This window comes from Cavia porcellus, unplaced genomic scaffold (genome assembly GCF_034190915.1).
Source record: "Cavia porcellus strain 051 isolate PalLab524CR breed Dunkin Hartley unplaced genomic scaffold, mCavPor4.1 scaffold_11, whole genome shotgun sequence".
Classification (NCBI taxonomy): domain Eukaryota; kingdom Metazoa; phylum Chordata; class Mammalia; order Rodentia; family Caviidae; genus Cavia; species Cavia porcellus.
Window position 1 is genome coordinate 43,086,561 of NW_026947494.1, and position 72,089 is coordinate 43,158,649.

Here is a 72,089-nt window from a genome sequence, read left to right on the forward strand (position 1 = left end):
AAAGCAAATTAATTCACAGCAAAGTGATTCAAAACAAAGCAAAACAACTCTTCCTCTTGAGGGTATTTGAATTTAGCTTCTGATGAAAATAAGGCCATTTCAATGTCATGATACAGCCATGTTTATCTTATCCTGCCATCCCCACTTGGAGACAGCTCAGGGCTTCTCCCCAGCTAAAACTAACAGCTGGACCTCTTTTGCAGTGTTAAGAAGCCACTCTTTTATTTAGTGCTGAGATGTCTTCTCTAAAAGAATGTTTCATAGTTCTATGCTCAGCATCCTGCTTTTTTGAATCTGCCTAAAACAAATCCAGGATGGCTTTAAGAATGATCAGCTAGCCAGGTATGTTGGCATGTGCCTGTAATTCCATCACTCAGGAGGTTGAGGCAATAGGATCGCTGAGAGTTCAAGGCCAGCCTGAACTGCATAATGAAACACTCTCAAAAAAAAAAAAAAAGTGTCAAAGATCATACTATTAAACCAGACTATTGTGTCAGTAGATGTTTCCCATAGTATATGCTTACAAAGACTCCAAGTGAAACAACCTGGTAATTTTTTTTTCACTTATCTTTTTGCCAGTAAATACATGTTGGATATTATAATAATCACATGATTGAGGTTATTTGCCTCAATGCAAAACTATTATTTATGTAATATTTATTGAGCACCTACAATGTGTAAGCATCTAGTCTAGGTGGCATGAAAAATGTAAAGTTGAGAATCACTTTCTTCCACCTCTCTGGGAGAGACTGGGAAGATGTCACCACGTGTCAAACATTTGGTCAAATCGCTTAATGCAAAATGATCACGGTTAGCTGAAGGATTCTCTAGAAGTCAAGAAGAGGAATCTTAGAGAAGAAGAATTTGAATTGTACCTAAAATGATTTGCAAGACTTTCCTAAATAGACATGAAATCAGAAACATCAAGTAGGATCAATAATTTGCACACCTGATTTGGTGTAGCCACATTCATTGTAGCCACTCTGTTATAGTTTGAATGTTTTTACCAAAACTCAAATTTAATCCCCACTAGCATTTCGAGGTTGGACCAGACAGGCCTTTTTGGAAAGAATTAGGTTGTAAAGGCTCTGCTCTCAAAAACAAATTCATTCGTCCATAGATTAATTTGAGTTAATGGTTTATAAAATCAGTCTAGTGCTCACTTCAGCAGCACACATGCTAGATAGAGTCAGTTTGGCTCAGTTTCTTGTATGTACCCTGTTGGAGTCAGGGGTTGCACATAGAACAATTAAAATCAGGACATGGAATTTATAATGTTATTTATGATGGTCACCCAGAGTTAACACAAGAAAGTGCAAGAAATCTATCCACAGCACTAACGACCCGGAATATTCAGCTAAGGGCCTGAATCCCACAGCTGTGTCCTACATGAGTCCAGATGAAAACCTAGAGCCCATGACATGAGTCCAACTGGAGATCTGGAACCCATAAAAAAGAGTCACGCCAGTCTCTTTTATGGATCCATACTGGGAAGGCCCAAAAGTAAAGCTAGAAAGTCCATGCCAGGGGGGTGAAGGAGCTGTACTGGCAGGTTAAGGGTTCTATGCTGGAGCCAAGAAGTCACGCTCATGCTAAAGATCAAGGCTGTCCTGAAAAGCACCACAGCCATCCTCAGCAACATGGAGGTCCTGAGTTTCTTCGAGGATAAGCACATGCCAGGAAGCCACTATGATGAGTTTGTCCTGGAGATTAAATGGTACACATCTTCCCCTCCAGAGCCAGGAAGCAATGCCCAATGTAAGGAACAGGAGAACCAAGGGCTCAAACAGCAATACTTCTCTTCCTCTCCACAGCTCTATTTATGCTGGCAACTTTCCTCATGTGGAACATCTATGCTCAGCACCATGCTGATTTAATCCAGCTGGTATTAAGTTGACCACCAGTTTTTAATCCATAACATGCCCCTTTTGCTACATGAAGCCCTACTCCACCTCAGTACTCTGCACAATTCCCGTCAGAGAGGAGACCCTCGTCAGACCCAGCCACTTGACCCAGAACAGGAGGTGCTTTAGCAATAAGGTGAATGGAGCTTTGTAAATTACTCAGCTTGAGGTATTTAGTTACAGCAATAGAAAATGAAGTAAGGTCATATTCACTTTCAGTGACTGGTGTGGTCTGTAAGTTTCAGCTCTACTGTGAAACTCCAAAAGAGGCAAAACAGTTTACCTTGTATATTGTACTCCCTCCCTCCATATTTCAGCTGCATAGAAAAGAACTAAACAGGATTTTCAACAAGGCTGGCAAGTCCTTGCTCTTGCTGGCTGTTCTGATTTCTGATAAAGTTGAGAAATTCCTAGCAGTCTTGGGAAGATGCTGGTCACTGATCCAATCAACACCTGGTCCCTGGAACCTCTTTCCTTTGTAGGTCTTATATTTAGATAGGCAAGAGCTCTGGCTCCATTCTGTCTCCTCTACCATATTTCTCTTAAAATATCTTCCCAGCGATATGCAGAGGTCAGACTAGTGGGCTCAGCCCAAACATGTCCTTAGCAGAAATGACAAGACAGAGCTCTGGAAAATAAAGGAAGAAACAGATAACCACCATCCTCTGAAGGAGTCAGGAAGATCTGACTGTCCACAGTGAGCTGTTGACACCAGTGAGGGACAGAAACCAGGCCTGAGTCTCAGCATTGTGGTGAGCTGGATGTAGTCAAGTTGCACCCTCTCTCCAGCCCCCAAGCAGACTTGAGTAAAGGCTGGGCACAGGACACTGTAGATTCTCTCTGTGCTGCGGCCCTTCCTAGGCCCCCAACCAAGACAGTGAGTAAAGGTAGAGCCACACACAGGAAGCTGCAGATTCCAACCTCCAGAGAGGCCTGCTGTATGCCAAAGAAGGGTGAGGGGATTTGTCGAGGCTTCTGTGAAAACAAAATACAAATTCTTTCTGTTATAGCCAAGCCTCAAGGAAATATTCTTTTCAAAAATAGAGCAGTTGTTTATGATACTAGAATCATATTTTTTGCTAGGTTAAAAAAAAAAAAAGGCTAATTGCTTATCTCCACTCCAGACCTGGTAAACCTAAATCTGACAGTGAACCCTGGGAATTTGCATTTCTTGGTGGTACTGGAGGTTGAACCCAGGACCTTTGCACTGAACTACATCTCCAAACTATTTTTTATTTTTAATTTTGAGATAGGAAAAAAATTTTTTTTGGTTATACCGGAGCTCAAACTCAGGACCTTTCACTGAGCTGCAGCCCCAGTTCCCACCTCCCCTACTTCTTTTAATAATTTTGAGATAGTGTCTCTCTAAACTGCTAAATTGCCCAGGCTGAGCTTAAATTTGCAGTTCTTCCACCTAAGCCTCCTGAGGGCCAGGATTACAGGCCTGTGGCACTAGGCCTTGAAATGTATATAATGTAACAAACGTCCTCAAGTGAGTTCTTTATCCTAGATTATAAATATCTTTCCTCGGGTCATGAATGGGGAGCGTGAAAACCTGAGAAATTTGTGCCCAGAGCCCAAGCAGGGGCAGTGGCTACAGGGAAGACTTGAATGGAATTCAAGACATTCAGTCACTTCTCCAAACACTTAAAATCTTGAACTTTACCTGCCTGATAGATGCACTCCATAAACATCACCTGTTACTATGCATTTAACATTTTTCTTCTTTTGTAAGACTTTCCAAAAGTAGATCTCAAATACCAAGCCCTTGTCCAGGGCTTGAACATATAATTAACTACATGTGCTGGAATGGCAGCCATGTTCTTTTAGTCAACAAAAATTTTCTGAGGCTCTATCTTGCCAGAGGCACACAGAAGGCATACTTATACACTTTGCTTCTACTGAGCTATTCTTCTTGTTCTTGCCCAGATAGGCACAAAGTATTCTAAACAAGAAAGGTATCTATTGGTACTTGGAGTCCTTTCCATTTGCTCCTAAGACTATAATCTTATCTTGACTTTGACAGCACCCCTGTGCAATAGCAGTCAGTAGTTAGGTGAAGAGTTTTCAATACTCAAGTGGAGGTAGAAGTTGTTTGGAGGCCCTCAGAAGCCAATACAGGACTGTATAAAACATATTTCAATATGTTCTCCCCATACACACATGTATAAACTTTCTCCAGTAAAAGCATCTATCTCCCAAAGCATTTTATTTTTTGAACTCCCTTGTAAGCTAATAATATAGGGGAATGAAATTCCTGACCAGTGCAAGTTTGTGTTCTTTAAAATCAAAGAATGAATTTTAGAAAAAACAGAAGTAAGGGCAGAAATATTTACTGAGAGAAAAAAAGCTTCTGTCTGAGAGAGAGACAGAAGGGGTCCCGAGTGGGTTGCCAAAGATTCTGTATTTTCTAGGGATTTTTATAGAGTAAAATCATGAGGTGACGTGGATCTAAAGTGGGGAAAACTGGGAACTCACAAGGCAGATGGGCATGAGGTGGGACAGAGCTATGGTCAACCAATAAGTTTAATTGTTCAGGTAAAATTGGCCAAATCAGGGACAAATGGGGAACTGAGTTACATAGCAAACTAGAATTATTTATGGATCAATGACTTCCTGTAGGGGCTTGGGAGGGGGACTCCTGGTTTCTCAAGGTGATCCCACCTAATTCTTAAGGTTTATACTTAAAGGTGTGGTTGCATTTGTTTTGCTTTCTGTTTTGAGATCTGGCCCGCAGCAATGTGTCTCTTCCAAGGTCACAAGACAATTTGGTCCTCTGTGCTACTTGTTTGACAGCCTAGCCCTGTCTGATGGTCTATAATATTTCTAACTAGCTCAGCTGCCCTGTAACACTATCCCTGAATCAAGTTTCTGGTACCTGGGTCTGGGCCACCATAAGCTTCTTCTAGAGATTTTTTCTAGGCTGTTGTCCAGAACAAAGAACTGGACAAAACAAATAAAAAAGGTATCAAGGTCTTACATTTATTAAAGGTAGGGAAACAAACATATTTGCAGTGTGAGAGGCAGCCAGTAAGAAAAAGTGAGCACAGTGGCCAGAGGTTAATGGCGGCTCTCTTGTAGTCTCATTCCTCAGGGTATCTTATCAGAAACCTGCTTGATCTTGCTCCAGAAGGACTAAAGATAGCATCTCCTGATTTGTCCCAAGGCAGAATTTGGGAATTATTTTCCTGTGCATGTGTTCTGGATCTTGGTGACTGACAGGTCATGCCTGCTTGTCTGGGGGGCTAATGGTACTCTTATCTCCTGCCTCAAATCTGCTGGGAGAAGGTGGTGGAGGTCTGCTCTGTCCTGGAGAAGTTAGGTCTCCAGAGGCAATGAACAAGCTCCATCAACATCCCTTTGACTTTTTTTCAGGAGGTAGGAGCCTGTAGCAGTTTAGACCTTGGCCCCTAGAAAGTGAAACCTAAGAATTTACCTTTTTACTTATAGTTGTACACAGAAAACGTGCAAACATTGTATGGGACTAAAACTCAAGATTAAAGTGAAATGAAAAAAAAAAAGCACTCTAGGGCTGAGGATTTAGCTCAGTGGCTTAAGTGCCTACCTGGCAAGAGCGAGGTCGAGAGTTTGATCCCTGGTACCAGGAAAAAAAAAAATACACTCTAAATTGGAAAAATATAAAAAACATAAAGTTGATGTTAAAATAGAAAAAAATTGAAAAATATATCTTTTGAACTCAATATTCCATTTATGCATACTGTATTAAAACAATTAAGCTTCTTATTCATAAAAGTAAGCATATTTAGAATAATGAATTTTATTTCAGTGTACTAGAAATTTATTAATTTAATTTATAAAACATAAACTTTTTGTTACAGATGAAACCTCAAGTTAGTGATCTTTAAATTTTGTGATTTTAAAGTAGCCAAATATAATTTTAATTTCTGAATTCCAAGACATCTTTTTCTTTCTTACTGATAGACAAACATGGTTTATGTGTTTGCTAAAATTACTTGTGTCACCTGGGTGTGGTGGTGCACGCCTGTAATCTCAGCATTTGGGAGGTTGAGGCAAGAGGATCACTGTGAGTTCAAGGTGAGTATGGGGTACAAAGTGAGTTCAAGGCCGTGAGACCCTGTGTCCAAAAAAAAAAAAAAATTACTCATGTTGATCTTGGTCATTTGATGGAGAGTACCACCCAAGGTGTACATATTATAATCCTAAATCTTAATCATGAGTATAGTAATATATCATCCTTATTAAGTATAAGACTTTTATATCTATTGTCTCAGAAATCTCAGCATTAGAAATATAAAATAGATGCTTTAAGCCCTTGCAGGCCAGGCATACTACTTTATGACACAACAATGTTTGACTGTTTGAGACCCCTGTGGCTGGGCAAGAAGGGTCTCCGCTCCATTCTCACTGTGCTCCTGCCCACCCGCACCTGCCACTTTCCTGCCTCCCATACTCATTTTGAGCCCAGAAAGAATAAGAAGTTGGTTCTTTGTTTTTCCTTATGAATCTTTAGTACAGTTCATTTTGAAAATGTGTCATAAAAAGGAAAATTTTTAAAAATACAGACAACAAAAACATAAGAAAAGTTACTAAATTCTTAGAGCACCTGCTTGGGTCTCTGAAAAATCCATCCCCAGGCTTTGGGAAGGGGCTCCATAGTGTCTGACATTCTTCCTGGTATTCATTTTCCTTGATGTTTGGTTTTGTTTTACCGAAGTGACCTTGTTATGCGGTTCCCAATAGGTCAGTCAACTGCTGCATTTATTTTAGGAATGGAAAATATTTCCATAAATGGATGAGGTGGGATGTGGAATGGATACTTAGTTGTTCAGCTCAGATGTCCTTTCAGGATAAAGCATGTGTGTCCTCAGCTACTGGGAGTGTTAGTGACTGAAATGCTGGGCTGGTTCACCCGAGACCAGCCCTTGGTGAAAGAGAACCTCTGCCCCACGTCATGCCCTCTCCACAGAGCTGCCTGTACGCCGTGACTTCTCATCCACAATGTGGTGGCTTAGAAGGGTCTAGCCCTTGCCTCTGTAGAGTCACCCTCAGAGGAGCCCATGTGGGGCTCCTCATGGAGTCTGTTGAGGTCTGTGCTGCTATTCCTTCAGAGTTCACCTTCTTTTTTTGCTTGGCCCTGCTTCTCTTAGCTCCTTGCAGATGTGTTTCTATAAGTAGTCATTGATAGAACTGTGGGGGACCTGCAGCGGCTGAAAAGATAAGAAGTATGAAATATAAATGACCTTTATTTTGAGAATGCGGGGAGAGACACCCCCGATCCCCTGGGGTGCGGCATCACCCCCACCTCCCTTTGGCAATCTCTCCATGGAATACATGGAGTGGAGACATATAAGTAGCCTAGGTTTGGGGTGGAACCTAAGGGGCATTAGTGATGCACAGGTAGCCCATTGGTCTTTGTTTGGCACCATAGGTAAATTCCTAGGGGTGGGGGAGATGGAGCTCCTTGGTTGTCTGAGGCTTTACCAGCTACAGTGTTCTGTCTGGGCCAAAACTCTTTCAGTGATGTCTGTCTCCAGGGCACTAACTAATCTAGGGCAGACCGGCATGACTTCATGGGCTTAGGGACTGGGCCCTGTCTCACATTTGATTTAATGCTCTGATGCTGTCATCTTGAAATTATTATTATTATTATTTTCTCTGCTAGTGATTGAATCCAGGACTCATGTATGCCAGACAAATGCTCTGCTACTTACTGACAGATCCAACTTTATTTATTTATTCATTTGTTTTTATTTCAAGACAGGATCTTGCTAAATTGCCCAGGCTGGCCTTGAACTTGAGATTCCCACTGCCTGAGTCTCCCAAGCAATGGGATTACAGGGTTGCACTTAGTCTCTTGAATTCTTAATATTTGAACATTGCTTTGACATTTTCATCTACACTGGGGCCTGCAATTATGTCTCCAGTCCTAATGACAGTGCTCAAGGGAGCATGATGTGCAGAGGAGACTGAGGAGTCCCAGGTGCCCACAGAAATGAATGCTCTAATTTAGCAGCTTTCTACTATGGATGTGGGCAGGGATGGTGGAAACAGTAAGCACTTCCATCTCTGATTGACTGATGTGGAAGCCAGCTTTGGAACAAGCCTTAGCCTGGTGTTTCCCTCCACTTAGAGCTCTCCCTGATGTCTGGTCATGGGGAGGCTAGTGCAGGGGTGGCTCTCCCTGCCAACCCTGCTTCCCCAGCAGCAACACTCAGATGTGAACTTGAACCAGGCCAAAAGCTTCTCAGCCTACTCACTTCACTGTTTAATTTTCATAGTGTAGCAATACTTGTCTGACAAATAACTAAGCACCAGGCACTTTGATGAGATCTTCTTGATGCAGAGATTTTGTTATGATGTTATGAGGAGAAAAGTATAGTAAAATTCTTGGTGAAAAAAATCTGGGCAATATGCCTAACAGAAACACTCATCTCTTCTGTTTTTCAATAGCAATTTTACAAGATGACCAAGAAAAAGTGTTTATTTCTTTACACCTCAGCCAGTCTCTATAACATTTTCCACCCTCTCCTTCTTTCTTTCCTAAGCACAGTTCCTGTTCTTAGGACTGCACCAAGGAAATGAAAACGATTGCTTACCATTACTAAATGGAATATCCATGTAAACAGATAATGCACCAAGGGGAAAATTTAGAGATGAATTATGAGACTTTTGAGGCTTGGAAAGGAACACAGAGACAGAATCACTTTCCAGTATCTGTGAAGTCTCTTATAATTTTCTTATGAATTATTCATAAGTGAAATATTATCTATCAATCTCTTGCCCATTTCCAGTAAATGTTGATATCAGAATTCATTTTAATTGAACATCCCTTGGTGTCATAAGAATGAATTTTTAGATATTATTATTGTCAACTTTATTAAAATAAATTTCCTAACAATAAAGATTTTTCTAGTTAATATCAGTAACGAAGAATGAAATAGGGAGAGAGTGGGGTAACCTAGGCTCATGGGGAGGGAGTAGAAAAGAGGAGATGCAAAATGTAATAAAAATTACACATGATAAGGTTTCAACAAAATCAACAATTGAGGACACATAAAAAGTGGCATGAAGGCTAAGACAGCACAGTTGGTTTTACATGATAATTTTTTTAAACGTGTCAAAATAGCATTTTTGAAATGCCTTATTAGTAAATTTCTTTGTTGCTGAGATACAACTCCAGACACCTACAATCTAAAGGAAAAGAAGTTTATTTTGGCTTATAGTCCTTAGAGGATCGAGGCCGTAGTTGGCTAGCTCCAAGGAGGAACATACATCCTTCCGAATCATGCCCTCTGCCCCCAGTAACTTACCTGGCCCAACCAAGGCTCTGCCTCTTAACAACACTTCTATGGACTAACCCACTGATTAATACATCTCTTCCATGATCCAATCATTTTCCAAAAACCCTTCTCTGAGAGTTTGGCAGTGGGAAGGGTATTGTCTAGATCTTAAACCATAACAATATACAGGACTATGTCCTATAATCTATAAATCATGTTGAGTGCTATGTGTGAAACACCTCATGTAGTGCCTTGCTCTCTGGAGTGTCTCTATGTTCTATGCAGGGAGGACAGTGTTGGAACCATCTGCAAAGGAGAATTGTTGGCAAAAAGGTTGCAGGGCTGGGCTGGGGATATCGTCCTATAATCCTAGGTACCCACAGAGCAGATCACCTTACAGGCACCGCACACCCCTGTTTTGAGGGTGTCCTGAACCTTTTATTTAGTTTTCATTTCCCAAAGTGTCAGAAGGATTTTAATCCCATAAGAAGAGTATTCTGTAGGTGACAAGGAAAATACAGAATCACTTATAAGAGGATGTGTTGCTGCACCTTCTTTTGCTGCAGGCTCATTGGCTCCTCTGACATTTGTAAATTTACAGGTGCCGTGTGTGTGTGTGTGTGTGTGTGTGTGTGTGTGTGTGTGTGTGTCAAGACGTGATTACAGTGTAGGGAGCATCAGAAATACTGTCTTACATGCTCACTTCCAAAATGCTGGAAATCTACTCAGCAGGGCTTCTTGCAGCATTAAAGAAGGCCACCTTTTGATAAAAGGTCAATTGTGTCTCTGTGTTGGTTCTGCATGGGTACTAGAATCAGAAATGGAAAACACTGAAGGGGCATATACTGTTGGTGATGCCACAGCAGTGGAAGCATGGCTGCTAGCTTAGTAGGTGTCACAAGCTATGAAAATGTTGAGATTTTGTCCTTCCCACAAGGTAACTATTTACCTAGCCATAGTTTCATGGATACTGGTCAAAGACATGGAGTCTGTGGATCAGAGACAGTAATTTTATCTCTCTCAATGCAGTAGGCAGCATCAGCTTCATGTTCCCATTGATTCTCCTTGCCTGCCTCACCTCACAGGGTGCCATAAAGGCCAGCGGGATGCTACAGTGTATGTAGCTGGTTTGCAGCACAGCAGAGGGGTGCCAAAGTTAGGGAACATGAACATTTTTGTAATGTGCTGCCAGTCAATCTACTAAACCTTATACAAAAGGGATATTATGTTTATTAGACTGGTTAATTAACAGATTTGCCCTCAGCTATGGAGGGAGATATTATTTTTATTTTCCAAACCACTTGGCTGTACAAATATCTTTGAAAAGATAGTCTAGAATAAAATGAACCAGTAGTTCTGGTTACAAATGACCAAAATATGAGAGAACATGGAGAATTGTCTCCCAAAACTAAGGCTGGACCAAGGAGCTCTTAAGTCAGTGTGAGTCTAGGCTAACGCCTGTAAAATGTCTGTCAAGTGAAGGTCACCGCATAGAGTTATGTATGTGTGTCCTACAAAGAGGCAGCCAACTGCGGGGCGAGTGGGAACTGAAATGTAATTAGAGTTGTGTGTACCAGCTCTGCCATGTGATGCATATGTCCCAGGAAAGTGTGCTTAAAAATGATCTACTTAAAAAGGAGCCATCTGGTACTTCCTGTAAAGATATCCAGATTTCCAGCAGACTCCTACATGAGACTTTTAAGAACTTTATCCTGAGGAAAGCCTATTAAAGCATTCAATAAGGGCAACCCTAGAGCAAAAGCTGTACAGGAGAATGACAGGAGAAACTAGACAGCATAAATTTCCAGAGGGAAGGGGCTGCACCCTTTATCTTTAGATGCCTGTTTTATTTCTCCATAGTCTAATCCTGGGCCTATTCCAATTCATATTTTGTTGAATAAAGTGGGGAAGAAGGAAAAGTTTAGATATAGCCATAGCTACATTCTTCAGTGATGGAATAGAGATTTTGGGATGGGTGTTGAAAATAGTTTCAAATTGGAAGAAACCACTCAACAGGCAAGGAAAATAAATTTTAAGAGCTCTTTGTTATCTTTCCCTGTATTCCAGATGATTGATGATGCCGATGTTCATTTAACAAGCAGGTCATGTATACATGTATGTGTATCTGAGCCTCGAATCCTGCTCCCCACCCCAAGAACCAGTTACTTGCATCATCCACCCTTCTCTTGGAACTGTACTAAGAGTCTCTGTGGACTAGAGGGTAGTTGTTTCAATTCACTGCACCCTCTGAATGACTGATAAACCTCCTACTAAGACTTTTTTTTAAAAGGTTTGTCTGAAGTTTCTGAGAAACCGAAACTCCTCCCAGAAAAAGATCAGTATTGTCTTTGAAATTAATATATTTTGATGATATCAGAAGTTATTCTGGCAGGGTGAGGGGGAGAGTGAGATTTGCACTGAGTGTAGGCTTTTCACAGCTTATTTGCTACTTTCTGAGAGATAAATAAAAAAGACAACAACAAGTGATAACATGCTAAGATTTAGCAATGAGTTAACAGAATTCCTCAGATATCTGTAAACATTTTTAGTCCTAGAAATTTCATCTTACTGCCAAAGCTGGGGGGTGATTTAGCTGGGAAGCCACAGGGAAGAGTTTGGTTAGCATTTTTTCTCACCTACCAAGTCATAACAACAATTATAAACTTTGTAAGTGTAGGCACTTTTGTCTCTCATTTTCTCTCACAGTCTAACCATCTGGAACAGTTCCCACCCACACGACATATTCTCAGAAACTAGTTTATGAATGAAAGCAGCATCTGCAATTCCTTGGGACAACTTGGGAGTATAGAGCCAAAGCGAAGAGATTTCCTTTGAATTTCCAAACTCTTAAGCTTTTTGTCTCTAATTTATGGATACAAATGTCAGAATCTGTATTCTTTGAGAGGAATCACATGAAAGAATCAAGTGTTCAATCCAACTCAATAGACAAAGCCTAATACAGATTTGTAGATATAGTGTCCCGATACTACCTAGCAGACAGACCCAATATGTACAACATGAAGACTACTTTTCAATATTCAAAGTTCTGCATATTTTCACATAAGAATCATTTTATTTTTAGTAACCAGTGGTTGTTTTTAGCCTCAATGTATTTTAGCAATTAAAAATTTAATGGAATTTTGAGGTAAATTTGCATTTAATTAATCAGAAATATATATATATGACATGAAACATAGAAATAAAGGTATGAGAAAAGAACTTACTCCATTTATAACAATATTTGGGTCATATATAGATTTATGAATTACTCTCCTGCCTCACCAAAATCTGGTGGTTGAATTCATACAAATAAATCAGATGCCTTTGTAAACAGTTACTATGGTTGATTTATGTAAATTATTTTCTTTTTTAATTTTTATTTTGATTAATACATGTTTACAGTATATAACATTGATTTCGTCATGGGGAGTTGGTGCATGTTTTTGAAAAGGTTGCTTATGGTCAATGTATGTAAATTATTCTCAAAGAATAAAGTCCTAGTAGTAACAGTTGAACACTGTGTCTATTGGTTATGCACAAACTGTTTTTGTTATTTCACATAGAAATTTCGGAGAAATAAATTTCTGGAAACAAGTAGAGAAGAGAAGGGAACCAAAGACTTTCCTGTTTCTTCTGACTTTCATGTTGCCTGTTTTCCACCCGATGACTCAGAGCACAGGGAGACTGCCTTGGACAGCACCTTGCCTGTGTTCTGTAATTGCCTGTGAGCACGAACAAGTGTTACCATTTAAAATTTTAGAGGCCTTCCTTTCAGGAGCATACATTGCATACTGGCCTCTGCCTCCTCCCTGGAAGTCTTGGCCAAAGATTCAGGAAAATAATGTGTTTGTCCAGGCTAAGATCTATGAGCTGGGATTATTTCTTCATTTTAGGTGACTCCACTGATACTCAAGGAATGAACTAAATGGTCTCGAACAAGAAAGATAGCACATCCCTTTTGGATTCACTCCCTTACTTATAAGCCGTAACTTCAGGGACATCAAACTGTATCTTTAAACCAGGATTTTGGCTAATGTCAGATGTAACACTGATATAATAGTGTTTCCCTGGCATCTGAAAGCCACAGATGCAAATAAATCCTGAACCAAACCAAGCATTGAATATTAGTATCATTCAAAGAAGAAGTGTTATGGTACGCAAAGCTGGCTCCCCTTATCTTTCTTCAGCTTTGTCTTAGTTGCTTTTTCTCATTGATAGGACAAAATCCCTGACATCCAAAGTTAAAGGAGGAAGTGATTTAGTTTATAGTTTGTAGAGGTTTCAGCCCGTAGTTTCCTGGCTTCAAGACAGGGCGGCCTTATAGAAGTGTACAGAAGAGGAGAAACAGTCTGTGGCATGGCACGTAGAAAACAGTGAAGCAACAACAGCAAGCTTCCCTTTCCCTTTTATTTCATTCAGGCTACAAGCCTATTGGCTGGTGCCACCCATCCCAGGGTAGGCCTTCCCATTATCCACACCCAGAACTACACTAAACTCATCCTGTTGCTAATCTACTTGCCACACACCCTTAATCAATTTTCACACAACCTAGATCCAGTCACCTCCAAAAAGCTCCGCCTATGAGCACTTGAGGCTTGGAGGGGGGGGGGTATCTAGATATAAGCTATATTTAAGTCTTAGAGCCAAGAGTAATGATGGCTTCAGACAAGAAGGGAAGTCAGGAAGCTGAGATAGCACTTGCTGCAAAAATAGCTGACTTTTCATGCATACTTTAGCAAATAACTGTTTTCTCCTCGGGAATGGTGGAAGCTAAAGCCATGGTGACTACTAAGGGACCCATAATGATCTCACTTGACTCCCAGTGCAAATTACTAATGTCTACCTGATATTCATTCTCCCTTTGTTCCTTAATAAGTCAACCTCAATTCTGTGTGATCAGCAATATACTCGCAACTGGAAAAGTCACATTTCAATCCTTCCTTGAGATATCTGACTAAGTTTTGGCCAGTGAAGTGTAAGTGACAATTATTTGATGAGCTCCTTATGAAGCTTCACTGAAAGGGGCTGACCCAGCCAAACAATCTTTTGTCCCTGGTACTTCATTCTTCGTTAACTATGACAGATATATGGCAGCTACCACTTTGGAAAAAGGAGACCTTGCGGTTGTAAGCCACAACCAGAATAGAAAAATAAGAATTTTGCCAGAAAGACAAAATTACCTGGGCCCCTAATGGCATGGCGTAATCCCTACATCAGCCCTAGATGCTAATTCTCAGACCGAATTATCAGGAAACAAAATTCTGTTCATTGTGGTCAAATCACTCTTTATGGACCAAGAACATTAGCGTTATCTGAGTACTTCTGAAAAGGCTGTGTCTTAGGACCCTCCCCAGTCCAGCTGAATGAGAATCACCATTTTCACAAGATTCCCAAGTGATTTGTATAAATATTAAAATTTAGGAAAAACTGGTATAAGTTCTCAGTGTATAAAATTGCTAACTTATACCTACCATGAAATAATGCATTCTATTTGCTTTTACTAAAATGAAAAATCATATAATCATGTGGTAGAACAACAAAAGCAACCTAAATTCTTCAGATAAAAAAAAGAAAACATTCATGCAAATTAGCTCATCTATATTCTAGCTGCTGTATTTGACACCTGGGAAGTAAAAACATTCTTGCTGTAAAGTGGTTAGTCTAAGGAAGAAGACATATACATATTGTGTATTGTGTCTCATTGCTTTTTAAAAATATAATAAGACAGAGATCCCCAGATGTTTTGAACAAAATCATGCTTTTGGATGAGAGGAGGAGTTTAAGGTTGCCTTCCTGTGCTGCCTGTGCTGAGGGGCCATGTAAGAAAAACTTCCTGGAAAAGATGTTGCTTGAGATTTTATGGGCTCTCTAGTTTCTTCCCCAGGGTTCAGAGACACAAAGACCATGTTTGTAAATTTATGCCAGCCTGCTGCTCTCCCCAGTTGCTGCTTAAAGCAAATTGTAAACACTGGAAATTTCAGCACTAATGTATTCACCTTATCCATTTTAGTTTCTCCATTCATAATCTCAGTTCTTTGGCCCTATTTTGTAAATGTAAAAAGCTCAGGTCCTCATTGCTGAGTGAATTTCAAAAGACTCTGAGTAATGAACCCTGTCTCTAATTTGATCAATGCTAGGTTCTGAATTCCATCATTAATAAGCTACTATTATTCTTTATCTATCTTTTACAAGTAATCTTGGAATGTTTATGACAAAGAAAATAAAATTTTTTCTCTTTTTTATTTGATACTCTTTAGCTCATTATATTATTAAAAATGAAATCACAATTTTTAAATGCTTGTGGTTTGGCCAGCTGGCTGGGAAACTGTTTTTTGGCCTCATTAATGCTTTTTTCTTTCTATTTAAAGAATATTTACTGGATTTTGTATTTGGAGAAAGAAAATGCCAAATTAAGAAACAGGAGAGAGAATAAACACATTGTACATGCGAAAGCCTCAGGAAGATCTTTTCCTAATTTTTATGGATCTAATGGTGTTGGGAATAGGAACATTATTTGAAACAAAACCCAAATTTTTAAGTCTCTCCCCAAGAAATGTGACTTTAATCTCGCTCTCCTCCTCTTCTCTTTCCCCTTCTCCTTTTCCTAATGCTTTTCTTATGGTCTTCTAGGGTCTGATTTTCTTCTTTTTTTAAAAAAAAGATAAACCAAATACCGCTACTGAAGAATACCCTAATGGAACTGAAATGACAAAGATGGTTTGGCTCCTGCTCCTTTTCTGTCAATTTCTCTAGCCATTGTATAGGTAGGGGTGAGGGAGAGGCTTGAAGTCTTTGTATATACATTCTACACCCTTCTGAAGAATTCCCTTGTTAGCAAGCACTCAACCAGTACTAACTACAGGATATCCTAACGGAATAAGTGGAAATAAAAAAAGGCTCTCTCCCACATATTGCAATCCCAGCAGAATATGAGGCAGCAAAAGCAAGCCCCAAGCTTTTATTGCTTGCCACCCGAATTCTTGTGCCAAGGTAAGTGTTTCATCAGTTCTAGGATGCTGCCATATTTTCATATGTCTAACGCTAGGTTTTCTTCCATCATCAACACCCAGAATGTGTTATTTGGCTCTCAGAAACGTAAGAGGAAGTGCCCTTCCCTGAACAGAAATCCAAACACAGAGTGAAACCACAATTTATTTTCAACAGATCTCTTGTGAGGCCTCTCTGCTGTGCTGTGTTTCAGCAAATGAGCAGGAACTGGTGGCTGCAAGCAGCATAAATGGCCTATGCCTCTTCCTGAGGATGCCTTTAGCAAGGGTCTCAAGAGCAATTAGTCATCAGCTGGAAAACTGCCAACTTGGCTCCCTAAGTCAAATCATGCTTCGTCTAATATAAAATTCTGATGTTCCAGCACATGGCTTGTTTACAAACTGTGCCTTAAATAAACACATGCATAATATTTAACAATACAATGAACTATATGCCTTTGTTTATGCAATAATCTTATATCATATGCCCAATATGTGCCAGGTACTATGCTAAGAGCAATGGTTTCAAGGCAGAAATGAGGCAGTGTCACCCTTAATGGTCAGTGAATTCAAATCTCCATTGACTCTTTCTCCACTAAACTATAAATTCAATCAGTGGCTCCAATGGATGTGAGATAGAGCTGTGATATAAAGCGGGTGGCAATAGATCACACTTGGGGAGGTGTGTCACAGGAAGCACTTACACTGCCGTTTTGAATATTAGAGAACCTTCATCCACTGGGCCACACAATCTTTCCATTACAGCACCTAGTTCCATGCGTGGAATAAAATGGAGAACCCCCAGTAGCCTGCTAATCACAGTAGGTTTCTTTAAGGGGCGATGCTCAGACTCACCTTGGAAGGAGAGGGATGTGTTCAGTTAGAGGACAGAGAAGGATGAAATATTCTAAGATGAGGGAATGCAGAACTAAGGCAAAGAAAAACCACACAGCCTAGCACATTCCAGACAATGCAAGCAGTTGAACTTGCAGGAATAGAGCCTGAAATGAAGGGAAGGTAGGCAGAGGCCTGAGTATTAATGATCTTGTGTTGGGAGCCGCGGCCGACACCGGTCGCCTTACTTGACGTAGGGCCTGTGGGTGGGAGCGGAGCCTGAGCTAGATTGCCCCTCCCATCGAGTGAGCCAAGTTGGCGCCTGCTTCCTGCCCCCTGATTGCCCTGGCGACTTAAACAACCCGCTCTGTAAGATAGTCTGCCTAGCAACAGCTGATGTTAGCCAGTCAGCCCGCATCGCGCGCTTTGAACTGATTGGCTACTGTTGCCCTATAAAAGTGAATGCCTCTCCCGCCACGAGGAGGAAGCACAGAGAGAGATAGAGAAAGTCCACCGGCGAGAAAGGGCTGGTGACAGAGCGGAGGCCTCGCGGGGCCCACGCAGAGACAAATAAAGACAAGATTGCACACCGTCAGAATCTGTCGCGTGTTCTTCCTACAGGCCGGGAGCGACACCGACAATCTTGTATTTCGAACTAAGAAGAAAAGTCTTCATTCTGAAAGATGTAGGACAATATTGAAGGAGGTTCCAGAAATTGAGTGAGATGCTCATATAATGGGAGATGGTCAGATTAGGCATTTCTGTGATTTGAATGTGTGTGTTCCTTCAAAATTCATACATCAAAACTTAACTCCTAAAATGATGGTATTAAAAAGTGGAGTTTTTAGTAGGTGATTGGGCCATAATGCCTTTACCATCATGAATTTTCATTAATTAATCTCCAAATAAAAGAGCCTTTAGATACTTGCCTCTTGCTTCCACTCTTTCATCATGTGAAGACACAATATTCAAACCCTCCAGAGGACAGAGTAACATCCTAGAAGCCGAGAGCATCCCCTACCAGCCACCAAATCTCCTGGTCTTCCCAACTTCCTGAACTATGAGATTATATTTCTGTTGTTTATAAATTACTCCTATTTTGCATTTTGTCACAACAGTGTAAACAGATGAAGAGACTCATTTTCACAGCAGCAAAGTAACCTGCAAGGATTAAAAGCAGGAGTAGGGGAAATAGGAGACCACTGAAATACTGTAATCCAGGTGCTCAAGGTATAGAGGCAAGAATGGATTTGAAAGAAGATAAGGGAGTAGAATCAGCTGAACTGGAAGAGTTACTGGATTCTAGGAGATTAAGAAGACGGAGGTGCCAAGGATGAATGATCTCCAGGTTTCTTGGGAGCCTAAATAGATGCGGGTGCCTCTGAGAATGAGGGAATGCAGGAGAAGAAAGAACCTAATGAGGTACTCTCAGGGAAAGGGTGCTAAGTGCTCTTTGACTGAAGGTTAGCATCTATTTTTGACTCTGTTCTAGCAAAGAAATGGTGTGGCAGGCAAGGTTCAGTGGAGCTTATCAGTCATAGTTCTATGTCATAGTTGACTAAAGAACTTTTACCCAGATCAAGCCCAGAACTCAGACCACCTGGTTTAATATCACACAGAGGAAAATGCTTCCAAAGCTGTAGCTCCAATGGGTCTGACCCCATCTGGAGAAGTTAGCATTTGCCATTGATCACAGAGGGAGGTGGAACAAAGGGGTTTGGTTCAGTACTATCCATTCCACTGGAAGAAAAGGGTGGAAGCACATGCTTTGACACGTCAGTACCATCAGTTTGCCCTATACAACAGAAATCTATACTTTTCCACACCAATAAAATATGCAGCTCTTCAGTTGCAATAAAATATGTTCATACTCATATAGTAAAAAAATGGATTGAACTAGAATATAATTCTCTCTCTCTTTTTTTTTAATTGGTACCGGGGATCGAACTCATGACCACCTGCTTGCAAGGGTGCTTATGCCACTGAGCTAAATCCCCAGCCCCTAGAATATAATTCTAGTTTTGTTTCTGATTGCTAATGAAGATATCTCTTGTAAAAATTACTTTATATACAGGCCGCCAAAAATATATATACTCACCAGCAGTTTGCTGTACTAATACATGTCTGAAAGCCAGTGGGTACCACTTTGAGCACCTCTTGTAATTGTAGAGGCCAAAGGTAACTTGACATGATGTCTCAATAAATTTAGTATTAAAATATTTTTAGAAGTGTTTATTTTCCTGATGTATACATTTTTGGAGGACTTTGTATATATATTATATATACATATATACCTTATATATGTATTTATATGAATATCTAAAATTGTATATATGTAAAATGGTTTTAGTGAAATATTTATAAGCATATATAAATATCTTCATAGTGCTCAGTTTAATGAAGGTATAGTTTTGAACTTTTTATTACAGAGAATTTAAAAAAATTAGAAAAGACAGTCCAATATATCTATCTATGTATCCATCAGCCAGTTCCAACAATTATTAGTAATGGAAAAATCTTATTTTCTTTATCAATAGGCCCACAAATATCCCCCTTTGCCCCCTCGATTATTTTAATATTGGAAATGTCTGTATGCGTATCATGTATGTATATCAGGTAAATTTTATTTTGGAAGAGTTGTAAATTTAAAGATTATTGAGAAGATAATACAGAGATTTTTCTCTTTATACCATACCCAAGTTCCATATTGTTAATGTTTTGCCTTAACATAGTATATCTGTGAGAGTTAATGAACCAGTATGGATATATTATTAACTAAAGTTCAACTTTCCTCATATGTTCTCTAATGTGGTTTTTTTTTTCCTGTCTCATAAGCACATTGGAGGTATATTTCATTATTTATTTTCAAGTCCTGGACTTAGAAATACAATATTCCATTTTGTTAGCTCAAGAAGAGTTCCTGTACCCTTTCTCCTTTCTTTCCTTCTCCTCCTTCCTCTCTTCCTCCTTTTCCTCCTCCTTCTCTGTCTCGGTCTGTCTCTGTCTCTGTCTGTCTGTCTGTCTCTCTCTCACTCTCTCTGTCTCTCTCTCCTTTTAATCTCTCAAACTTGAGGAAAAATGTCAGGACATGCCTCCAGTGGTTTGGGACCATGATAGATTTGTTACAATAGGACCTCTTTGGGCACCTGCTGAATTCCCTTTAAAGTATGTTTTTGGGGAATCAATGCCCAAACAACCTACCTAATATATTTTGGGATGCCCTGTGAAGTAAAGAATTCATAAACAGTGAGTATATCTTCATAAACAGTGAGTATATCTTTAAAGATTCATTCGCGAGTCTACCACATTAACTAAATGAGATAGAACTAATGGCTCCCAGGCTTTGGGGACTTATTTCTACTTGGGGTCTTTGCAATTTGGGGCTCTTGGTGATCTGGAGGCTCAGTTAAGACCCATGAGTACCTCTCTTTAGTGTTGGTGGGTCTGCCCTTCCATACCAAGGGGCCTTCTAGGCAGAAACCAGGTGCTGTCTGCTGGCATCATAGGAAGCCAGTTATCTCTGGAGATGTGTTGCTCAAATCAGCACTCTCTGTGATGCCGTGTTTCTGATGTGATGCCTGCCTCCAGTCAGCTTTAGAAACAAATCGAAATGCACTGGGTGGCTGGCTCAGGGCCAGCATGACGTCATTGTCCATTAGTAGAAATTGATGGAGCTCAGAAAAATGCTTTGAGTCTGGCAACAATCCAACTCCTTCTACACTCTGTCAGCCTCCAGGCAAATATATGGAAAAATCAATTTAGGGAGGCTTATTTTTACCAGTTTGTGCTAATTTAAGCAATGGTTTACCTAACTACTGCTGGATATTTTTAAAATGTTTTGTGAGACATCTTACTTTTTCTGAATTTATATAGCCTTTTGTAGACTTCTTTTCTCCACTAAGGATTTGCGGTAATTTATTGCAAAGGACATTTATTATTAGCATTTAACCTTCTGCTGCTTTTCCTCAGCAATGTTCTGCTTACACAAATATGGTGGATAAAGTAAGTTGATTTATCAATCAAACATCAATACTCCCCTTTATTGTATAAAGGATGTGTACAAAGTACAGAGAAACCTACAGCATACATTAAGATGACACAAATTACAGAAAGAAAAATAGAAACACAAGTTACTAACATAAAATACAGCTATAAAACAGGACCTCACAGAATTTCACAGCATGAAGTCCTATACACTTCTTCCGAATGGTTTCACTTTTGCAAATAAACCTTATAAGAGCCAGAAAGAAGGGGAAACATGATATTTGGGCAAACCACAATGACCATAATCTAAAAAGAAACCACCTAAATTTTTCTGGTACCTAGTAAAAAATATCAGCTTATAAAGCTTTTATACAATGAAAATCCTTGGTGATATTCTAGGAGATTGTTATTGACTGAACTGTGCTCCTTTAACCTGCCCTAAACTCAGAGGATGAAGCCCCAACCTCCAGTGCCTCAAAATGTGATTATTATGCTTAGGGTCCTGAAAGTGGTTATTGAGTTAAAATGAGATCACTCTAATCCAATATGACTTGTGTCCTTACAAGACGCAATTAGGACACAGGCACAGAGGCAAAACTATGTTGAAGACAAGAAGAAACCAGTAAGAGACCTCAGAAGCCAACTTTGTTGATACCCTAACCTTGGACTTCAAGTTTCTATATTCTGTGGTTTAAACTGAGTCTGTGGATAACTTGATAAGGCAGTTGTAGTGAACTAATAAAAACACAGAAAAATGTTTCCGAGGACCACCTATAATGATATCCCTCTTTGCAGACTGATGACATCACTCTCAGGTAATGGATTCTTCCTTCCCTCACATGCTTCCACATTTCTCCCAAGTTCATGTGGCTAATTGGGTGTTTTGATATTTTTCTATGACTTCGCCATGCTGGCCACAGTAAATCAGACTACCTGACCCCACGTGGTTCAGTCTTTCCTTGGGATTTTTCCACCTGTGACTGAGGAGTTAACATTAGTCCTTTTTGGCAGCAGAAGCTATTTATACAGGTAAACCTTGTTAATAGTCATAGCTGTGTTTTTTTCCCAGACAGACAGCATGAATCTCTAAGAAGACTGAAGCTGAAAGAAAAAGTCTTAGTAAAATTATGGTTTCTAGTTCACTCTTTCTTTTATTCAGCCAGTGTTTAATCAATGGTCCTGTGTTTTAGGTACTGATTTAGTTACTCAACTCCATGTATAACCATGTTTTCCTAATAACTGAATTGCTCCTACCCTTTTCATGATTCCATCTCAATGAAACTTGGTTTTTGCCTAATCCAGCAAGTTAGACTTCTGTCACTGACAGCCAACGTGGTGCACTGTGAATTCCCATTTTCTTCTTTCTACCCTGATCACTCAGAGCCACTGGCAGTTCCTTAAACTACTAAAAATTCTATTGTCTCAGGTGGAGTAATTATGCTTCTTTCTTAGTCTTCTCCACACAAAGCTAAGCAGTGTTCGAATATTAGCCATGCTACTTTCCTTGCTCTGTTTGCAAAAGTCAATCTTCTCCATGTCAGAGCTGATCCAGACACTTGCTTTGTTCTCCAGTTTTGATGAGAGGGTGGTTCCAGTCTTTTACATAACAAGCAGGTGGCTGTTTGAAAGAGTAGAAAGTACCTGAGCTTTTAAAAACTTATTCTAATGCAAAATGATTAGTGCTAATAACATTTAATTATATACTTACATTGCACATATTAAAAGGAATTTCTTCCATCTAAGAAACTCCTCTCATTTCTTTAATTTTATCAATCAAAAGTAAATGAGGCATTTATTTCATGTGGAATTTACTGTTTAGGAAATTTATTTTTTGTGTAATTGCTTGTATTCTCATTTTACTGATTCCTAGATTTTCTAGTAGAAAGGAAAGAAATCATTAACCATATGAGGAGGCCGTTAGCCTTAAGTAGAAAGAGAGAATTTCTTGAAACATCCTTTATGGTAGTTCTCCCTTCTTTCAGTACTGCCGAATAGATGCCACTCTATTCTTATGAATAACCCCAATGTTAAAGACCTCATACTTAGAAAAAAAGGGCATTTGGTTTTATTCAGAAATATCCATATGATTTCTGTTTCTGCTGTAGAAACACATGAACCTTACTTAACAGCTCGAGTTTGAGTGCTAGCAGTACTATTCTTAGATGGGACACTTCTGCCAAATAGGTAAGTAAACTTTAGAAACCTCAGATTTTCTCATTTATTGAATGGAAATTAAAACACTTTGCAATATAGTTAGATAGATGTCCATATTTTATATAATTGGCTATCAGAAGTGCCTGGCATATTGTGAACACTTGAGAAATTACACTGTTATCCAATTCAATGGGCAATTGGTTATCTGCAAGTCTTGTCTGCCTTATATGCTTACTATCACTCCTTTATTTTATAGTTTTCTTATCATTTGATGCTTCTGACTACTGTGGTTTTGGTGACACAAAACACCTCTGGTGGCGTTTTTGTTGTGATGGTGATCTTTTATAAAAATGTACAAGTAAGGAAAAGGATAAATTCTACACTAAAATTTTCATCTATTTATATAAAGAAACCAGTATAAATAGTATGTAACACTAGAAAATCATGATATTTTCAAATCAAATTATGCATATCAGTGCCTCTCCGCCAAAGATCACTAGGAGCATGTCTGTCAGGTTATTACTTGTCTCAGAGGACGGCAGTGCACACTATTGGAAGCCTTAGGGAATTCTCTTAAGAGGAATTAGAAAAGGCTTAACAGGATTTGGGTTTGTGGTAGGTGATTTGGGGAAGTGCAGAAAAACAGGACTTTTGTCTATAATAGATGCTGTCAGGAAAAGGAAATGAAATTCTAAGATTGGGTATATAAATAAGTCTAACCTAGAAAGAAGGCTATAGCTATACTTAGTAAATAAGTAACAGTCTTTCAGATTAGCACTTAAGTGGGGAGATGCTTAGTCATTTTTGTGATTTGGACAATGTTCATATTTTGTCTGTGTTTGGAATGATACACAGAGTGGTCTTATTGATATCTTGATTCATCATGATCAACACAGTGACCTTGGATAATGCTGACATTTTGCAGAATTGTTTACAGCAAACAGGAGAAGATTGCGGCCCATCTCTAAGTGCCAGGTTGGTTTCCGGTGACAGCGAAATCAAGTTGGAAGTGTCAGGCCAGTTTCCAGATGTCAGGTTGTTTTTCTCATTCTTGTGTATTAAATGACAGTGCTCTGCAATAGAATTGAAGTGTGACTGATAAGCACTCACTCACTTATGAGAACGGACTTAATACAAAGAATCAAGTGCTAACACAGTTCTTAGAAGGACTGAAATACTGGCTCTGGGCTTGGAATTTAAGATGAACTGCAAGGAGGGACGTTAATTCCTTCATTGCCCCCTTTCTGACTGTGATGATCATCACTGAAAGTTTTGACTGCAGGAACATGTCAGCTAAGTTGCTCTTCAGAGACTAGGGAACCAGTTCTCAGCATGTCCTCACATCTAAGCCTTGTGTCTTGACTTTCACTACATTAGTGACGAAGAGTATCAGAACCTCAGCTACCTCTGCCACAAAATAATCTCGCTCCACTCTGGCCACTTAGTCCATCTACTGTAGCTTAAAGAGAATACCTAAGATAGATAATTTATAGAGAAAAAATTCCTTCTCACAGTTCTAGAAGCTAGGATGTTCAAGATCAAGTTGCTAACAGCTAGCAAGGGCCTTCTTGCTGTGTCATCTCATGACTAATGACAGAAAGGCAAGATCTCGTAAAGGAGAGGAGAGAAGAGGAAAAGAGGTAACATGGAGAGGAGAAGAGAAAATTCCTGCTTTTATCAGGAACCCTCATCTGGCAACATCAGTTTTCTGGCCATGTGAATAAGCCTCCTCAGTAGTGAATGTTTGAGCCGTTGGCAAGCCTGTGTTAATCAGAGGCTTACTGTAACAAAATATCTGACAGTTGACTTGGATGAAGGAAAGATTTATTTTGGCTCACACTTTTGGAATTTGCAGCCCATGGTCAGTTGGCCCACAATTTGGGGGGCTGTGGTAGGGCTGCATGTTGTGTGAGAATATGTAACAGCCAGGCAATGAAAGAGAGGAAGAAGAGGGGCTGGGTCCCAATGTCCCCTTCAAGGACACACACTGATTGACCTAAATTTCTTCCACCAGGCTCCATCTCCTGAAGGGACCATTAGCTGGCAGTACTGCCACAGAGTCTTTGTGGGGGTTGGAGGCATGTTGCATCCAAACTGTAGCAAGCTTTCCTGCATGCCTAGATGGCATCTGTACTCAACGGTAGTGAAATTTGGAGCCAGAGTTACTCACCTAAGCCACTCTTAAATTCCTGATGGAAATTCTGTGAGGTTATAAATACCTAATGTAATCTTAAACATTTAACATAAATTGTTTGGGAACAGAAAAGTAAATACATTTCCTTATTAATGTGCAGAAATAGTTTAAGAATCATTGATGTCAGATTTGATTTGCTTTTTCTCCTCTAATGTAAGGCAACAGTCTTTGAGATTGTATCACGAAACATATCAAAAGCCATTAAGAAATACATAAATGAGAATTAAATCTAAATATTTTCTGAGATTAAAAAAATATGTGCTAATGGGTAGACAGGAAAAGTCTTATTGTTCATACACTACACTGCAAACATTTTCTCAGGCAAAATGCCAGGCTTTTGAAATTTATCACAAGGCTAATATGCCTTTTGAAAATAAACCCAATAAAAACATAATAAAATGACTCTTTCACAGACGTGCCAGTCAACTCTACAAGATTACTTATTTTAATAAAGGGACTAGGCTGCAGTCATAGTATAATGAACATTCCCATGTATTAGTTAAAAATGAAATTCTCATGCTAATGATTTCCTTGTAGTTTTAATTGAAAAAGGAAATAAGTTAATCTAATTTCTTGAATTTTATGGTGGTTTAAGTTTCACTTATGAAAGAATGTTCCAGCAAAATTTAAATTTTTTATGAAGATTAATTTTTATTAACGCTCTTTTCTGGATCCTGCATCCATGCCTCTGTTAAGAACACAGAGCAACAACCTTCCACTGATTGTGAAAAATAAGGGTGTATGAATTTGGAGAATATGGTGGGTAGATGCTTGAGTTTTAAATACTATAAACCTTATAAGAATCAGCTTAAGCTAAACAGAAGGATTTACTGGACAGTCACTGCAGCCTCCTGGAATTCAAGTCAGAGCCAAGTTCAGATAGAGGAGAGCCTTTGGCTCTGATGGAGCCAGGGCTGGAAAGTTTCCAGCTCTCAGTCTCCTGCCCTCGCCTCTGCGTCTCTGGGTGCCAGCTTTGTCTTGTGGCAGACTGACTTCCTTTTTGCTGGGGGAAAACATGTTTGTTGGCAATTCCTGATTTTTTTTTTTTTTTTCTTTTTCAGCTTTAGTCACTGAAGACTCACTTTGGATGCAAATACTAATTTCCAATGAACTCTACCAAGACCAGGGGCTTGGCTTGTTATTCAGTATGCTTGCTCCCTCAGTATTTGGGAAAAGAAGATTTCTCAAAAAAGTTGAGCTGGGGAGACAAAACAATGCATGTGATGCTTTAAGTTTGCAGGGCTGCCTTAAAATTTCACAAAGAAGGTGGGTTAAGCACTAGAAATGTATTGTTGCCAATTCTCAAGGCTGAAAGTCTAAGATCACGATATTGGCAGAGCTGGGACTGAGGGGGCTGGACAGACAATCTATTCCAGGCTTCTCTCCTTGCTTCTGGTGCTTGCTGGCAATTTCTAGACCTCCTTGGCTTGTTGCAGCATCCTCCCAATTTCTGCCTCCTTCTCACATAGCCTGTCCCGCTCTCTCTGTCCTAATTTCCCTTTTCTAAGAGAATCAATCATTTTAACAGCCCTACCATTACGATCTCATCTTAATAGAATTAATTATTTTTATTTTTGGCAGAACTGGAAATTGAACCTATGCTAGTCACATGTTCTACCACAGAGCTACATGCCCAGCATTTTATTAAATTTTATTTTCAAAGAGGTTCTTGCTAAGTTGCTCAGGCTGGCCTCTGACTTTGAAATCTCCTATTTTAGCTTTCTGGGTTGGAATAGCTGGGATTACAGATGTGTACTACTGTGCCCATTTTATGTAACTAATTGTATCTCCTGCTACTCTATTACCAAATAAGGTCACATTCTGGAGTCCTGAGGTAAGTGTGGGTGGGCTGACTCTATTCCCATGTCAAAGACCAAAGAATGGAAGCAAGGGAAAGAGTTGCAAACCTGGAATTATCAATCACTTCTGATTTTATCCTTCGAGAACGAAAAAACTAATGAACTAATGAAACTGCATTTACACAAAGAAATGGAGAATGTTTTTGCACTCATAGAAGTAAGATAGCCATCAGATATAGGGAGATAAAGACTCATATGGAATAACACAGCATCTAATGGCTACTTAGACACAATCATCTGTGTATCTTGTTCCACTGAGCACCAGCTGGGCAAACAGCCCAGGGTCTTGTGTCATCCAGGGAACGTGAATGAGAGAGGAAAGAGAGTTCAGGGAGGGGAGGAAAGATGGAGTCACATTCAGCTTCCTGCCTACCTCCATGAAGTGCAAAGGGGCCTTGCGATTGTCGTTTGACTGTGACAGTGAACCTCTGCCCCTTGTCCCATGAGGGCCCCTGAAAGCTCAAGCCCTACAGATGCACCCTCACCCCCGTTACCTTGAACATTTAGGAGGGCATCAGAAGTGCAGCAAGCGCGTGCCCTGGAGTCCCCAGCCCCTCGCACTGCTCATTTCGGGAGACCAGAGAGGAGGCTGTGCTCTGGCAGTGTTCATCTCCATATTACAGGCTCTCCTGTGAACACGAGTCCATTGCAAGACAGGGGAAAGAAGAAAGTCTTTCACTGACAGATTTTAATCAGAAGAGATTAATGAGGTCCTCAACTGAGCTAAATTTGTATCTGAAAATACCATAAATTGGCAGGATTAAGATTTCTAGTCTGTTAAAATGGGAAATCAGAAGCAGAGCTCTGATTATTATAAAACTCAGTGACAAAGGTGAGTGTGTAAAAATAGAAAACTTACTGTTTTGATATATACTGCTTTTATTTATTTGTCTTTTGAATAGATTGAGCATAACTATTTAATTTACACAGTAAAACAAAAGATTGTACTTGTTATTATACCCATTCTATTGACAAGAAGACTGAGCCCTATAGAAATTGAGAAACTTGTATATGAAACCAAGTCTGAGTGAACTGTGTGGTTTTTAGATTTACATCTCACTATACTTGTTACCAAACAAAACAAAATGAGCTGAAATAATCCATTTCTTCTCCATAATAAAGCCCACATGTCATCTAGCATAGAAAGCATCACGCTTACATCAGGCTACTGCTGTAGAGAAAAATGCATTATTTTAGGTTGCATTTTTCTTTTTAAAAAGAATGTGATTTATTAATTTTGTTTTGGAAAAGTTCTGAGGCCAGGCCTGCCAAAACAAACTGACGAAGTTTTTGCCTTCATATGTCGTGGGGATGAGTCTTCCATGGAGTTACATTGTCTGCTCAGAGAACAAGGGTCAGACTGAAGTCTTCTTTGCTGAGGAGCAAAAGGGGAAAAATTCAGTCACCATGAGCAGTAACTTAGGTCAGTGATGGTGAGCCTCGTAGAGCTCTCAGGGATAACCAAGAGCCTGCTGCAGCCTATGTGTCATAGGTTCGCCATCACTGATCTATCACTTTTTCTTTTTAAAGAGAAAAACAATAATGATACAACAGAGTTTCCAAACAGGCATTAGTGAGAGACTTACAATAATTAATTCATTGCATATGCTGTCTTTGTAGTAGTTATTCAGAGTACCAGGTATAGAAATATTATCTTGTCCAAACAGTACTAGCACAAGCCTTTCTTTTCAATGAACTAAGAGAAACTAGATGTATAACTATCTTAACTATCTTGAGTACATGTTTTTTTCTTTTTCCTGTCTTCCTTTCCCTTTCCCCTGTTTGTTTTTTTCTTTTGAACAGTTTCTTCCCAAATCACAGCATCTATTGTACAAGTCATATATATTATTTATATCTTCATTCAGTTTCTCACACTAGTAAGACAATATAGTGTTTATACATGTAGGTCTGATTTATTTCACTTATCAGTATGGTCCCAAATTGCATCCATTTACCTATAAAACTCTCCAGTCTATCCTTATCTATGGCTGAGTAGTACTCCATTATTTTAAAAAACACATCTTTAAAAAAAAAAAAAACTCCACTCTTTGGTTGATGGGCATTTGAGTTGTTTCCAAGATTTAGTTATTACAAATTGTGCTACTATAAATGTAGGTACACATATATTACTTTGGTATAATGTTTTTAATTTTTCTGGGCTGATTCCCAGAAAGAGAATAGCTGTATCAAATGAGACTTCTAATCTTAGTTTTTTAAGGAATCACTTCACTGATTTCCACAGTGATTGTACCAGTCTGCACTCCCACCAACAGTGGAGAAGGGTTTCTTTTTCCCCACAGCACCGTCAGCATTTGTTATTGGTTGATTTCTTAATCTTGGCCATTCTTTCTGGAGTGAGATGATATCTCAGTGAACATTTTTTCATGTATTTATTTGCCATTTTTATTTTTTTCATCTGAGAAGTGTGAGTTCAACTCAGATGCACATTTTTGGACTGGGTTTTTGAATTTGGAGAATCTGAATTTTTTCAACTCTTTATATATTCCAGATGTAAGTCTTTGTCTGAGGGACAACTTGCTATAATTTTTTTCCTACTCTATGGGTGGTCTTTTCAATCTGTTGATTTCCTTTGAGGTGCAAAAGCTTTTTAATAAGGCAAGATCCCATTTGTTGATTCTTTATATTGTTTTCCTTGCAATTTGAGTTTTGTTCACAAAGGTAGCCTAGACCTGCCTCGAGATTTTTCCCTATTTTCTCTTCCAGTAAATTTAGTGTTTCTGTTTAAATATTTAGATATCTAAGCCATTTTGACTTTAGTTTAGTGCATGGTGATAGGCTTGGGTCTAGTTTCATTCTTTGGCATGTGGAAAGCCAGTTTTTCCAGCACCATTTATTAAAGAGATTATCTTTCTTCCAGTGTCCATCACTTTTCAAAATCATGTTGTGAACAATTACGATAAAATCTTCATTTAATCTCTTGTTTTAAGGCATGGATACCTCTTTGAAAAAGAATCCATACTGTTTTCATGTGCCTCTAAAATAAATTGTCACATTGTAAGATTTATAAAATATTCATATTGTTTTATAAAAGTCTCTTCTAAATTCACAGGCATGATTGGCTCCTTTGTTCCATAACTTATGATAATATATTCAAATCCTATCTCATTTTGTAACATATTCTCTTAGAAAAATTACTTGACCTGGGGTGCCCAAATGGAGATTTGCTGAGATAACCAGTTTGAAAGTCTTTTAAGAGTTCAATTCACAAGCCACAGAGGAATGAAGGCAATGTTTTAAAGTCTTTTAATGATCTAAGATGATTTGATAAGGAAAATTATACGCTAACTGCCAAAACCAAATCATACATTGGGATGAAACCAGTTACATACACAATAGATTCCTTTCTCTTGAAAGCCGCAATCTGGACACATTTCAGTAACTTTCTTCTTTCAGCACAAGCAGTGAACCACAGAGAAACCATGAGCTCTGCAGTTCTGCACCGGGACACTCTAAAAATGCTGACTCGCTGCCATAGAAGGTGCAGAGTGAAAAATGCAAGTTGCACAATAGTGTGTACAGAGTAAAACCATTCCGGAGGGGGAAATGGATTCGATATGATGCGTATTAAGACTTGATACAATGCAGTATTGTTTTACAGAGAAAGGCAATTCTAAAAAGAGACGAAAGATTATTTGAACATTAGGAAGTGTGAACATTACAATTTATTTGGTTTACTATTTAAACACTTTAAAACCCCACATATTGGCCAGGGATCTAGCTCGGTGGCAGAGCGCCCGACTGGTAAATGCGAGGTCATAAGTTTGATACAAGGCACCAAAAAAAAAAAAAAAAGCACCACATATTCATGTAGAAAAAAAGGATCTGTTTTTTACTCATTCTGAATTTTCCCTTAGATACCATTTCCTTCTCGATATTTCCTGTTCTTCTAGCCATAGACTTTTTCCTCTGATGGAGAATACAGTACATGGTAGTATATTTTAAGAGATCAGTATTAATGAGTTCCAACATTAAATGAAAAGATAGGTATTTCCAATAACAAATTTCAAATATATTAAAAATAGCATTTTATTTTTATTAGAATGAAGATTTGGACAATTTGGGCAATGTGTTAGGGGTAGGCTGGAAGTAAATCTCTAAGCAAACATCTGCTGGCTGTGCTACCCAAATCAGGATGCCTTGCCCTGCTCCTGTCTGATTTCTGAGAGAGGATTTCTTTAGAGAGGGTTTCTCCTCTCTAAACTATAATAGAGAAAATTAGACCCAGAGGTGTGACTTGTTACTATATTTCTATTCCTTCAAACTTCTGTGTCCATTCTTACCCAAAGGTCTTCACGGTGGGAAGACTAATTTGCATTATGGAAGTGTGGGGGTCACAGGAGAAGGCAGGAGTGTAAGTATCAGAAGCAGAGAGGAATTTTAAGGTGCTACACTGTAGGCTTTGGAGTTGGACCAAGAGGACCACCAGTTAAGGAATGCAGGCGGCCCCTTAGAAGCTGGAAAAGGCCAGGACAGTGATTCTCCTAGAGACTTTGGAAGGAACGTAATCTTCTGAAAACTCAATTCTAGTCCAGTGAGATCTGTGTTGGACTTCTGACCTCCAGAACTATGACATCATACATTCATGCTATTGTTTTAAGTCATTAAGTTCCTAATTTTTATGAGCACTAAGAAACTAATAAAAGATCTTGTCACCTCTGTTTGGTTTGTTTCTGTGCTATGGAAGATTGAACCCAGGGGCACTCTTTCACTGAATTTATATCCTCAGTGTCTATTTATTTACTGTTACGGAGATTGACCTAGGGGTGCTGTACCACTAAGCTCCAGTCTAGTCCTTTTATTTTAGATTTCGAGACAAGATTTTGTTAAACTCCCTGTGCTGGCCTCATATTTAAGACCCTTCTGCCTCAGCCTCCTGAGTACCTAGGATTACAAGTGTGTATCACCTTGCCTGGCAATTGTCATGTTTTAGAGAAAATTTTTTCATACTCTAACAGTCTTTAGTTACTCTTTTCTATTTTATCTACTTTGGAGTATTTATCAGTATCTGAAAAACTTTTTTTCATAAAATTAGCACAAATTGTAAAAATTTCTTCCCATTGGAATACAAATCCCTTAGAGATGGCAGGGACTTTGTCTTGCTCACCACTCAAGCACTTAGAATAATGTCTCAGCCATGGTAAATCCTCGTGAAATATAATATTCTTTCCTTTTCAAACATTCTTTTTTTCCCCTCCAGAATTTACCTACAGGGAAAAAAATATTTTAACTTTAAATATTTTTACTTTAATGGTCCAAACCAGACCATTTGGAGTCATTTCTAAAAGCTGCGTTGGGGTGAGAGTGATCCCGATTCCCACAGCTGCACTGGATAACTCTGCCTGCTTTCCTTCCCAAGGTTGGGAATGACTTGGACCAAACAAGGTATTCTGAATGCCATCAGATTTTCAAGTAAAAAAGGAGGCTGAAACTGCAAGATTTGGTCCTCTGGTAAGTTTCCTGAGAAATATGACTAGACTCTGAGCTCAGGGTGGCTCTTGATGAGACACTTTCATTCCTCTGTGCCCTCCCTGGGCACATACTACAGAAGAGTTGGGGAGCATCCATCCAGTGCTTATGCTTGGCATGAAGTTTGTGCTTTCCTTGGTTGCTGCAGACTCGTCCAGCTCATCACAGCCCAGGGCTCTCCATGCAGGGTGTGTGCTATGCTCCCTGGACTTCCTGGCAGCTTCTTTGAAACCGTGCACTGCCGTTCCTTATTGTCCTGCTCATTCTGCTTCTTTTCCCTGTGATAAACTTTACCTTACTTCAGAGGGAATTCTGTTCTGTTCTCCTCCATGTCTCTCTGGGAGGCCTTTATTTGCTAAAAGTTACCACAGAGGTACCTTGGTGATCATCTGTCTGAGGGCAGGAACACTGTCTTTCACGTGTTTGAATACTCAGTGATCACTCAGCACATTTGCTGGAAAAAGAACTCTCTGACCTGCATGGAACCCAACCAAGATAACACAACATTCCTTCCTGAGTGGTTGGTGGACAAGAGTGGCACTAAACACATGTTTAATGACTAGACTTGAATTAAATGACATGGGCGACAGCAAGAGCTTGCTCTCCCTGTGATATTTTTGGCGTACAAGATATTTTCCTCAGCTTTATAGTGATGTGTCCCCAAATGACCAAATTGTGGCCAATGAAATATAAACATAAGTATTTTCTAGAAGCTTTTTCAGGAGATGAATGGCCCTTTGAGTCTCTTTTGGATTCTTTCTCCCATTCTGATATCTGCAACATGGACACCTCTATTCATGTAGCATCAGAATCCCAATGAGTTATTCTAGGGCTAGCAGCAGTGGGACACTCTTACTGCTCTAGGCTTGCGACAAAAAGAAGAAAGTGATTATTGGTGTCTGAAAGAAGATTGTTTGTATAAGGCCACTCATCAGGAGCAATAACTTTCCATGGAGGCAGTTATCTGAGGCTACAGGAAAGGAACTATGGAAATAAGCATTTGACCTCACTCTCCTTCATTCTCAAATCTGTGTTCCCCATAAACTAAACCAACCAGAAAACAGAAGATAGGGGAGTGCACTGATGTGAGCTATGGAGAACAGACTTTCAGGGAACAGTATATAGTGAAGGATGTAGCATGGATTCAGCTTAGTATACAGAAGACATCCAGTACACTTGGGTAGACCTGTTGTCTCATTTTAAATAAAAGAATTAAATTATATTATCTCTAATTTTTCTTTCTGTTGTAATACTCAGAATGGATTTTCTCCATTAATTGATTTGATTTTCTCAAGTCTTTATGCCACTGGCTGTCAGTCATTCCAGAGTATCAACAGATCAATATTTCCAACACAAAATCTTAACTGGTGAGAGGGAGATAGACTGATGGACACTGAGGAGTTCCAAAACATACCTTCATGTGTATGAACAATTGACCATATGACCAAGCAGCACTTTAAAATAGTGACAAAAAGCCTTTGTAATAAGTGACACTGGATCCATTGGTACACTTACATGGAAAAAAGTAAGTCTTCTTTTTTTGCCTCAATTTCTTTTTTAAAAAATTTTATTTAAAGAGAAAAAAAGCAAAACATAAAAAAGGGTACAAATAATACAGAATTTAAAAAAAATAAACAGTAAGAAATCACTAGTTGATAAATTGCATACTGTCCTCTTAGAAATAGTTGTTCAAGTTACAAAATTAAAGCATACAAAGTGGACTTTCAAATAGTGAGGCTGCAAACAGTTCTGTTCATCAACAAAAACTTAGTAATATGGTTATCTATCTTACACACTTAAATATACATATCCTTTAGAGAACTTTCTCTTTTTCTCTCTTTTTTACAACAGAAATTACACATTTTGGCTTTTATTACTCCTACAGTTCTTATTGCTTTTTACACTAAAGACACAATGTGTGATATTTATAAATATGATTCTTATTTATTGTACTTATGAGGATAGTCTCAAGTTGTCTCCATTTATCTATAAAGGCCTCAAGATCATCCTTTTTATAGCTGAATAATATTCCATTGTGTAAAAATACCACATTTTTAAAATCTACTCTGCAGTTGATGGGTATTTTGGTTGTTTCCAAGATTTAGCTATTACAAATTGTGCTGCTTTGAACATGGGTGCACATATATCTGTGACGTGACATTTTCAGTTTTTCTGGGAAAATACCCAGGAAGGAAATAGCTGGATTGAATGGAACTTCCAATATTAGTCTTCTGAGAAATCTCCATACTGATTTCCATAGTGGCTGCACCAGTCTGCACTCCCACCAACAGTGGAACAGTGAGTGTTCCCCTTTCCCCGCAGCCCCGCCAACATTTGTCATCAGTGGATTTCTTGATGGCAGCCATTCTTTCTGGAGTGAGATGAAATCCCAGTGCTGTTTTAATTTGCATTTCTCAAATGACCAAGGAGGAAAAAGTAAAAGTTAACCTGTGTTTCACATATAATTCTGTATTGACTATATTTGGAAAATAGCCCCTCTATACTCATAAAGATTCTAAAAGAAAATAAAATATCTCATGATGTAACCATAGGGCAAAACAATGAACATGATTTAAATCAGACTCCATAAACAAAGCATATCCAAAGGGCTAACAATCACAAGATAAGAAATACAATTTCATTGGTTATTACCCAAATTATTGACATTACAAAGACTAAAAATCACAAATGTTGGTGAGCACGTAGAGCAACTGAAACTCTCATTTTCTGTTATCAGGCATGAAAATTGGGATAGCTACTTTATAAAACTATTATCTACTAAAGCTGATAATATTAAAAAAGAAACTAGACCCAAAATAACTAGATAGGGTCATGCACTAGATAATAATGCTTCAGTGAATAATAGACATATTTATAACTATGGTCTCATAAGATATTGATGAACTGAAAATGTATTATTACCTAGTGATGTCAGAGACATACAATACATTGTTCATGTGTTTGTGGTAATAAAGGTACAAACAAATCTAATGTGTTGGTACACAAGTACAATTTTGTACAGTACATGATACTTCATAGCAAATGTAAGCAACTACAGTACTGGTTTACATATTTATTATACTATACATTTGATTGTTATTTTAGAGTAAATGCCTTCCATTTACTAAAATGTTTACTATAAAATAGTATGTCAAGTTATACTAGTGAAGCTTCATATAAGCTCATATTTACCATGTGTCTTGATTACATCAAGAGACCAAGTTCTGTGATTTGTCTACACGACCTAGGTCTAAATAAGTACATCTCTGATGTTTACACTCTGACAGCATAGCCTAACAGTGCTTTGCTCAGAGCATAGCCCCATCATAATCAGCACAGGGAGCTACTGGAGAACAGGTGACTTTTTGTTTCTTAACTTGGAACATGTTTCTGTGGATATGGTCAGTTGGTGAAAGCACTTTGAGCTATACTCTGATTTGTGCCTGTTCTGTAAATAGAAACTTACTGACTTCAACATGTGTTATCATTAAATATACTCTCTTCTTTTCTTCAATAAAAGGTTAGGATCCCAAACACCAGCTTTCCTTATTTCATAGTATTATGATGATCAAGAGCACATCTGTATTGTTATGAAAGAATCAACAATGGTGGACCCTTTCAAACAGGATTCTTTGAGCAAATGTTTAACACCAAAAAGTTTCTAAAGTCATTTGTGAAACCAAATTTTATTTCAGTCTGGAGCCCTGGACATTGTGCCTAGAATCATATGCAGTGAGATCACCTTCTTTTGCTCACATTTCTGTCTGATAAGGAAACAAATCTGTTTTGAAAACATGTGGGGAAAAAAAGGGCAGCATTATTCTCAATTCCAAGTGCCTCCGAGAAAAATGATATTAGATTTAAAAGAATGAGTTCTCTGTCTCGAGAAAGATTAATTTTTTATATACTCTCTCAGCAATTAGAGCATTTGTTAAACAAATTTCAACTACTTCCAGCAAGTATGTTAAGTGTTTTTCCAGAATCAAAATAGAGTAATACTGGGGAAAAAAAATAATGAAAACCAAATGTCTGAGTCACTTTCCTCAGTGCTGAATCAAAATACTGAATGTCCAAAATTTAAAGATCTTTATTTTGGCTCACATTTTCAGTTCAGGTCCACTTGATGAATGCTGTAGGGCACAAGGGCAGATAAAAGGCTGTTCATGGCACTGGAAGCAAAGAGAGAAAGCAGGAGGCAGGAGGTGAGATCACCCTTCTGGGTCAGCCCTAGTGACTGACCTGCGTCTTCTGACCAGGTCCCATGTCCTACTAGCACGGTTGGCTTGCAGTCCCCCCATGATCCAGTCACCTTCCAGTAGCTCCGCATCTGACCACATGAAAGTTTTAGAGGTGATGCTTGAACTAAACTGTAACACTGGATATCCCAAATAGAGCCATATTGAAGAAAAGAGAACCAGGAAGTGGTTTTACCATAACAGTGTATCTACACTGAAGAGTTTCTGCAACTGAGCTCTACTCCTAACTGGCCAAGACAAAGGTGATGTTTAAAAAAGTACTTAGTTCTCATTTAAATAAGAGAAAGGAACAAAAAGAAGGAAGGAGGAAGGAAGGAAGTGGTCTAGTATAATATGAGAGAAGTATTCCTAGCATCTTAAGAGAAATTAGTTAGGATTATTGATTTCAGTAATCAATAGATCATAACCAGACATGGTGATACACAGCTATAATCCATGAGATCTAGGCCAGCCTGGGAAAACCCTGCCCCCCCCAAAAAAAGAAAAAGAAATGATGTCTTCTTGAAGACACAGTGTCGCATACAGGCTGCCGCTGGCAGCTCAACCTGCCTCTAATGCAGTTGTGCAATGGCCAAGGGGAAGTGGTGAGTGTGTGCAATGTGAGTTCCCTTGGGCACACCACTCTGAGGCAAAACTGAAGCAACCAGCAGTGTTTGTCTGGGCTGCCTGTCATCAACACTGGGGAATCTTCCGGGTTTCTGGGCATCTCCAGAGGATAGCACATATGTGCTCACATGTATGGTCCTTTCAGCTCCCATGTGACACTTGCCTTCTGCTTCTCTCTACTCTATTAGGGCCACAATAGGTTAATTTCTACTGGGACTGATGGCTGTCCTTCATGGCCACAAAATATGAGCTCTGTTGCTGCAGATTTGGCATGGACCTCTCTCTCTCTTGTGCCCACCATCCACTTCTTCTGCCCAAACTTGGCTAAGGTTGACTCTAGTGCACCTACTCATTCTGGGCTCCAACCCCTCCTAACCCCAACATTAGTCAGCAAACACCATGACAGCCTCCAGTACTCTCCTGTAGGCCATGCAGCATCTGCTGGCTGGCACTATCATCAGTGATAAACATGGCTGCTGGGGGTCAGTGTAGAAAGCCATTAAAGTTGGAGATTGATCACATGCGGGGCTTAAGCAAGACCAGTCCTGAAAACACACAGAGCTCAAGACAAGCCAGGTAAACAAGCTGTTCCAGCTCCAAGAAGGAAAGGGACCCAGTCCAGCCAGGCAAACAAGTTACTGGGCAGCAGAGTTGAAACTGACATCATTCTCTTGAGTGTATAAATAAACATGCTACAGTGGTTGAGCAGTTCCTTTTCTCCCATCGGGAGGTAAAGACTCCGCCTGACCCCAGCTTTTGTCTCTTCTTCATTCTCACATCCTCTTGTGGTCTTCACCCCAAGAACCTCAAGAACCTCATGGGTTGTGACAGCTCAGACTGGAAATGTATGCAGTTTATCATTTTCCTCTCTGACATGTTACCTTGAACTAAGCTTGAATGTCAGATTTTATTTCCCTAGAATTAAGTCTTCCCCAAGAAGGTGGATTAGCTCCCAACAATACCCAGGCAAGAGAATCCAGGGCAGAACATGGCTTGAATTACAGCAGAGACACCAGCCATATAAGCATGTTCTTAATTTAGTATATCCTCTCAAATGTTTATACCTGCTGCTTAGATCTTATCAGAAACCAGACAGTTCCAGAAAGTACATTCCTGTCCTCAGGACTTACACTACCTCAGTAAGGCAGCTCCATGTAAATAACAATAGTAACAATCAATGCAGGTTTCACACTGGGCACTTTGAGTTATTATTTCTGATTTGCATACTCTGCAAGGGAAGTGCTACTATTCAAATTTTAAATATAAGAAGTAAATCCAAATTGGAGGGAATCAAGTCTTGCTTGCCTTGAAGAAACAGTTCAGTAATAGAGAAGCCTTGATACCAGAACCCTACTAAGAACAGCTCTTTTAAGACACATTCACACTTTCTAATCAGGAATTTAAAAGACAGTTACGGACTTGAAAGGCACAGCTTTTGAGTTCTGACATTTAGTCTCCTCCTCACCTTCCTGTCTTTGACTCTGATTTCGCAGATCATTTTATAAACCTATGGCAGCTTCCAGTTCCAGTAACTAGTAGTATATTCCAGGGATTGATCACTTAAAATTACTTTCATTTCTATTGATAATTCTTGTATAAACTCCTGATCCTTCTCAGGCCTAGGGGGACCCCTCTTTTGTGATTTGAAGTGTCCTGTTAGCAGCCCTGTTAAAGCCCATTTCTTGTCCTTGAGATGGACAGGTCTTCCTGTCTTTCCTTCTCCTTTCCCCCAGGCCCCTACCCCATACAATTGACTTGCACACCTGCAACAGAACAGAACATGGGATGATGTTTCTGTCATGGGATTGACTGGTTCAATTTAGCCACCAGTGCCACACCTGAGCCAGACTGAGTCCCAAGATTTCTAAGAATACTGGGGCAAAGTTATCTTTCCCAACCCCCTCGTTGTATCTGAACACAAAAACATGTAATATGTAACTCTGAGAAGAGATTATAGCCATTCTGAAACTACAGGGGAGCCAGCCTTAGAATGCAGCCATCACTCTAGAAAGCAATTGGAGCCCTGAAGGCTGAGCCGCTGAGAGTGAGCTTGACTGAGGCAAAGCCTGCTTGGCAGGTGTCAGTCATGTGTACTAATAATTTTCTTCCTTGTTTGGGCCTGATCGAAGCAGATTTTCTTCTGATGGTGTTGACCAAGAATAAGTTCACGAAAAAATAAAATCATTTTAGTTGGGAGCTAATTAGGATTTCAATCCAGGAATACTCAGTTTCAAACAATCTTGAATTAGTGTTCAAAAGTTTTACAAAATGACAGTTTTACTTACCGTATGAAATAAATGACCGGGCAGGTTGCAGGAGAAAGTGGAAATTGTAAACTTGCCATCAAGTACTAAGATGAACACCTGCAAAGTTGAGCTGTTCTTTAAGAAACCGGGTGCAGTCTGAGGCTGTGAGTAATTTGGGAGGAGGGGTCTGTTGCATAGAAGGACTACAGAGGTTAACACACATTGTTTCAGGAAGCTGAGGTTTGGCACAGTCCAAAGGTCAGCTCGAATCTGAGAGTGGGTATGTTTTTGCAGTGCAGTTCAAATAGAACTGCAGCTGTAGTGGTACCCAACACCTGACTGATCTCCCAATACCATTTTAAATGCCTGAGTCAATGCTATTCCTCCACCTTTTCCCTTTGATAGTCTCGATATTATCACCTAAAGTGTACATTTTACATTAATACTCAACTATATGAATCCCCAAGTCAGCAGTGGTGAATCTATGGCACACATACCACAGCAGGCTGTTTGTATCATTGATTGCTCTGAAAGATTCACCATCACTTCCCTAGGTTATAAGTTCCTTAAAGAAAAGTGGTTGTGTAATGCATGAAGGCAAGAGAAAAGATAAGAGATAAGAATTCTTTACGTGTGTTGAGTATATGTTTAAGGCAATTTTTTTTTATCTAGTTATTCATTTCTCTTCCTGATCCCTGGACTTTTACTAGTTAAAGGACCAGGATTCCTGAGGCATCATCAGTACCAAAATCCATGGACAAGAGCAGAGCTTATCTGGGTGTCAAGGGCCCAGTTCAATCACAGCCTACCAAGTCTTCAAAGCAAGGAATAGCTTAAAGATGAATCTGCACTTATCACACAATTAAAAAGAAAGTCACATTCATTCATCAGTGAATTAGGGTCTTACAATAAAGCACTTGGGAAATGGATATCCTCAGGAGCCCTCTGCAGGAATTTAACTCTTGACTGCAGATTCAGGTAAACTGATATCTAAATGCCTCAGCCTCACTCCACCCCACAAATGAAATCACAGGGATGAGATGGTGATCGTAGTTTCAAGTAGGAAAGGGCCTTGCATGTGTTCCACTGTGGCTGTCATGAAGTTTGGATGCATTTGTGTGCTTTTACATATACTTGCACACATGCATCCATTCAGGGACTCTTTTCCCTTAATGGTCTCAGAAGGAAGAAGTGAAGTTCTCACTGAACCCCCAGGAGAAAAACAACATGTGTACAGATAGATTTTTGCACACTTCCCCTGATTTTTCTTGTACTGGTCTTTGCTTTCACCAACCCCCGCCTCTGTACATACACACATACTCTGCTCCACACACAAGAAAGACTTTGTTCTGCGGTACATCGGTCAGGAGGAAGTGCTCTAGCCCTGGCCTCTTGCTCTCACGGCATCAAAGGTGATGGTAGCGAGCACTGTGGCAATAGCATTGAGTTCATGACTGAGTTAGCAAATAGGAAAGAAGGGCTTTCAGAGAGCAGCAGAGAGGAAAGAGTGGGTAGCAGAAAATATTGCACCGAGAATCAGGTTCAAGACTTGATTCTGACATTACTTTTGAGTCATGGAGAGTCTTATGCTTCTCTGGACCTTGATATGCTCAGTAGAAAAACAGGCAGGTACTAATAACAAAATATAGCATATGGATGCCAAGACCTGGATACATCATTTTGACAATAAGAATAATATAATCAGAAGTCATTTTTTATCTTCCTTAGGGTTTGTTCCATTAACACCAATAGCTGCCAGAGAAATTGTTTCCTAAATTCCTTCTTCCTCCTCCAATGATTTCTGACAGTCTCCCCACTAGCCTAAGAGTGTCTCATTTCCAAAAGGCAATTGATTCCTGTCATATTGTCCCACCTAGGGATGGGTAAAGAATATTCACTTGTATCCCAAAACCACAGGGATCACAACTGAAAGATCACCTCAAGGGTGTCACAAAAGACCGCATGTCATTAAAGGGCACTGCCTATTAATCACTCACGTGAAAGCCATACATTCATTCACTCACTTACTCACCAAATGTTTATGTTAACTTCATTCACTCAACAAATAGTACAGTTCTAGGATTTGGAGACGAAAGAGTAAGTGCAGTGTGAACATATCTTCTTTTTTTGTAGTTTGGGTTAGGGGTTTAGGTTAGGTTAGAAAATAGATAATAAAGTACCCTTAAAAATACTATCACTGTGTAGCTTTCAGTAGAGAAATCATAGAATGCTGTGGGCATACCTGAGAGGGGCGCCTGTGTCACTAGACTTTCTGAAGGAAGCAATGCAGAACAAGCAACCGAGTCAGCAGGCAGTGAGGAGAGAATCTGCAGACTGTTGTCCTGACAAGGAACAGGCTGGGTGAAGTCAGAATTTGAGAAAGGTTATTGCAACAGAGATTGCATGAGGACAGGCCATGGAAGGGGAAGCTTGAAAACAGTGATAGTAACAGGATACATCAGCGGATTCTTGAGCAAGATAATGGTATTACAAAAATGCTATAGGGAAGGGGCCAGGGATTTAGCTCTGTAGCATAAACACTTGTCTGGCAAGTGCAAGGTCAAGAGTTCGATCCCTGGTACAAAAGAAAAAAAAAAAGAATACTAAAGGAAACAATGAGTCTGTTTCCTCCACTCAGCTTGCATCAAAAGAGATCAGCAGTGGGGAGGCAAGTAAAGGGGCCTTGATAATAAGACAAGGAGGACGAGGAGTGCTGTCTGCAAAAACAGAATACAGAACTGGTGGCCACAAATGTCTTTCGGATTAGCCCTGTAGTTTGAGTAAGACCTTGCTATAATTATCCAGCCCAGGAATTTCCAGCTGTTAGGCAGAGCTGCCCTATGTGCTCTTGGGCTTATGTATCATGGTGGCTTCAGACTAGACCCAAAGATTCCCAGCTTTTCCCCAACATGCCTTAAGGAACCATTCGCCCAGAATGCTTCTATGTTGATCTACTTTGAACAAATGAAGCTTGGAAATTACTACTTTTGCACAATGTACATGTTCTGTCTAAGGTCCAGAATTCTCTGTAATTATTAAATTTGGATTTGTGTGTGTGTCCAGATCTTCACTTGCAGAAGTTTACCAGTAGAACTCTTCATTCAAGCTCCTGGTGGTTCTTCTGCTCTCTATCTAGTTCCAGGCTCAGCTCAACAATAATACAACATAAAAACTCTAAGATTTCTCTTCATTCAAACCCTTTGATGAGAAATAGAAAGTAAAGCCAGCACTTTCTCCAGCACTGGCATAACCATTCCTCAAAGGGAATAACTTCAGTTCTGCCCCCTGTAGAAGGAAGGGAACAGGCAAAAGGAAGGTTAAGAATGACCAGGCGCAGTGCCTGGCTTACAGAAACAGTTCCACAGAGGTTCGAGGCAGAAATCCTCATTCATCCCACAACACACACTCAGATCCCTAGAAGGAGTCCTTTGTTTGCCATCTGCACCTCTCCTGCCAATGCCACAGTCATCACACAGTTGATGCCAGCATCTGTCAGCTGGTCTGCATATTGCCCGAGTTACCCAAGTGGAGCAGGAGATACAAGGATGGGCACTGCAAACAAAGTCATCCAATGTGTAAATGATTCACTTACTTCATTTTTATACTGTGAACAATTTTCCTTCTTAAAGACTATCATAAAAAGTTTTTTTACCTGACTTGGGCAAGTCCAGAAACTCTGTGACTGTTGGTTCCCTCCCTCATCTTGCAAATGATCCTAAAGGAGAAAGTATTCCTCATGAACCACAGGATACTTCTGATTAGAGCTCTCTCACTTGGATTTTTAACTAACCTTAATGACGCACTTGGGAAACTCAGTGAAGAATAAACCATTCTCATTAAAATCTGCTAGACAAGAGCTGTGCCTTTAGCAGAGAACTGTGGATGACTGAGGTCTGCGAAATATATACCCTGAGCTCACTCTCCAGCTGCAGGGCTCCACAATGTAGAAATGGAACTGGATCCAAAGAACAAGAGGATTCATAGGTGTCATCCCTACAGCCTTGGACATTGGGACATAGGACAGGGGAGAAAGATATGGAGTGAATTTGCAGAGACAAACAAAAGAGCAATGCCAGAATCACCAGACATTTTTTGAGATGAGAATGACAAACTGTCTGACCTGCATTTTACAGAACTTAATTTGATGATGGTAGGAGAAGCAAGAGGTGTGCGCTGCGTGCCTGTGGGTGCTGGGGAGGGCACTGGATGTGAGAAGGAAAAGCCAGGCAAAGGTAAGTCAAGAGGCAAAGGCTGAATACAGAAATCAGTGCAATCGTATGAGAGACAAGAAGAGCTGAATGGGAGTCTAAGATTGTAGCTTTGAAAGGAAATTGTGAGTTCATTTGAGGACATGTTGAGTATAAATTGCCTTGGGGCATCCATATGGAGATGTTCTGAGTCACTCCAACCTCAGGGGAACTGTTTTTGTCATCTGGCTCTGCTCCCTTTTGAAAAATGTGTGCATAGTTATGCCTAATCCAAAGCAAACCTTAGATGCCTATTTCAATCAACTTTTGCTCTTAAAAAAATTCTCAGTAGAGCAAAAGACATTCAATTCATAAAACCTGAATCCCACATGTTTAAAAGGCCATTTCATGCTACATTGTATTAGCTTTCAGAAGATACTTGCTACAGATGAGGAAAAGGCAACATTTGCCTCCAGAAATGTAAACCAATTTTGAATTATAGAACTGAGTCAGTTTGTAAACTTCAGTGCTCATCTTAAAAAATCTTAAAAACAAATTTGGAGACAGCAAATAGCTGTCTAGAAACATAAAAATAATTTAACAGTTCACCAAAATTAGAATATTGCCTGTTATTTGCCTAAGGAAAAGTTCACAAACTTTGATACAAACCAAAATATTCAAAGTCATTCTTGACTAAATACTGAGAACAGCTTTTAGAAAACATTAAATATAATTCTAAGTTGAATGCAAATAAACAAAGTCAAAATTTCATAAAAGTAGCATTAACTTACAAGTAGCTTATAATTCCATTCAGCTTTTACACATTTACACTTGGCTGTCTACAACAATTATATTTCTCAAGGTATTTTGGTTAATTTTAAGCTGAATGATTTTAAGTAAAATTATGAGCCATTTGTTATATTTTGATAATTATACTTTCTTTTTTTAAAAAAATTTTATTTAAGGAGAAAAAGAAAAAAAGCAGAGAAAGGGTACAAGTTATACAGATTTACAGAAAAAAATAAACAGTAGGAAATCACTAGTTAATGGATTACATATTGTCATCTTAGAAATAATTGTTCAAGTTACAAAATTAAAGCTTACAAAGTGGACATTCCAACAGTGAGACTGCAAACAGTTCTGTTCAGTGATCCAACAAAACTCAGTAATATCATTATCTATCTTATACACTTAAATATACATGCAGTTATATCGTTTAGAGCACTTTCTTTTCCTCTCTTTTGTACAATGACAATTACACATTTTGGGTTTTGTTGCTCCCACAGTTCTTATTACTTTTTTGGAAGAGAGTAGAACCAAATGTGATATAACAGAACAGAGTCAGTCAGATCAAAAGGGTGGGCATAATAGATAATGTAAAAGCATAATACAAGATGATCAACAATGGTTACCATAATGCCTTCCGCTATCTCTAATAGAATTGCCTACATCATCAGTCATAATAAAATTGAACAAAACAGTAAAGAACAAAACCAACAAAACCAAAACATTGGAGACATTATAGGTCTTCAAAAGCAGATAATAGTCAACCAGAATGGGCGTCATAATGAATCCCACTATCTTCACAGCTGCTGCCTAAACTTTCGAACCTGGTACTATCAAGCAAAACAGAATAGAGGAACATCAGTCAAAACAAGATGGTGAGAGCAATACAGGGCTTTAAATCAAGATAATGGAAAGTCAAAGTGGATTACTATAATATATCCTGCTATTTTTTTATTTATTTTTCCTTTAATTAAAAGGATAAAAATTAAAAAGTAAATAATAAAATGGAGATTGAGATAAAAGAGGGCATAACAGCAAAACAGCGCAGATCAAAACATAACCATTTAAGCAAAATAGTGTTTCACCACAAGATAATCCCGACATAAAAGTAGCTACCATATTGTCTCTTTCCTTGAAATCTTTGAGTATAACTTCGTATACTGTAGCATCAAATATATCAAAACAATGTAAACCCATTTAAGAGAATGACAGTATTACAGGGTATTTAGAATCGACTAACAGAAAATGAACAATGGTTTCTGTATAATCTCCTTGTATATAAAAATTTTTGCTTATACTATCATATATAATAAAATCCAATAAGATACAACTTGTTTAGACCAATGGAGACAGAAGAACAAAAGCTTGATGAGACTTCAAAACAAGATGATACTAAATCAGTATTACCTATTAAGACGTCATTTTCTCCAAAATAGCTGTTCCTATCATCCAATCTTCTCTGCCTCATTTCTGTTGAGCTCTTTTTCTGTCATTAGTTGTCAGTTTGTCTTCTTCATTTTGTTTTCTGCTCCATTCATTGTGGCTTCTCTGCCACTATTTCTGGATTCTTCGTATTTTTCTTTTTTAGAATATCCTGCAGTATTCTCTGTAGAGTTGAATTGGTGGTTGCATATTACCCTACTTCCTCTTTATCCTGGAAGCACCTTGTTTTTCCATCAATTTCCAGGGATAGTTGTGCAGGATATATCAATCTTGGCTTGAGATTATTATCTTTCAAAGCTTGAATTATTTCCCCCCCACACTCTTCATGATTTGATGGTTTGTGCCGAGAAGTCTGCTGTAATTCTGATGGGTGTTCCCTTGTAAGTGATCTGTTTCTTGTTTCTAACAGCTTTTAATATTCTGTTCTTGTACTGGATTTCTGGAATTTTAATTATTATATGCCTGGGTGTTTCTCTGTTTGGGTTGTAGGTGGCTGGGGTCCTGTATGCTTCATACAACTGAGTATCTTTACCTTTTGCTAAATTAGGAAAATTCTCCTGGATTATTTCTGTGAGTAGCTTTTGTAGTTCATTTGTTTGTGTCCCTACTTCTTCTTTTATGTTCTTAATTCTTAAGTTATAGATCCTCTTATCATCTTCTAGTCTTTGTATTATTGCTGTTTGTTTCTTTGTTATTTTTAAGAAGTTTTTCATTTCATGCTCCCATATTAAAAATCTGCCCTCCAGTTCAGATAATCTGTCCTTAGTTTCTTTCAAGCTGTTATGTCAGTTTTCGATAGAGTTTTTAGTTTCCTGGTAATCTCTTTGAACTTGCTTCACATATTCTATGCTTTCTCTATTTTCTCCATCAAACAATTCTCCCCTCTTTTTCTGTTCTTCCATTCCACCATCTGTTTTTTTCTTGGGTGGTGCTTAGCATTTCTCTAACTATTCTGCTTCTGTCTAGCTTCAGGTCATTAATAACTTCATTCCTGAACTTGTCTATGAGGCTCTGGAGATAGTGCTTTATATCTACTGGTGCTGTGCCTGCTATTGCCTCTTTCTCAGGATTGGGGGCCAAGGAGCCTTTCTTGTTGCTGCCTCTTCCCATATTCTTTTTTCCTTACATATGCAAGCATATATAGGAGGACCAGCTTCCTTCCCTGTTGGCCACAGTCTGATTGAATTGCGCCAGCTAAGTGTTCCCACCCACCGCAGCACACCAGGAAGTTGCAGACCAGGCAGCCTATGTGGGGCCCGCCCCTCCAGGTCAATCTACCTTAAGGCGCTGGGACCTGGGTTGTGCTAGCCTACTGGGTGGGTCTCAGCGAGCAGCATCATGTAGGCTAGGCACTGTTCACCAAGCCTGCTTGAGAGGGGGATACACGACTGAAGTCACTGCAGTGCCCTGTTCCCGCAAGTCTGCCCTGTCCCAGAATGTCCTCTGTTGGAGTCTCCTAGACCGTGGAAGAATCCCAGTTTCTCTCACTCACCGCAGGTCAATGCACAGCTCCCCGCCCGTCCTGCTTTCAACTCCGTTCACCAATTCCCATTCTCAGAGCTTTGCATGTCTCTGTCCCTGCCGAGCCGATGTAGACACAGCAGCAGTGGCGGGAAACCCAAATCGTGGCTTCCAATGGCGCAGGCTCCAGCTTCCACACTGAGGCTTTTCTGTTCCTGTTATAGCCCCAGGATTGCATTCCCAGTTGGTTTCTCTCGGCCCAGTTCGTTCTTGGGTCAGCAGGGCATATCTCCTCTTACTTATGATTCCTTACTCTGCACCATTCCTGAATTCTAAGCTGGGTCTTTCAGAGAGCCTCCATAGCTGCTGCTATCTGTCCGCCATGTTCTCCAAAGTCCATCGATAATTATACTTTCAAGCATATGTATTTACTCTTGTATTGAGGCAGCAATTAGTATCAACAATTAGTATCAAGTACAAGAAGTGCACTTCAAAAATAAAGCAATTTAAAATTTCAAATGAAAGTCAGGATATATTAGGCATACAGTTTTTAACAATACTTATGATACCTTAAAAATCTAGCTGATGCCATAAACATTTACTCTTGATAACATCTATTGTAGGTGAGTCACAGTTCAAGAAAGCTCCAGTTGGCACAAAATAAAAAAACTGGCTTGAAGACTTCAGTTGACTTTTTAGCACCTCAGGAAATGGGAGATTGTCCAATTCTTCTAAGAGTAGTTTCTCTGAAAATAAAGAAGTACAAAATATTTTTGGATTTAGTTACTTTTCCCTTAATTATAGCTATGCTGAATCACAGACTTTAGATTATGCTGCAATTACAAATGGAAGTGTCAGAAGTTTAAAGTAACAAGTGTATCTTTCAGCCAAGCAACACATGCATCTTGCTTGAGCAGGAGGCTCAGTACCACATGCACATTCTGGGAGCTCAGCTGATGGGGCCTCCACTAAGTGGAGCAAGGCTAACCACAGTGCCATGGAGAAAGAATGTAGTGAATTATCACTAGAGTGAAAATTTATCATACACAATGGAGTCATGAGTATCATATTCCACCAAAACAGAGCCAAGGGACTATGGGGGAAAAAATGGGAAGTACTGTACTCAAGTCATGGATGCCTGCTCCAGGAAATTATCTCACTGAACCAGTCAAATGAGATAGTTTGCCCTCTTTTTAAGATTATTTTTACTGAGCAACTGATAATGGAACTTCCAGCTACGACCTTAAGACTAACTCTATATAACAACTGCTGTCACTTAGAAATCAGAGCTTGCCAGTGCCTATGAACACCAAAAGTTTTAATGAACTGTTTACTTTGTTGATTGTTTTTCTGCGGTGTTCTTTCAATATGTAGTTCAGACTGGCCTTGAACTCACTATGTAGCCAAGGATAGCATTATCGTTATGGTAATCCTCCTGTCTCAGTATCCCAAGTGCTAGGCTTACACGTATGTGCCATCACGTCTGACTAGTGAGCTTTCTTACAAAATAACTTGCAAAACTTTCTCTGTTCTGATAAGTCTCTCAAATTTTACTTTGCTCTGTAGTGTGACATTCCAGAGTTCCTCCTAGATTATATGCGTCTTTGATTGCATTCCTACTCTTTTTTCCCAAATAAACTTACTAGAAATTTGTCTCTGTATTTCTGTTTGGTTTTTGTTAGGGTTTTCTGGTGCAGTAGAGAAGTGAAAATTTAAAAAAAAATTGCATTTATTGAAAAGGAGCACACAACTCATGATGATTGGGCTATCTCCTTTCACTGGATATGAGGGTGGGGGTACGTGTGATCTTTAACCTTTTTGCCATGTTGGACCACTGCCCTAATGTCCTGTAATTTATTTGAGGGCAAAATTCTTTCATTCCTTTTTTTTTTTTATTGTTCATTAAGGGCTAAGTCTCTTTCCTAATACTTCCTGCTGGATGCAGGCATCATGTTGGGGTTTAGGGGTTGACAGGATGACAATTGATGCCCATGTAGAAGCTGGTACCAGGTGTTTCAGCCAGGACAAGGAGTGTATCATTGGTGAACGCTTGCATCCTAGATTGGAGAAATAAAAAGACAAGGTGCTATGAGGATGCAGGTCACTATTATAATTAAAAGATCCAAGAGAAGTAAAAGGAAAGGTGCCCTTGATCCAAATGTGTTGTTCCATCAGGACCATGGTGAGGAAGAATCTGAAAAATAAGCGTTGAGTTGGGAGGGGTGAAGTTATGGGAGGCAATTATTCCCTCATGTGAAAGGGTAAAAGTAAAAAGTGTAGGTAGGACTCATCTTTGGTCCAGGAGTTGAGCTGGAGAGAATGGGAAGCATGATAAATGTAAACCCTGACAGTGAATCATGCTTGGGAAATTATAGACCAGGGATGCGGAATGTTGTGGCTGTGTCACTATAAGTGAGATGAGAGCCTAGACCCAGAGGGTGCTAATATTTAACTAAACAACTGAAGGTGGAGAGAACAAAGATAGTTGTTACATAGAACAGCATGAAAACAATTTTGTGTATATAATGTGGGAGTCGTTAGGAAAGACTACCCAGAATCCTACAGCAAAAAGAATAACTAATAGGATATAAGGGATTAGGAACCAAATAGGATGACAAAACACGACTGAGCCTGATAGTTGTGGCTGTGGGCCCTTGGTGAGATGCAGATGGGAGATAGGAGATGTGATGACCACTCAGGATGTGTAGAGTCAAGAGAGTTAGTGTTAGGAGGGCACCGCTTAGCTTGAGTGACATGAAACCAGGCTGGCAGTCCTTGACCATCATTGGAGTTGCAAGGAAGACCAGGTAGGGCTCACTCCACTTTGGCTGCAGTCCTGTTGAGTGATTTGAGAAGGCTGGACCATTATCTGACTGGATACTCTGAGGTAGACCAAACCTTGGAATGATTTCTTATAATAGGACTTTAGTAACTATGTTAACAGTCTCCCTGGTTGTGGAAAAGGCTTCTATCCAGCCTGAAAAAGTACAGGCAAAGGTAAGAAGATATTTAAGAGTTTTGTAGTAGGACATGCGTGTAAATTTTACTTGCCAGTCCTGACCAGAGGTGTGTCCATAAAATTGATTAGTAAGAAAGGAAGGGAGTGGTATGTGTGCCTAAGGAGAGGTTTTAACACAGAAGAGACAGATAAGAACAATCTAAAAGATGATAGTCCCCAGAGAAGGATGTGTAACTACTATATAGGGCCTGTGATCCCACATGGAAACAATTGTGTAAGTCAGTGATGATGTCTAAGGCCTGCTGATCTGAGAGAACAAGGAAAACCCATCCCTGAGTGTTCTGCATGTAACCTGGTCTATGAAGTAAGCTTTTTGAGGAGATCCTTACCTAAAAGGGATGTGGGACACGTTAATATTACCAGAAAGCTATGGCTGAAGAAAGCTTGGAATGTACATGGAATGGGCTCTGCTGGCCACCATCACCCACTGCAGAGACTGTGAATTTAATATAATGGCCTGAACATTCAGGAAGAACACTATACGGGCCTCTGTGTTTACAAGTACAGAGAGTGTTTTACCTGAGACCTCCAGTGAGACTTGGGGCTCTGAGGATACTTTAATGAGGGCTGTGGGCCCCAAGCCCTTTAATCTTCAGAAACAAGTCCAAGTAGATCAGCCAGTGATGAATCTGGTGGTGATAAGATCTCCTGTGAGGGCAAGGAGTTAGACAATGGCTTACCTGCTTTCTGGTGGCTAGGACAGTTGCTCTTTCAATGGCCTTTGAGATTGCAGAGGGGACAAGGCCTCAAAGAAACTCATGAGTTGGGGCATTCTCTTGCCCAGTGTTCTTCCTTGTCACATTTGAAGCATGGTCCAGAAGGGGCTTGGGCAGCTCTGCCTTGTTTTTGTTTACCGGTCTTAGGAGCCCCAAGTGCCACTACTAAAAGATCAGGTTGTTATTTTTCTTCCTTTTGAGTTTTATCTCTGTTGTTGAAAACTTGAAAAAGCCATATTAAGAATGTCTCCCTGTGGGCTTTGAGAGCCAAGTTTAGCCTTTTGTTTTGGGATCTGGCCCACAGTGGGAGGTATCTGTCTTCTCCAAGGTCACAGGACATCTGGTCCTCTGTTCTGGCTTCTTTGAGGCCCTAGCCCTGTCAGACTGCCAATAATATTTTTAACTGACTCAGATGCCTATAACATTTCCCCCTCTGAAGGAGTAACCCAAACTGCTATGAGGGGTAATGGGAAATGACTGATCTGGCTTCTTCAGGCTGAAGGGGGTTGAAGTTGTTGAATGACAGTCAGGGATGTTCTACAAAGCTTTGAACTAGTGACCCTCAGTAGTTAATATGCATTTTCATCTTGGATAAGTGTATAGTTTTAAGTCCAGAGGAGACAAAGGCAAAGACTTAATTAAGTATTCATGGGCCAAATAATAGAATCAGCAGGACAATTATGTGTACAGTTCTAGTGGTGGCTTCCCACCCTCCTTTGCAGGAGGATAAGGATATGGTCCAGAGAATTTTAGAAACTGATATGGCATTGATTTGTCATATACACACTTAGTTTTTACACTTGTATAAGTACCTCTTGTGCTGTTAGAATGTCTAATGCCGTCTGATTTTAGAGGACAGCCTGTTTTATTAATTTCACCTTTTTTATTTAGGAGAGAGATCAGCTGCGGTATTAAGGCTACAGAGTATAGTTAATTATAGCCTTCCTGTGAATCATATAACCTTTTTCTGAAAAAGATCTGGTGGATCTAGTAAAAGGAATCTAAAAGGAATTTAGCATATTTGTTTTGTTTTCATCTGTATGATGCCTTGGAGTTTGGCACCTTCTAGGCAAAAACAAACTTTAATCAAAGTATATATACAAAAGCATGTATAATCAAAGCATGAGAAGTAGGGCTGACAGTTAAGTTTAGAAACTGTTTCTAAGTTATAGCAATTGTACCCATTGGTTCTTAGGTACTTTTGTTGATGGATATTACATAAACTTTTGTTTAAAAATTATCATTTGACTGGTGACCTTATTTTGGTTTGACTTAAATTTCTTAGCTGGAGCACAAGAAAAAGGCAGATGTTTGGATCTGAAAGAAAATGTTTATCATCATAAACAATCCCAATTTTATATTTGAAGGCATGGGATACTATAAGATCAGCAAAAATGAATTGTCTTAGCCACATGAAACCTTTGTGCTAGCATCAAGAATCTTAATATATTTTTTATAACTTTAGTTCGGTGTCTCCCATAAGGCTATGGAGATTATTGGTGCCTCTGATTAATGAATAAGAACTGATTAAAATTACCAGGTGGCTGCTTTCTTATTCATCAATTGAAGTCTTATCCAATCTCTCCTCACCCCAAGGGATTTTGTTTAACCAATTTTAGCATCATTTTGACCAGTTGGCAATATGGTGGAAGCATGCTTTTAAAGTCTATAACCCAAATAAATCTTGATTAAATGATCTGAAAATGCAAAAGAAAAAGGAAATGAGAAAAGATTTTTGAGCTTAAATAAAAAGGAAAAGCTGTTTATAGGCAGACAAATGGACAATCAGTACAGTACAAACAAACTGGACAAACAGACAACAGATACACAGACAGATTGACAAACATCTTACAAAATCAGAGCCCACTCAAGTATAGTTGGCCAATTTGAACTATAATAAATAGACTAGTGTGAAATTTTTTTGTAGGTCAATTAACAGAGATCTCCTGAAATAAGAGTAGTAGAAAAGGAACCTAATTTATGGTAAATCTGAGAGGTCAGTGAGGGAAAAATGAACATGAATATAAACTAGTTCCTCAGGACTAGCCTGTTCTTGAAGGAGGAACAGGGATTGAGGCTGAAAAGGTGGTAGAGTGGGAGATGTAGATGACCATTGAGTAGCTAGCCACATGGCAGGCATCAGTGGGCAGTTACAGTGTGATCAATCATAAAATGGCCACTTACCATCATGTAACAGAGAAGCACAAAATGGTGACTGGTTACCATGATACCCACAATAAGATGGCTGTTGCTGGTTACATGATGGGATGAGGGGGCACAAGATGGCAACTTGTCATCATGTGACCTGCAATAAGATGGCTGCTGCTGGTCCCATGATGAGGGACTACAAGATGGTGGCCATTTACCCTGCAACCTGTCACAAGATGGCAGCTGTTCTCAATGTGAGCTGCAGCAAGATGATTGCTGAGGACCATGTGATATAAGAGTGCAAGATGGTAGTCAAATATCATGTGGCTTGCTAGGTGCTGAAAAGCATGAGACCAAGTGTGGTGAGCAGGCAGAGATAACAGTGACATAGGAGCAGAGGGAAAAAAGAGGTCTTGTCCAACTGGGTAGATGTCGCAGGCTGAGGGGATCGAGGAATCTTAGATTGGAGAGAGGAAATAAGGGAACAGTTAGAGGCCATTGGGGGTGAGGAAAGGGAAGAGAATGAAATAGGGAGCTCAGAGACTTCTGGTTGAGAAGGCCGAGGGATTGGGGCTTGGGAATATGGAGGAGGGGGAGTAAAGACAGGAGGCACATCATCTAAGGGGCCTGACCCACCAGAGATCCTGGTGGAGTTGAGTGAGCCAGAAGTATTTAAATCACTGTACATGACTGAATGAGAGAAGAACACATCCTCAAAAATGAGAAAGTCCTGTATATAAGGGATTTCTGCCAACTTACTGCTATTGTGACAAAAGTTATATAAATTTTGAAGGATGGAGGGGTCAAACATCCCCCTACTTAGGCCATGGGCTACTGGTAAGCTAGTAGGTCAGCCAAGCCACCTGGCAGTAAAAGACAGCCTTCTTTAAGCCAAGAGCACCAACGTTACAAACCAGGTACCCCAGAGGTATATTTTTTGGGGGACAGGAAATGGTATTTCTCATAGTGACTGAATTAGAGGAGCCAAGAGAACAACTTTGCCTTGGGACATAAGAACTTTAGCTTCCCCACAAGGAACAAGAAAGCTATCATGGGTCACACTTATCAAAACAAAAAATCATCACCTGTTTTGAAAGTATGACAAGGAAGGTCTCAACACCCATCTCATCAGCCATCACTGAGAGTGTAGGGTTACCCATAGGACAAGAGGGTAACAGCTCTGCCTTGGTTATCCAAGGAACATGAGAACTGTTATCTTTGTCCAGGGATGGCAATAGATAAGTTTTCTAACATATGCTCAGAAATTTTTAAGGCTAGGTAAACATTATAGAAAACCTCAAATGGAAAGGTAGCTCATCTGTGACAAATGAAGTGGCTCAGTGTTGGATGACAGCTGGCAGCAGAAAATAAGCAGGTCCTAGAGGAAGGAAAAGTGGTTCATTAGGTAGGGGAGCTCAAGACTGGAGGTGACACCCAGGCATTCACAAACACTGCCAATCCGAGTAACCAGGCACCGAAATGTTAGGGTTTTCTGGTGCAAAAGAGAAGCAAAAAGTAAAAAAAGAAAACAACACATTTATTGAGGATGTGAAAAGGAGCACACAACCCTTGGTGCTTGGGCTATCTCCTTCGATAGGATTTGGGGAGTGGGAGTGTTATGGTTAAGAACTGGTGGTCAACTTAATGCCAGCTGGATTACATCAGCAAGGCATTGAGGGAAGATGCTCCACCTGAGGAAAGTTGCCAGGATAAATAGGTGGAGAAGAAGGGAGGTGTTAGAAGGTTGAGGCATTAAGGAGACATTGTGGGTTCTCCTATGAGTTGCTGTTGAGCTGTTGGTTCTCCTGGAGACGCTCTGGTCCTCACATTGAGCATTACTTCCTGGCTCCGGAAGGGAAGACATGTGCTGCTTGGTCTCCAGGATGAACTCATCACGCTGCTTCTTGTCATGTACCTGACTGTGCTTGTCATTGGAGGAGCTCGGGGCCTCCGTGTCGCTGAGGACAGCTGTGGTGCCTTTCAGGATAGCCCTGGTCTTTGTTGTGAGTGTGACTTCTTGGCTCCAGCATAGAACCCTCATCCCACTAGCACAGCTCCTTCATCCTGCTGGCATAGACTTTCTGGCTTCTGCCACTGACCCTTGGGTCTTCCTGGCACGGATCTGTAAAAGAGACTGGCGTGAGTCCTTCTTGTGGGCTCTGGACTTCCAGTTGGACTCATGGGAGGCATTGTCTTGAGCTCTGGGTTTTTATCTGGACTCATGCGGGACATTACCGTGGGGTTTAGGCTCTTGACTAAATAATCTATGTCTTTGGTGTTGCGGATAGATTGCCTGCATTTTCCTGTGTTAACTCCTGGTGACCATTATCAAAATATGATAAACTCCATGTTCTAATCCTAGTTGTTCTCTGTGTACAACCCCTAACTACAACAGGGAGGTATATGTGACCTTTGACCAGGTGTGGCACTTGGGGTGGACATTTATGACACGGGAGGAGGTGATTGGAATTTCCTTTGTGAGCATGGGGAAAGAAAGGAGCAAGTTGTAATCAGTTATGGAGAAGAAGGAGGAAGTGGCTGTCAGGGCAAGCATTCCCTATTTGGCCTTCCACCATGTTAGACCACTGCCATAATGTCCTGTAATTTATTCTAGAGCAAAACTCTTCCAGTTTTGACAATGGCAAACTCTTAAGACTTTCACCTGAAAGAAGTACAGGTGACTCCCATTCACATGTTACTGGTCAAAATAAATCATGTGAATAGGTCTAATATCAGAAAGACAAAAAAGAGTAGTCCTACTAATGCCGAGAAGAAGAAATAGTACCAATATTGGTGAAAAGCACCAGTACCTACTACAAGAACTCTTACTCAAAATTTGTCTTTGTCTCCAAAAGCAAGTTGCTATATCAGGAAATTTGAGAGAATTGACTTTCCCATTCTTAGTCACATGGCAGGGAAGGAGGTGTCTTAGATTTCAATAATTTTAAAAAGTACTAAAATAAACATACATTTTGGTCACCTCAACATAGACTAGCCTAATAAAAAATTTGCACAGATAGTAGAAACATAACCCCTAATGAGCATTGTGAATGTGGCCATCACATAAGTCAGATAAAGGAAAATTCCCTTTGTATTGGTCTTCTGTTTTCCTTTTCCTTTCTTCCTTACTAAAGCTGCTCATTCTGTAATATTTTTACTTTGGGAACAACTCATATATTTTTGTTTTGGGAAATACTTTCAGCCAAATGGTTTTAATTAGAAAAAAAACTTTATTTTTTGTTTCATGTGTATTCAGTTGAGAGAAATAGTTTGGGAGGGCATTAATTTAAACCATTCTAGTTTTCCTTATTTTTCAATTCATTACTTTTTATTTTGGATCAACTGCTTTTCACCACTCTGCTTTTACATTTTGTCCTCCTAAAGTGGTTCTCAATGTTGATTCTTTGGATTTTTGAAGAATGTAGTAATTTGGCATTAAACATATTGTCTCAAATTCACTCCAACCACACTGATTTTCCTGTCATTCTTATTTCTTTTTTGTTTAAATGTGTTCTGAGACTCAGTGATGTACAACTGAAGTTGTTCCTTTTTATTTTTATTTTTAAAAGGTTTTCAATGTGGAATAACATCTTCCAAATTTTGACAATCAGGAATTTCCTTAAAATCATTCTATAACCAGGAAGTATCAAAATTTGGAATGAATTTAGTTTCCTTTGAGGACCAACAAGATGAAAGCTTTTCTTGACAAAAAGAAAAGACACAGTCTAAAACAATTCTTTTTGGGGAGGACCCACGCATCAGTGGTCTATGGAATTGTTATCATTGATGACTTTGCACAAATTTTTTGGAAGACAGAAGACAGAAAAGAAGGAACTAGCTAAATCCTACTCAAAAGATCATCTCCATCTTAAGGGCAATTACTTGAAAACTGACATATCTTTCACCCAATTAGCATATAAATAAAAGCTCATTGTCGACCACAAATAGTGTGAGTTCTGTAAAACAATCTCAATTAAATAGTTAATAAACTATTTAAGAGCAGTTTTGAATTCGCAAAATCAAGTAGAAAGCATTGAGTGTTTACCTTTTAATTCACACCTATACAACCTCCTTCATTACCAATATCTTGTACCACATTGGTACATGTATTATAATCAATAAACTTGCATTGAGACATAATTATCACCCAAAGTACATAGTTTGCATTAGGGTTCACTGGATGGCATTTATCTTCTGTGGCTCTAGATACATGTATAGTGTCATGTATCCATAATTGTAGTATTAAAAAATAGTTCCATTACCATAAAAATCTGGACTTCTATTAATCTTTCCATTCTTCCTAACTCCTTGCAATCATTGATCTTTTTATTATCTTTTATAGACTTGCCTTTTTCAAGATGCCATATAGTCATACGGGATGCAGCCATTTCAGATTTCCGTATTGCTTTAGCAATATGCACTTAAATTTCTTCTATATTTTTCACAACCTAGCGGTATCTTTAAGTGCTGCAAAATATTTCATATTCTTGATATACCGTACTTTACTTTTCTGTTTACCTACTAAGGGACATCTTGGTCATTTTCATGCTTGGACAATTATAACAAGCTGCTGTAGATATCGATATGTAGGATTTGGATGGCCATAAATTTTTCATTTTAGTAAATACAAAGGATAAAATCAAATGGTCAGAATATATTTAATTTTATAAGAAACTACCTACTTGTCTTTCCAAGAGTCTGTATTATTTTGAGTCCCTATTATCTGTGAATGAAAGTTCCTCTTCCACCTCTTTGCATTGATATTGTTAGTGTTCTAACAGGTGTTTACTAGTATCTCATTATTGGGGTTTTATGTGTGGTGGTGTTTTTTTTTTTTTTTTATTGTAGTGCTAGGGATCAAACACAGGACCTCACATATGCTAGATATGCAATCTACCACTAAGCTAAACACAAGTCCTCATTATTTTTTTCATTTGTAATTCCTTAATGACATATGATGCTATATATCTTTTTATATGCTCATGTAATATTTGGTAAGATGTCTGTTGAAATCTTTTCCCCATTGTATAACTGGGTTGTTCATATCCTTACTGTTGACTTTTCAAGGTTCTTTGTACATTTTGGATAACAATCTTGCACCAAATGTCTTTTGAAAATATTTTCTCCCAGTTTGTAGCTTGACTTTTCATTCTCTAGACTATCTTTTGTACCACAAGAGTTTTTTTAATTTTAATGAAATCCAGTTTATCAATTGTTTCTTTCATGAATCTTGCTTTGATTGTATTTTGAGAGGTCTTGTCATATCCAAGATCATTTAAACGTTCTGTATTCTTTTCTAGGAGTAGAAGAGTTTTGTGTTTTAAATGTATGTCACAGGCAGCTGAGTTAGTTAGAAATATTATAGGCAGTCAGACAGAGCTGGGCCCTCAAAGGAGCCAGTGCAGAAGTCCAGGTATCTTGCAACCTTGGAGGAGTGAGACACCTCTTGCTGTGGGCCAGGCCTAGAGACAAAAGACAAAGCAAATGCAACCACACCCTAAATATAAACATAAGGGATTGATATTCTAAATAGGTATAGGTCACTTTGAGGAAGTCAGGAGTCACCATCCCAACCCCCTACAGAGTCACTGCTCTTTCAGCATGCCCCTTTGCTACATGACTCACTTCGCCATTTGTCCCTGATTTGGTCAATTTACCTGAAAAACTAATCTCATTGGTTGACTGCAGTTCTGTCTCACCACATGCCAACCTTGCAAGTTCCCATGTTTTCCCCATCTTGGACCCATCTCACCTAAATATGTGCCTAGAATCATTTTTGCTTTTATTTTTCTACTGTGTATCTAGTTATTCTACCATTGTTTATTGAAAAAGAATATTTTTGCTCATTTTCATTCCTTTGCTCTTTTATCAATGATCAGTTACTGATATTTATGTGGAGCTATTTCTGGATTATTATGTTTCTTTTTGTCTATTCTAGAGCTATATACACTATCATGATTACTGTAACTTTACAATAAATTTTTAAGTTGAGTCAGTCTTTTTTTTTTTTTTAGATTTTTAAAAAATTTTATTTTGAAAGTAGTAAAACTACAACAGAACAAGACAGAACAAAGCCAACTGAGACAACGCAGTGAATTGGTACAGAACTTCACAGTAGGATACTGGGATGGTAGTAATAGGTACTGTGGTATATCTTATCTTCACAATAGTTGTCCAATCATTTAGATATAGTGAACTCAAACCAAAAACAGAACATTATAAAACCAATTGAGAGTACTGAATAGAGCAAAAGAAACATAACATAACAAAACAAAACAAAACAAAACAAAACAAAACAAAACAGTGAAAACAACCTTTGCCTTCAAACAGAAGATAGGAAATCCCCCATTTTTGCTATATTGCATATGGTCATCCTCCCAAGAGATGCTGAGACATCTATCCCCAGTAGCTACTGGTAGGCTCCCGGGAGCCTCTGGTTCTCCTCCTGGCCCATGCTGGGAGCACTTAACCAAGAGGGCGGAAGAATAAGCTGCCTAAGTCCCACATGGCCGGATCTCTGAAGAGTCTTGGTCTTATAAACACTTTTTCTTCAGTACCAACTAGGCATTTTGTGTCCTGATGTGTACTTTAGAATTTGTTAATAACATAAAGTAACTTTCTGGAATTTTTACTGAGATTGTGTTGAATCTATACGCCAAAGTGAGAATAACTGATATATAAAGTCTTTCATCTATGAATGTGGGATATATCTCTGTTTATTAGGCTCTAAAATTTCTCTCAACAGAATTTTACAGTTTTACTCATATAGATCTTATACATCTGTTAGATTTATACTTAAGTTTTATTTTGGGAGATGTCACTATAGAAGATTATGTGCTTTTAATGTCAAATTCAACTTGTTCATTGCTCATATATGGGAAAATGATTGGCTTCTGTATATTTTCCTTGCACTCCACAACATGTAGTGATCATTTATTAATTCAAAGACTTCATTTTGCTGATTATTTTGGATTTTCTACATAGATGATATGCCTTTTTTTTTTTTTTTTTTTTTTTTTTTTTTTGGTACAGGGGATTGAACTCACAACCTTACACTTGGCAGGCAGGCATTTATGCTGCTGAGCTAAATTCCCAGCCCAATTATGCCACTTTTGAATAGACTTTATTTCTTTTTTTCCAGGCTATGTACTTTTTCATTCCTTTTCTTGTCTTGCTGCGTAAGCTAGGACTTCTATTAAAAACACTGAAAAGTGGTGGAATAGTAGAGTATTCTTTCCTTATTTCTGATCTTGGCAGGAAAATTTCTCATTTCTCACCATTAAGTATGTTGTAGATGTTATTTATAAAGTGAGGAAAGCTCTCTCTCTACTTAGTATGTTCAGTGTATTTACCACGAATGAATATTGAATTGTTCTAAATGTTTTCTTTATATATATATTGATACTATCATATAAATTTTTATTCTTCAGCTATGAATGTGATGGAGTACATTCATTTTTAAATATTAAACTAGCCTTGTATATCTAGGATAAATCCCATTTGCTCATGGTTTGTAGCTCTTTTTATATCTTATTGTATTATATATATTATTATTTTGTTGAAGATTTTTGCATCTGTGTTCATAAGAGTTATTTGTTTTCTGGGATGTCTTTGCTTGGTTTTGTTAATAAGGTAATTCTGGTCTCATAAAATAAGAATCATTGTTTCTCTTCTGGAAGTAATTGGAGAGAATTGGTATAATTTCTTTCTTAAATGTTTAGTGGAAGTCATCAGTAAACCAATATGGGTCTTGTGCTTTCTGTTTTGGCAGATTATTAATTGTCAGACCAATTTCTTTTCTTGTCTCCAGATGCTGGAGAAAACAAAAGCTGTGTTTTCACAGGCAAGGATCTTCCACTGAGCTACATCCCAGACAATTTCTTTGAAAGATAGGGCTACTTAGACTGAAAATGAGTTTGGGCCCATTGTATCTTTCAAGGAGTTAATCTATTTTGCCTTGATTATTAGTTTATGGGCATAGTGTCCATGATATTCCTTTATTATGCTTTAATGTCCATAGAACTGGAGTGATGCGTCCTTTTTCATTTCTAATATTATTAATTTGTTTCCTTTCCCTTTCTTAGCTAGATAGAAGCTTATTGATATTTTTTGAAAAAAACTAGCTTTTGCTTTTATTAACTTTATAGATTTTCTGTTTGCAATTGATTCAATTATTAATCACCTACCCCCTTGCTTCTTGGCTGCCATGAATTGAGCAGCTATTTTCCTCTATACCTTTCCACCACAGGCCCAGAAACAACAGAGCAAACAGCAACAGCCTGAAAACTCTGAAACCACGAGTCAAAAAAAAAAAAAAAAAAAAAAAAAAAACCCTTTTATCCTTTATTACTGTTTTTCACAGGTACTTTGTCACATTAATGAAAAGCTGACTAAGCACACCAACCCAGTCACATCTGACCCCAAAATTAAAACTTAATTCAATCCATGTTAGCAGGATTAGAGTGACAGCGTTAGCTCAGCATAGTTCAGCATAGATTATGGGGTAACAGGCCAGGTAAAAACAGTTTTTTTTTTCCGGAAGCAGGAAATGAGTAAGCTTGCTGAGCAATGAAACCCTACCACAAAACCCAGCCAAATGGTCTACATAGTCAGGTATGTAGATGCAGTAGTAAAAACCACAGGAGTGCTTGGCCAAGAAGAAGATGCAGAGGGCAGAGAAGAGTGAGCCACCAGGCAAACAAGTACTGATGATTAGGGAGGAGTCCTAGAAGAGATGCACCAAAAGGAAAGTGAGATCAGTGGTTAGAGCAATGGGAGGAAAACAATGAGAGTGCGGTAACACTAAAGCTAAGAGTAGGGAAAAATTCACAGTGAAAATGGCCGGTGGTAAGAGATACCAAACCAATAAAGCTGTTGGAAGAGTAAAAGGATATTCCAACTTGGTCTGTCCTTACTCAAGACGACCTGGATTATAGCAGATAATTATGATTACCTTAGAAGTGAAATCTTTTTTTTTTTTTTTTTGGTACTGGGTATGGAGCTCACGATCTCCTGCTCACCAGGCAGGTGCTTATGCCGCTGAGCTAAATCCCTGGCCCCAGAAGGGAAATCTGTTATTACCCCTTTTCAATTGTATCTTTACAATGAGTCCATGGAATTCTGGAGCCTCACATAACCTCTGTCCTCAAATTATGGTCCCTTACATTGTCTTTCTAGGAGAAACAACAAAAAAAAGGCAATGATGCAGGCAGCCAGTGATTCAGCTGTGGAATGAATCACAGAAGATAGAGGTTGTGACAGAGAACCACAGACCACATTGCCAGAGGCCAGGGTGCCATTCCCAGTTCACTACCAATAACTAGACCACTCACCCAGGGCCCATAGCCTTCTCTGTGTTGGATTACACATTCAAGACTCATCTGGCTTTGTTTGTCTTTGGATCAGATCCGTGAAGCCAGGAAGGAAGACTCCTAAGGAAGGGCTCAACAAGGACCGTTCCAGGAAGACTGGCCTATGTGAAGCCTCTAAAGCATCTCATTCCCAGTGTTTGCTGCCCAGATGGGGCCTTTGAGTGCTCTCTCCCCAAAGCCCAGAGCAAGCTCTAGGATCCTTCACTCTGCTTCACTTTCACAAATCAACCTGGAGCAAAGGGAGCAACTCTTCTAGTGCATGAGGGAGCCCTGGGCAGGAGAGGAGCTGGCATAGTGCTTAGAGATGACCTCAGGAAACTGGCAGCTCCCCTTCATCCCCTGAGTGGAAAGTCTGAGGCTAGGTGGTTGCTCTGGGAACCAGAGCACTTTGGGAGAAGCTGCCAAACTCACTCAGACAAGCACTTGGGGGAATTTCAGTTGTCCCCAAAGTACCTTTTAATTTGAAAACAATCAGGAGACCAATCATAGGGTTTTTCATCACTTGGCAGTGAGTGGCTCTGCATGATCTTGGAGCACCGGGCTATGTTGCTGTAAGCTCCAATTAGGTGTGAGAAATGGCTGCTGCTGCTGCTGCTGCTGCTGCTGCCAGCTGGGGAAAAGCCAAGCAGCTCATCATTCTCTATCTAATCAACATATGGGGCTCAGGCAGCAAGCAAACAAAGGCCAAGGGCACCATTTATCACACAGAGCTTTCCAAACACTTCAGGAAGCTCACTGGAGGAAGGTGCTACCACACAGCTATTTGTCAGGGGCTTATGATGGTGCCACCCTGAGTTTACTGAAAGTAGTGGCACAGGGAATGAAAGAGGATGGATGCCACTAAACAATTTCTGTGCATCTTCTCAGACAGGGGAACAAAGAAGAGAAAAGCTTTCAATGGAAACTCAGGATGGCACCATATGGCCACTTCCCTGAGCAGACTCCAGGGTGTGGGTTTGGGCTACCTGAGTTGCTAGCAGGGTTATTAGGCAATTGTTTGACTTTAAAACCCTCAATTTTTGCAGTTGTAAAATCATCAAATATGATAGTGCTCAATTAATACCATAATGGTGAAAATAAATGAGACTTGAACACTTACATATAGTGAAAGGATTTGAAGAGATAGAATCAGAGATGATTTTGTAAGTAATAGCATTAATAAAATACTCTGAGGTTCTGAGAGGTTTACTTTAAAGACTGTCAATTTCATGGTACTTTGCACTGTGCCTGAGAAAGGTAACAGTGTGCATGAAGTAGTGTAACTAGTTTGTCAAAGAGCCAGGCTTCAAATCCAGAACATTTAACTCCAAATTCTGTCTTTTATGTTTTTGTTTTGGTACTGGGAATCAAACTCAGAATGTTATGCTTGCCAGGCAAGTACTTATGCTGCTGAGCTATATCCCCTGTTAATCAAATATCTTTTAAAGCAAAAGCAATATCTTTTTAAGCAAAGTATAGATGTTAAAAGACCACAGAGAAAAAAAATCTGTAAATTTTCATGGACCTTATCCTTATGCTCCTAATGGGAAGCCATTACTAAAATTATACTCATAAACACCCTGTTGATTGTATTATTTGACTCCTGCATACTTAATTGATTCATTGCCTTTGTCTCCTTCAGACTTAAAGCTGTATACCTACCCAAGATAAAAACCAGATGTCTTGTGACTGTGGAGGAGACAGATACCTTCCACTGTGGGCCAGATCCCAAGACAAAAGGCTAAACTTGGCCCTCAAACCCCACAGGGAAACCTTCTTAATGTGGCTTTTCATGTTTTCAACAACAGAGATAAAAATCAAAAAATAATGATAAAAAGAAAGAAAAATAACGATCTGATCTTTTAACAGTGACACTTGAAGCTCTGAGACACATAAACCAAGACAAGGTGGAGCTGCCCGAACCCCTCCCAAACCATGCTTCAAGTGCAACAAACAAGGACATTGGGCAAGAGAGTGCCCCACCCTGGAATTCCTCTGGGGCCTTGCCCCTACTGCAGTCTCAAGGGCCATTGGAAGAGCGACTGTCCTAGCTGCCAGAAAGCGGGTAAGCCATCCTCTAACTCCTTGCCCTCACAGGAGATCTTGTCACCACGAATTCATCACTGACAGATCTACTTGGACTTGCTACTGAAGACTGATGGGGCTCAGTGCCCACAGCTCCCATTAAGGTATCTTTCTCAGAGCCCTAAGTCCCACTGGAGGTCTCAGGTAAGACATTCTCTGGACATAGAGGCCATATGTAGTGTTCTTCCTGAGTTTCCAGCCCTTGTATTAAGTTCTCAGTCTCTATAGTGGGTGCTGACAGCCAACCTATGCAGCTTTTACAGACAGGGCCTATTCCATGCAGGTTCCAGACTCTCTTCTTTACCCAAAGCTTCATAGTAATTCCAACATGTCTGACATCCCTTTTAGGTAAGGATCTTCTTCAAATGCTTAACTTCTCCTTTACCTTCTCCCTACCCACAGCTCTCTGTTCTCCAGCCAAACTCACAGTGTGCCAGGAAGCCATGCCCTCCCCTCTCTTCTTCTCTGGTCAATTCCATAGTTTGGGATACCTCCAAACCCACCTGTGCTACTCATGCCCTGCCTATTTTAATTCATCTTAAGGATCTCTCAATTTTTCCTTGCCTTTCCCAATATCCCATAGCTCCCAAACATTTACAGGTACTTAAACCTATAATCAAGCACCTTTTAGATAATGCTTTTCTTAAACCTATCCATTCACACTATAATAGTCCCATTCTCCTGATTCTCAAGCCTGATGGGTCTTATCGTCTAGTGCAGGACTTTAGGGTAATCAATAATGCCGCTACCCCAATCCACACAGTGGTGCCAAAACCATATACCTTGCTCTCTCATATCCCTCTCTCCACCACTCACTTTACAGTCCTGGATCTTAAAAATGCCTTTTCTAAAATTCCTTGTTTATGCAGACTGACCCAGGCACACTGAAGACTTGACAACTTACATCTGTCATCTCTATAGTAAAACCTGTCCTCAGGGACACATACCACCACCTTCCTTTCCTATTCATCAATTTCACAGACACAACCCTGGTCAGGACTGGCAGGTAGATTTTTTGCACATGCCCTGCCACAAAACTCTCAAATATCTTGTCATCTTTGTTTGTACTTTTTTTTTTAATTTTTATTTAAGAGGAAAAAGAGAAAAACACAAAACAAAACAAAGCGGTGTAAGGGTACACGTAATACAGAACTACAAAAAAAAAACAGTAAGAAATCACCAATTAATAGATTACATATTATCATCTTAGAAATAGTTGGCTCAAATCACAGTATCAAAGAATACAAAGTGGACATTCAAACAGAGAGACTGAAAATAGCTGTGTTCAATGATCCAAAAACAACTTTTTCAGGATGGATAAAAGCCTTTCCCACAACCAAGGAGACTACTGATGTAGTTTACTAAAGTCCTGTTCTAGGAAATCATCCCAAGAATTACAACCAAGGGGGAGCAGCCCCTACCTGGTCTACTTGGCAACCTCAACAGGGGTCAAAATTGCTGGATTGCCATCCTGGTTCCACATCACTCAAGATAAGTAGTGCCCTCCCAACCCTAAATCTACCCATCCTGAGTGGTCATTTCATCTTCTATCTCCCACCCATGTCCATCTTACAAGCCTTCATAGCCACAACTCTCAGGCTAAGTCATGTTTTGTTATCCAATTTGGTTCCTAATCCCTTATATTCTATTAATTAATTATTTTTTACAGCAGGACTCTTGATAGTCTTTCCTAAATACTCCCACATCATGCATAAAATCATCTTCATGTTGTTCTACGTGACAACTGTCTCATTTTTGTCTACCCTCAGCTGTTTAGTCAAATGTGAGGTCCCTGTGGGCCTAGGCTCTTATCTCCCTTACAGTGACACAGCCATGGCCTTCCTCACCCCTCTTATTCTTTCCAGCTCAACTCCTGGACCAGTGACAAGCTCTACCTACCTACACTTTTAACTTTCACCCTTTAAGATTGGGGAAATAATTACCTCTTATAACTTCACTCATCCTAATCTCACACTTATTTTTCAGAGTTCTACCGCACTGTGGTCCTTATGGAACAGCATATTTAAATCAAAGACATCTTTCCTTTTACCTCCCATGGATCCTTAAATATGATAGTGGCCTGCCTCCTCATAGCACCTTGTCTCTTTGTATTTTCAGTCTAAGATGCAGGCATTTACCAATGATAAAGTTGTCCTGGCTGAAACACCTGGTACCAGCTTCTACATGGGCATCAACATCACCCTGTCAACCTTCCTGAACTCCAATATGACATCCCCTTTCAGCAAAAAATAGTAACAGAGACTTTACCCTTTTCCTAACAATACAAAGACTGGAATGAAAGGTTCTTGCCTTAACATAAATTACTGTACGGTTATGGTGGTGGTCTAACACGGCAGAAGGCCAAAGCAGGAATGCCTATCACTTCCTGCTTCTTCCTCAGCCTTAATTGCAATTCCCCTTCCTGTTTGCATGCTAAGAAAACTCCAATCAGCTCCTCACGCGTCATCAATGCTCATCCTAAGCGCCACCCTCAGTCAGAGGTTGTATGTGTATCCCATACTCCACATTCTGGTCAGAGGGATACAGGCTGCCTGTGGTCATGGACTCCTCTCCACATCCTTGGAATAAAGACTATTTTTTACTTTATATTCTCTCTTTCATTGCACTGAAAACTCTTTCATACATAAGATCTTGTAAAGGGCATAGAGTTCTGGATGGAAATAGAAAGCAGCAATGTCCTAGAAAGGAGTCTTCCAAATACAGGCTCCTAAAATCTATGCTAAGAAGAGTTGACCCCTCAAGATGGATGCCTCCAGGAAGATAATGGTACAGTGATTTTTAAAAACTAAGTACAGCCATAACCTACATTTCTCCCCAATTCTTCCTTTCTACTTTTTTAACACTACCTTTTCCACACAGGTTCCCTCAAGAGCTTTTTTATGATGTTTTTTATAATACTCATATTTGCTTTATATCAAGATCAATGCAATGGTTTGGTTATGATCTGAGTGTACTAGCAAAGATTTATGTGCCAGAAGTTTGGCCACCAATGTGGTAGAGTTGAGAAGCAGCAGAATATTTAAAGGGTGGGGTAGAGTAGAAGGAAATGGACCATGGTGGCACTGCTTCCATTTCTGTATTAGCTTTCCCACTGCTCATACAAAGTACACAACACCTGCAATTTAAAGGAGTAAAGGTTTGATTTGGCTCACGGTTTTAAAGGGTTTAGTCCATGGTTATTATTTCCAAGTCAGAAACATGGAAGAGCATTACAGAGAAAAGTTGCTGACCTCATGGTGGCTAGAAACAGAGCTGGGAAACACCACCAGAGAGAAAGAAGCCAGCAATTAGATATATACCCCAGGGTCATGCCTTCATGACCAACACAAATATAACCAGAAAGGAGCTTTACTAATCTCCTAGCTGGCTCTCAAGCCAATCAAGTTGACAATCAGACTTAACTGTTACAATCTCAAAGAGAAGAACAAATTTCTTTTCATGTTTAATGTAGGCCAGCTTAAGGTTTACAGTTTATAGCCAAAAACACTTAAGCTCTCAGGGACCCAAGAATACTACTAACCAAGTTATCAAGTAATAAAACCTTGTTTTATTTTACTAGGTGAGGATACTAAGCAGTTTATCAATATTGCCAAACAGAAAATCTTCTCTGCCCTGTATTATATCAAATGAAAGTAAATGTTTTTGATGATACTCTGAGACAAAGTCAAAATAGAAAGTAATGTTTATTTTTAGTTAGCCTGAACTTTTATGTACAATCTATATAAGCTCCCAGGGCTAGAGCATTTCCTTTCTGCCTTTAATCATTCCTCTCTTAGTTTCTCTCTACTCTCAAGACCTCCAGATGAAACAGACGAATAAAGTGAATATCTCTGAGGTTCCCAGCCCATTTGTGCTGTCCTTCCATGCAGAGGTGCGAATGTGCTGGAGTGAGCAGGTTGGAGTGCCAAAGGGCAGAACTCCCATCTCTGGACTGGGGAAGGACCAGGCCCCACAATGAGCTGATTGTGGACAGAAAAGGGAAAAGAATCTCACTAAACAGGGACCCAAGGATAACTGTGTTACTCACAGTCGTTGTAAATTGAATTTGAAGAAATAGTGTTGATTTGGGTTTGTCAAGAGAGTAGTTAATTAAGTACTTTGGTCACTTAAAAGCCTGGTAGCTCTGGATATGCATGCTTCTTCCTTTGATTGGCAGCCTGGGGGAAAGTCTCTTTTTCTCAGGGTTCTGGGTTCCAAGTGACCAATTGCAAAGAAACTTCCAGAACCCTATTTAATTTTAGTGCTGGGATACCTGAATTTTACTGTTGGTTGTCTTTCCAAAAGCTTTAATTTCCGAATTCCCTTTTCTGTCATCAACTCCATCCCTCTCCAGACCAGCAAGACTATCTGAAGGTAAATATAGCCACCAGGTAGCTCATGACATTAAACACCTATGTTTTATTGAAGCCAGTAAAATAGGCCATAGCCAGTTAAACTTCCCCTCTTCTACCTCCACTGCCCAGACTAAAAACAAGTCTGTTTTTATGTGTCTATTTTTTGTTGTTGTTGTTGTTGTTAAAAATAGATGTTCCTGCATCTAGTGTTTGTCACAAAAATAAAACTTATTTGCAAAACCAACATGAATCTAATGCCAAGAAATTACATTTAGATCGATCTGGAGAGATCACATGCAAATGGATGAAGAATTAAAGTGGCTGCCACATCTGAGGTTTCTGTTTGATTATATTAGCCTCAAAATGATATAGACGTGTGCTTGTCCTCAGATGTAGGCTAATTTAATCAGAGTCTACTTTAAGTGGTTTAGGGAGACAGAGTTGAGTTGATGGGAAGGAAGAAAACTCTTTATCAACCCCCATGGTAATAAACAATCAGCCAGACCCCAGGCTTTCCCTGTAAATCAGTGCCATTCTTGGCTTGCAGGAGAAGAGAATAAGAATTCACCAAGAAGCAAGCCCTCCCTGCGAACCAGCACCATGTGCAGGTTGCCACCACTGGGAGGACAGTCAGACTCCAGCCCCTTCCACTGCATGAGCTAGGAAACAAGAGCCGACCATCCCACCCTCTATAAGTGACCAGCTGATCTGGAAAAACACAGGCTACGATGATAGCTATTGAAGTGAAATGCAACTTGATGCTTGTGGTGTTTAATGTTTCACTGAGTTTTCAGGTCTAGGGCTGGTGCTTTGATCATCTGTTCAGAGGATAATGGTACGTAGTATGGCATCTGCAGGGGGATCTCCTTTTTAAGGTGATAGCCATTGTTAATGCCCTATTCTCTTTTCTGAAATCCTGAATCATTTTTATTGTTTTGTTGGGTTGGATTTTATTCTGTTTTGTTTTATTTGATTTTGTTATATCCAATGACATGGGCAGCTATTTCAAATATAGCAAGACATATTATGGTAGCCATTTTGGATTTACTAGTGTCTTGTTTTGAAGTCCTTTATTGCATTCATTGTTTTGTGTTATTGGTTCTATTCTGTTCTGTTTGCTTGATTTTTACTATGTCTGAAGGCATCTGAGCTATTTTGAAGATAACAAGAGGTAACCATTGTTGATCTCATGTTGATTTGAAGTCCTGTGTCACTTATATTGGTTTGTTTTGATTGGCTTTATTCTGTTTTATTTTGCTTAATTTTATTCTTTCAAGTAAACTTTTAAAAAAGATGACATTGACCCAATGATGCCAATTAATGCAATCATCCTTGATTTTACTATACAGGACCTCCATGAGTAATTTAATTAAGCCTGTTAGAAGTAGCCTAATACATCCTACAGCATTTAGGATTAAGTCACAAATGTTGGGCTTACTTAAGAAATGAGCAGAAATTTGAATGAAACTATTGTGAAATATAGAAGCTTTAAATGCTTCTATATTGAAAATAATTTTCAAATAAAGTTTAAAGGAAAACACAGGAAACACTTGGTCACTTAGTAATTTTAACTAAGGCAATTTGATCATACAGTGGTTTTCCTCAGAGACACCAGATCTAAAACTCTCCATAGAACTATTAGCAATTTTTCTCCCATGTCCCTCATGAGAACCATTCCTACCATTTCTACCCTGTCATAAATAATACTGGCCTTTGAGTCACCCACTATCATTGGGGGAATCAGCTGGATTCTTAAGATCAAAATGCAAATTCTTTGAATCAATTTAGTGTTTTCAGCTGTGGACTGGGAATGAGTAGGCATGAGCACCCTCTCCCAAAATATCAGGACTTTTCTGTTTTTCCTGAAATCATTGTCACTTATGCTCAAACTTGGGAAAAGAGGTTGGTGGAATGTATACTAAGCCTTTATGCTTTTTACTCAGTGATTTCTAAGCAGTTTTCTGAAGGGTTCACAGAATGGCAGAAAGAACAAAGATTTCTTGCCCCTTAGATAAAGTTCCTAAAATTAGCCTCCAAAATGCAATGACCCCAGTAAGATACAGAAGCTCATGTCTATGAAGACCCAAGTGTCAAAAGCAGACTTCCCTGGGTAAGAGACTTGGGGATTGAGGTTGTATGCAGGTTTAGGATGGAGTGATCTTGGAACTGAAGTAAAGAGAAAAAAGCAAGATTGGGCTGGAAGAAGCTGAACTTCAATGCCAAGGTATCCCAGTGGGAGATTCAGTCAATCTTGCAGGGAATTCTGAAAATGAGATTATCTTCAGAAGTGCATTTCATGAGGGAGAAAGGGAAAAGAACTTTCTACCCTCATGTTTATTAGTCACTGGATATGGGCCATCCAAGAAGGAAGTGAGCACCTTTGGACAGGGTAGCCTCTTTTTTTTTTTAATTTTATTTAAAAGGAAAAAGAGAAAAAACAAAACAAAACAAAGTGGTGTAAGAGTACAAGTAATACAGAACTACAAAAAAAAAAAACAGTAAGAAATCACCAGTTAATAGATTACATATTATCGTCTTAGAGATAGTTGCTCAAATCACAGTATCAAAGCATACAAAGTGGACATTCAAACAGTGAGACTGCAAACAGTTGTGTTCAATGATCCAACCAAAAACATTAATATGGTCATCTATTTAACACCTCTAAACACACTTGCAGTCATATTCTTTAGAGCACTTCTTTTCCCCTCTCTTCATTACAACAAAATTTACACATTTTGGGTTTTATTACTCCTTTGTTCTTATTGCT

General features: G+C 39.3%; 1 long non-coding RNA gene across 1 annotated transcript; it reads right to left on the bottom strand.

Moving 5' to 3' along the window:
- Positions 1-21,009: 21,009 nt before the first annotated feature.
- LOC134478094 (uncharacterized) lies at positions 21,010-42,122 on the bottom strand. The gene is made up of 3 exons (XR_010050476.1): positions 42,015-42,122; positions 27,672-28,552; positions 21,010-24,197 (listed from the first exon to the last, which is right to left on the bottom strand). It is a non-coding gene; the product is annotated as an uncharacterized LOC134478094 (long non-coding RNA).
- Positions 42,123-72,089: the final 29,967 nt, after the last annotated feature.